Source organism: Halichoerus grypus, chromosome 14 (genome assembly GCF_964656455.1).
Source record: "Halichoerus grypus chromosome 14, mHalGry1.hap1.1, whole genome shotgun sequence".
In the NCBI taxonomy this organism is placed as follows: Eukaryota; Metazoa; Chordata; class Mammalia; order Carnivora; family Phocidae; genus Halichoerus; species Halichoerus grypus.
This window is the reverse complement of record NC_135725.1, coordinates 18,309,920-18,382,008: the sequence shown is the minus strand read 5'-3', so window position 1 is coordinate 18,382,008 and position 72,089 is coordinate 18,309,920. Positions and strand designations below refer to the sequence as shown.

Here is a 72,089-nt window from a genome sequence, read left to right as displayed (position 1 = left end):
GAATTATTTCATCGTTCTGGCATTGAAGCAATAAGACATCACAGATAGACTCTCGTGTCACCATCTTACTACAAATACATGTACGGTTCATATTTGCTTGTGTTCTTTAAAAAGTACCGACTCATTTTATTTATTTTTATTTATTTATTTTTTTGTTTTTAAAGATTTTATTTATTTGACAGGGAGAGACACAGTGAGAGAGGGAACACAAGCAGGGGGAGTGGGAGAGGGAGAAGCAGGCCTCCCTCGGAGCAGGGAACCCGAGGTGGGGCTCGATCCCAGGACCCCGGGACCACGACATGAGCCAAAGGCAGACGCCCAACAACTGAGCCACCCAGGCACCCCATAAAAGTACCGACTCATTTTATACACAGTGACATACACCATACTAACAGAATTATAATCATATGGTATAATCGTAAATGATTCCTCTTTTCAAGGAAATGATTGAAATGCCTGAATGGACAAAGCTGGGTGATTTCCCACTCTCCCCACCTTCCTTCTCAGGGCTTTATCCCTGGTAGAGAGCATATCAGCACTCCTCCATCAAAAATAATTATGTACACGCAAACATACACACATACAACACAACATTCTATTTGCATCTTTCTCTCTGTTCTTATGAATGTTTTTATCCTCTCAGTTTGAAGTAATTGATATTTGCTTATAACAACCTATCTCTGCTCTCCGCCATCTTTCATGGTTCCCAAATCAGGAACTACTTTACTTCCCATTATTTTCCTAGACACACTCTTAATTATAGTTCAACCAATTTCCTATATGTTCAAAACAAACAGACAAAAACCAAAACAAACAAACAAAAAACAATTGTTCCATCATCTTCATTTTTGCCCTGCATGTTAATCAGCTACAAGTTACATGATGTTGGGCAAGCCAGCCTCTCTGGGCACCAGCTTCTCTTCTGTAAAACAATTGTTACAAGACCTCACCTGATTGTGAATTGCAATGTTTTCCCCCATAGAACCCCTCACCCCTCACCCCTGGGAGCCCAGCCCAGAGCACTGTATAAAAATGGGGTTACTTCACTGTCAGATTTTCATGGCCTCCATTTGAATGTTTTATCTTAAACCAATTTGCATTCCATTTCCCAAAACTTTTTTTAAACTTTATTTATTTATTTATTTTAAGATTTTATTTATTTGACAGAGAGAGACACAGCGAGAGAGGGAACACAAGCAGGGGGAGTGGGAGAGGGAGAAGCAGGCCTCCCGCTGAGCAGGGAGCCCGATGCGGGGCTCGATCCCAGGACCCTGGGATCATGACCTGAACCGAAAGCAGATGCTTAACGACTGAGCCACCCAGGCGCCCCACCATTTCCCAAACTCTTATGTTAATCATTTTGCCTTCTGACTATTGGGTTTGTTTTACTTAGGATTTTGCCTCATCTCTCAGACCAGAAATGTTTGCTCCTCTGGGCACAACTCTGATTTCCCTCCAAGTGATCCCTCACTCCCCTTCTTTTGCTATGGTCCCTATCTTTGAATTAGAACCCAGTCTTGGCCACTTCTCTGATCTTGGACCTTGCATATTTGGCAAAATCTCTTGTGGCCAATGTCCTTACCGGGTTCACCTTGTGAGCAGTGGGAACTTGGCATTATGATTCTGTATTTCTCTTGCGTACAAGCTTTTCTGCTTTTTATACAAATGCTGTCCATCATTGAAGGCTTAGCGCAAGTCCTAACAATTCTATGAAAATTCCCTCTCTTTACTCTATCCGCCCTCATTGATCTTTCTCATTTTGGACTCTTACAATACCCACCTGCATCACATCTGGCTCTAGATTATAGAATGAATTTTTAAAAATTTACTGTAGAGGTCGTTTTGTCAAATTATACCATGCAAGATTCCACTATCCCATATTCCTCACCAAGCCTTGGGGTAATTCTGGTCCTTGGTACTGTTTGTAGGAATAAACTAAACATCTCAGATAGCATTTTCTTCTCTAGACATATTGGCTCTGAGATATTACCAATGAATGTGTATCAATTCATTTTAAGAAAATGTGAAATGAATTCCCAGGAGAGGTAAACATCCTGCTGTTCAGAACACTAGCTCGTCAGCTTTAGGTAAAAAACGTGGCATAGAAGCATTCAGAATAAGGGGTAAGTAGCATGTTTAATGAATGGATGGTGGAGATCTTTGGTCTGAGGTCTCCCAGTGGAGGACAGTAGAGGGGAAAATGCCTGATAGCTTATTCTTCAGAAGGAGTAATTTCTACATGGATAGATCTCTTTTGTCCTGTTAAACACTTGATGGATGTTGATGATGATGCATAAATGGGTTAAAGATGGCTTCTGTATATTGACCCCTATGTTGCTTACTTCTTTTTTTTTTTTTTTTAAGATTTTGTTTATTTATTTGAGAGAGAGACAGAGAGCATGAGCAGGGGGAGGGTCAGAGGCAGAGGGAGAGTGGAAGCAGACTCCTGGCTGAGCTCCACATGGGACTCGATCCCAGGACCCTGAGATCATGACCTGAGCCAAAGTCAGATGCTTAATCGACTGAGCCATCCAGGCACCCCTATATTGTTTACTTCTTTGTGACAGGCTAGAACTATGAGCTCAAAGCCCACTGATGCCAATCTTAGTTTTTTTTACACATCTAATTGCTTTAGATATAGCCCAATTAAGCCAATTATAAGCCATTTAGAGCCTGTTGCTTTGCATGCTCCACAAAACTGCACCCAGCATCTGCCAGCCATCGTATAAGACTGTAAAAGACCCCAGACCTTGGGGAGCCTGGGTGGCTCAGTCGTTAAGCGTCTGCCTTCGGCTCAGGTCATGATCCCAGGGTCCTGGGATTGAGCCCCGCATCGGGCTCTCTGCTCAGCGGTGAGTCTGCTTTTCCCTCTCCCTCTGCCCTTTCTCCTGCTCCTGCTCTCTCTCTCTCTCAAATGAATAAATAAAATCTTAAAAAAAAAAAAAAAAAAAGACCCCAGACCACTGCTGCTCTTTGGAGCTCTCTGACCCAGAGACCGCCCCCACCTTGCGGCTGGGTGACATTGCCTCGACATGGGAGTCCCCTCTCTAATTCCCCTGTCCCCTGAGAATTCTCTAGCCCTCTTCTCCTTCTGGGTGGTAGAGCTACGTTTCTGGAAGGTCCGTTCTATGAGAGACTTCTCTCATGCAAGCCCGTTCAGTGCTGCCCAATAAAGCTTGATGTGTAATAATACCATCTCATGGCCCTGGCTCTTCCTTGATCAGCCCTGAAATCCTCAAATTCATCACAGTACACATGGTAAAAGTTAAAGCAGTACAAACATTGTCTCCTTCCCACCTCAGACCTCTAGTAACCCTCTCTAAAGGTAAGTATTATCAATATTACTTGGATATACATCCAGAGATATGCCATTTGCATATATGTGTGTATATGTTGTATTCCTCTCCTGGGGATGCTGTAACAAACTACATAGACTGGGTGGCTTACACAACAGAAATTTCTTTTTTCATTGTTTTGGAGGCTAGAAGTCCAAGATCAAGGTGTCAGCAGATTTGGTTTCTCCTGTGGCCTCTCTCCTTGGCTCGCAGATGAGCACCTGCTGACTGTGTCCTTACATGGTCTTTCCTCTGTGCCTGCCCGTCCCTCATGTCTCTCTGTGTGACCTAATCTCCTCTTCCTATAAGACATCAGAAGGTTGGATTAGGGCCCACCCTAATGGCCTGATTTTAACTTAATTACCCTTTTAAAAGTCCTATCTCCAAATACAGCCAAAATTCAACCCATAACACACACACACACACACACACACACACACACACACACACACTTACCTTTAGAAAAATACAGATTTTGCTTTTTGCATTTACAATATGTTGCTGGTCTTTTCATATCAGCAAACAGGGCTACATCTACCTTATTCTTTTAACGGCTGCATAGTAGTTCATCACCTGGATAGTGTATTTTATTTATCCAGAACCCAACTGTTGAGCAATTTGGCAGCTTCCACCTTATATTTCTTTTACCAAAAATGCTACCACAACATCTTCAAAACTATGCTTTCTTTTACAAATGGAGAGATAGCTGTAAGAGAAACTTTTAAGATGGAGACTGCTCAGTCAAGAGATATGTCAATTTTCATTCGGGTACATATTGTTAATTTCTTCACAAAGAGAGAGTACCAGTTTGTACTCTCATCAACAGGAAAGGTGAACGTCCCCCAAACCCTTGCCATAATTCAATATTATCAAGTGTTTTCACTTTTGTTAATTGAGCCATTGAAAATGGTATCTTGATATAATTTAATTTGGCTTTCATTGAGAGTGGGGGTTGAACATATTTTCATGTTTGAGGCTGTTTGTATTTCTTGTAAACTACCTGTTTAAATCCTTTATTCACTTTTCCCCATTGAATTGCTGGCCTTTTCCTTAGCAATTTATTTGTTGGAGCTCTACATAAAAGAAAGAAATGAGTCTCTTGTCATATGTGGTTTTAGAGGAAACAAGGTTGCAACATGGCCCTGGAACCCTTGGGTCTACTTGAGCACCTTCCTGGGCAAATGGTTTCTAGAACCAAAGGATCTTGGCCATGGTAATGTGGGCACAGACAGGAAGCATATTTCTACCCCCATACCTTATAATCTGCTGCTATGAATAGGATAACACTGAAAAGCTGAGAAAATTCAGATAATGAACACATTTTGTTGACCTCATGTCAAGCATTTTCCAGAACTTTAATTTTTCTACTAATCACGCGATTTAATCAACCTAGTGCATAATTACAAATTAAATTAATTTAGCTCATAACACACTTGTTTCTTAAAAATTAAAATCTCAATTTTAATCAGTATACCTTCCTGGGAAGTGGGATGTAATTCAAGTTGCTGGGGTCAAAATTGATGGAATATATCTCTAAATCTTATTGACCTGAATAGGACCACACTCCCTCTCAATGGGAATTGGCCTTTAGTTATGGAACATTCTTCCTGCCTGGCATCTTCTCTTCTTTCACATCCTAGTTGAAATGCTCTTTCCTCAGAGAAAGCTTTCCTGATGCTCACTCATCCCCTCACCTGATGTAGACCATTCCCACGAGACCCTCAAAGTACTTTATTCTTTCCCTTAAGAGCATTGACCACAACTGGAAGTTATACATGTATTTGTTTAGCACATTGTCTGATGTATATTAGACATTCAATTAAAAGTTGAATATATAAAATACAAATTCCTTTGGGTTCTAACATTGTACGATTTTACGAAATGTCAAATTCCAAAGAAGCCATAAATATTTCTTTATCTTATAACTCATGAGCTTCCTGTGAATACTTTGCAACAAAAACATGTATGTCTGGATAAACATGACTTTCCCTAGTTTGGGATTTCCATGGATTTCCATCCATGTTCTTGGGGAGACAAGTTATCTGATGCATCTCGGACTCCTGTCCTGTTGATTGCACAGCAACTCTTCTCCATTTGGTACTCTCTACAACGTAGAAGTGAAGAAAGTGTGAAAGAAGGCAATTAATACACCCAGAGCTCTGCTCCAGTGTGTAGGTACAGATTAAATGTCTTTTTTTTTTATTATTTTTGTCATTACAACAGACTTTATGATTGCAATAAAGATGTGAGTGGTTTCTTCCAAGATAAACATCTGAAACAGAGAGGCGGGTTACATTCTAATAACCTGTGGCTGCTGTCAGAAATAATTTAATGCTCAGAGCTTTGTTGGCTGACCCACGTCCTTTGAAGAAGTGAAGTATGCTACTCACACCATCATGGCTGCCCAGAATCCACTCATTTATGTGAGGTGCTCTGTAGTGCTGCTCAATGAAGGCAAGAAGCCTGAACTTGGTAATTGAGAATGAATGTCAAGTAGTGTCAAGACGCCTCAATTCATAAGGCTGATAACTCCTTCTGTGATTGCATTTCCATTTTTACAGCTGCTTCAGTGGCCAAGTTTGTCAGCCGTGTTTGGGAAAGTATATATATTATAGGACTCTTGGCACTGCCTGAGAAGAAGCTAGTATTTTTTATTCATTTCTAAGGGTTGTGGAATTTCCCGACTATTACAGAGGTCGATTTTATAAAATTTAGAGAGATGAGAAGAGAGAATTTTTTTTTCAAAGACAAGAAATAAGGAAAAGAAAAGGGCTAATCTTTGTGCTACTCTTCTAGCAATCACGAATTTTAAAAACTTTTGACATGGGCAATATATTTCTTTTAGAGGAAGAAACTTCTGGAAATGAAATGAAACTACACAAATGATTAAACAATGGTGAGGAATGAAATCAATTTCTAGAATGTTTTGGAACTATAGTTGTTTAGATAGAATACAATTCCTATTATCTTTGGTATAGAGTCTAGCCCCTCTTTCTGTAAAGAGCTAGAGAGTAAATATTTTAGGCTTTGCCTAAAATGTCTGTGTCTGTGGCAGCTGCCCTGGCATGGACTTCAAAAAGCAGCTGCGGAAAATGTGCAAATGAGTGAGCATGGCTGTGTCCCGATAAAACTTTATTTATAGAAGCTAAAATTAGAATTTCCTATCACTCTATGTGCCATGAATATTCTTTTTCTTTTTATTCTTTTCAACTATTTAAAGATGAAAAAAATCATTCTTAGCTTACATATTGTACAATTGGTGGCACGCTGGACCTGGCCCACAGGCTGTAGCTTGCTGATCCCAGCTAAAACACCGAAGAGATGCTCTGTATCCGTGCTGGAGTCCCTTCCGAAACACTGTTACGTCTCATGGATGAGCTACCTCTATGGACAGGAATTGAATTATACTTAGCAGGGTCTTCAGCCAGTGCTTCATGCTTTTGTTGGGCACATAGTGATGTCCGCTGTTATCACCAATTTGCTCCACACACACACATACATACAAAACTGTCTGGGCAAAGTAAATAGATAAAAGCAAGCATGAACTGTCTCAAGGACATCCCCCTCCCTGCCCTACACATCCCTCCAGAAAAATCCCTTTGATTCCCTTGGACTGATCTGGAAGTCAGAGCGAAGCAGAAACCACTGATATTAAGGAATAAACTGAATAAAGATGTTTCCAGTTACCCTGAAGCCAGGGCACCTTCTTAAAGAGTGCAAGTGATAAGAGCAATTTGTAAACCTGCAAAAGTGAAAAGTCAGTTTAACATCATATAATTTATTTATACTAAGATGGTGAATTTCTACCGCCCTCTCCCTAATTACATCAGAGCTTTTCTTACATTGGAAGGTTTTTAAGAGATATTTGGGGTATAAATGCCACATTTGGGAGAGTCTTTTTTTTTCTTCTTATTGTTATATAAATTGTCATGGTTGGCAAACAGTATCAGAATCAGCCAGGAAAATCTATTGGTGAATTATTTATCTTTTCCCTGAGAGTTGAAACCCAAGATTTAATCTCACATTGGTGAGATTAAAAACAAGAACAAAACATTAAAGTTATTTTCACAGAGTCATTCTGGGTGCCCACTTTATAAAGCTGGAGCTACTTTGATGGTGTCCCATTTTAAACTTTTCATTATGCACCGACTGCATACCAAGGATGGTAATGATGAGAATCATTCACTGAATTGCAAGACTGACTGCCTAAGAAAAGGAATAATATATAAAGCAAATGCAAAATTGGATCTGATTTTCAGGAGCAAATGCTACTTTTGCATACTGAATTCTAATAGTTGAAGAAAGCAGCTTCAGATTTGGGATGTTTAATAATTCAGAAAATAATTTTGAATGGCAAGGTGTAGCTTTTACAGTTTTGTTGTGCTGGTATTCTCAGAACTTAGAAAGCAAATGACAAAAGTCATATTTGCTTTCATAGTATTTAATGTGCTTTGGGAGGCCCAGATAAAACTCCACGGAGGGTTTGCATAAAAGTTTCAGGCATTTATTTACATATTTCTCAATCACAGAGTCAGCTTATTATTTAGATTTTCCTCAGTAACAAATATCTTGATGATTGAGGAGGTCTTTGGTTTTTACTGGGATGACAGGCATTGTCCAGGTGTCTGAGACTACTTAGCATTTCTATGCCACTTTAGAGATGCTTTCAGACTTTGGGTGGCTAACGAGCTGTGTTTTGTACAACACTAAGGATCTTAATCTGATCAAATGGTGGTGCTGAAAAGCTCCCTCGGTTTTTAATATGATGATCTAATGCTAGGAAATTGCAGTCCCTTGTTATTATACATAGATCAAGACATTCCATTCTGGACATGGACTGTCACCTCTGCAGACCTTATTCTCTTGCTGCAGATCAGAGAATCTTGGGGCCACAGGAGCAAGTTTAAATGTCTTTATTTTGTCCACAAGTATTCCTTCTGCTCACTCCCATCCTGAACACATTTTAGTCCAAAGCGTGGCCTTTATAAAAAAGGGAGGATCATGTAGTTCCAATTGCAAATCACATTATCAATGGATAACTAAATAATTCCTATGAATGACATGAACTAGATTCATTTTTAAATGCTGTTTTGTTGAGAAGCTTTCCATTCACCTTAGGCTTTTTATATTCTTTATCTGTAGATGATGGGGCCAGTACATATTGATCATAGTGGGTCGTCATTGTCTTGATTAGAAAGTACTCATGAGTCCTCTGAAATCTCACATAACTTAGGTGAAAGAGTCAGCATTTGGTAAGTCCCTAAAGTGCCTCCATTAGCTTCTTCCCCAGTTTAATGCTTGCTCTGCCCATTCCTTCTAGCCATTTCTAGCAGTTCTTGTCATGAGGTATTTTTATTTTCAGGTAGGTTTCCTGCTTCTGGTCATTGCAAAAACTCTTTCACTTATCCATCATCCGGGTGATAAATATGATATCATACTATATGTTATGACATCATCTTTAGGTGAGTTAGATTCAAGAGAGTCCTATTAAAGCGGATCATGATCATAAATAATATCAATCTTCCTGAAAACAGCTTACCTGAGAGCAGCTAAATATGTCCTAATTGAAACAAATCCAATGCAGAGGTTTTTACCTGGTGAGTTTATAAACTGGCTCACCCCTTCTTCCAAAGCTTATTCTCTCTTTTAATCTTATAGTAGATTTTTTGGTGATTTAAAAAGACTTTCTTGGTGTGTCATGTACAAAAGAGGATTTTTTTTTTTTGTAAAATAGAGCTAACCTTAGCATCTCTAAGAAATTAAATAGTTTTGTTTCTTAAGTTCCACAGATGAGTGAAATCATATGGTTTTTGTCTCTCTCTGACTGACTTATTTCACTTAGCATAATACACTCTAGTAGAAAGAAAAAAATTGAATGTTTTTTTGCCATTTCGTTATATAATTTAGATGGTTTGGGATTTTTTAAGCCCTCATATTCTTAGTATTTAAATGCAAGCTTTCTCTTTTAGCATCCCCAATATTACATTATAACATTAATACAGTTAATGTGAAATAAACAAACAACATGGGTTCAATTATGTAGGTAGATCGTGGGCATCAAAGACAGGTTTTCTTTCTTTTCCAGTTCTTCGAGGTGGGTTTGTTTTTTTTTTTTTTTTTTTTCTATTACAAAGAGAAAGAGAACTTAAGTAAAAATTGGAGGTTGCTGCAGCTGTTAAAAGCTCTCTGAAGCCCATTGAGCAAGAACAGAGCTGTTGAATAATGCAGACAAGATAATGAACAGCAGACAAATGATCCCAGGAGGCTCCCCGCTGGGTAAAGGGAGTGTATACTTAGAGGCTAGATTTATTATCCTAACATCTTTTCTGGTGACCTCCAATTTATTGGAAATACCTGTGACATTTATAAACTCTGGGTTCTTCCCCTTCAACCAATGCCAAACTTGCAATCCCTACCGTAGCTCCTTGAAGTCACATAGCAAAGTTTAAAAATCCCAAACTTCCTCTTTGAAAGAAGAAAACTGAGACTTAACTAATCTTGTAAATTACAGAGAAAAGAATCAGCAATGTGACGTGGCTCCCTAGACTAAAGGAAAGCCTTCTAGATAGAAGGTTTTCTTATTTACTAGAAATTGCCAATAAAGGTTACCCCCTAACTGATCTGATAATGCAGTACTTCAGAGGTACAATTTATGCCCAGCCAAATTTGGGCCATTTTCTAACAAAGACAAAATTGTGAGATATATGGTATTGTGGAATTATAAATCAGCTTTGTTTTAAAATGAGCATTCCTAAAGACAGCTCTTAATGCATAATTTATTCTTTGAATGTAATTCTTTCATACAATCTCACAGTCAAGTTCAGGGTGAACTTTAATTTGGGATTGAAGGAATCATTCCATAAAGGAGAAGAATAGTTTCCAAAGCCATCAGTCATATAGTTTTGGGAATCTTTGAAATATCTTAATGAGTTCCTAAGATACCTGATCCATTTTTTTTTTTAAATTCTACATTGTTGGTTTCTTCACTGCTTCTTAGGAAAAACAAAACCAACACAACCCTATAACTTTAAACCTTAATTGTCCTGACCTCCCAGGACAGTTTACCTTATCGAGGATTTAGAGCTTAACATATACTAATAATGTCTGTATGTTAATTTAAGATAGCAAAATTCTGAAGATCTTTGTTGTTTGAAAGGTACTACTATAAATATTTATTTATATTTGTATCCATGATTTCAGTCATATTAAGAAAAAATGGGAATTTTTAAGTTAATATTAAGTGACAATGTTTAAATCATCAAAAATCTTTTGGGAGGGCATTTGTATATGCGAATAAATGAAATGGAAAGGTTTTGGTTTGCAAAATGATTGAACTGAATGAGATGAAATGTAAACTTGGAATAGTTGGGTGTTTTCCCTATCCTCCTGAGAAATACTGAAAGAAGAAAATCATGGTGGGGTCTTGCAGAAGACTGTCGGAGGCGGTAGGTTCTTTTTTCAAAAGATTTTGTTATTTATTTGAGAGAGAAAGAGAGAGAGAGAGCATGAGCACGGTGGGGGTGGGGAGAGGCAGAAGGAGAGGAAGAGGGAGAAGCAGACTCCCTGCTGAGCAGGGAGCCCAACACAGGGTTCAATTCCCAGGACCCTGGGATCATGACCTGAGCTGAAGTCAGATGCTTAACCGACTGAGCCACCCAGGCACCCCAGAGGGGGTGGGATTCTGAATAACAATTAGATGAATTAAACTTATTAGAGCTGAGATAAGATGTTTTCCATTATAGTGTGCTAGGTGCTGAAACAGCACATCAATGGCTTAAGTAAGTATATGGCTTTCAATGCCTAGCAAATAGTACCACAAAATAATGAAGCCCATGTCTATATGAATCCTTTTGTAGTTTTTTTTCTTTTTTCTTTTTTGACTTCTGTAATGATGGAATTCTGAATTCTTGACCAGTTGATGTCTAATTATTTGAATCATGTTAATGAGTTGATTGGATTGACTACTTGCTACTGTCACTGAGGATACCACAATAATTTCTGAATAGTCAAACTAACAGTGCGCATAAATCCAATCATAGACATTGAGCAGCAAATTGTATGAAGAGATATAATTAAGCCTCTAGAAATATATCATGTATACTGTATATATTCCTGCTAATTAAATAAAATGGTAAAATAGAAAAAAATTAAATGTGTTGAAGCTTATAAAATTGTATAAACTCATTCATTCATTTATTCAATAATTGTTTAGCACCTACTATGAACAGGCACTGTTTTAGACAACAGGGATTCTATGGTGAAGAAGATCTACAGGATCCTTGTTCTCATGGAACTTATATTTTAGAGTGAGAAAGGACAATAAATATGTACATATAAAATGGACATTCATTCATTCAATCGACACACATTTGTCGTATAACAACTCGGTGCTGAGTACTGGAGATAGAAGAACAAAATAACATCACTGCTCTTGAGGAGTTCATAATCTCTTGGGGAAACAGATAGTCAGACAAAAGCATTACAATATTTTGCTGAAGGTGCATCTAAGATAAGACTTCCAGTTAAATATGTAAATTAAATATGTGTATTTATCTTATCTTCCTCCTTTTTGGTGCCTCAAGAAAATGATAGCAAAGAATACATAAACTCATAAGAGCAAAGAGAACAGGAGGGAAATGATAGAAGAGATAACAAGTTTTTTGAAATTGAAGAGAGGATAGATAACCAGTGCTAAATGATTTAACCCACCAGAGAAAAGCTGGAATCTAAACTCATAGGGATGGAAACCCCCCAAAAGCAGGCAAAGCCCAGCAGGGAACCCTGAAAAGGTCAGACAATAGGAACCTCTAATTGGATTGTTTGCCTTCTTATTAAGTTGCAAGAGTTCTTTGTATATTCTGGAAACAAACACTTTATCAAATATGTGTTGTGAATATTTTTCCTAGTGGGTGGCATGTCTTTTCATTTCCTTTAACTGTGTCTTTGGAAGAGCAGAGGTTTTTAGTTTTGATGAAGTCTATTTACATATTTATTTACATATTTACATATTTATTTATTTGCTTTGTGTTGCCTATCTAAGAAATCTTTTTTTTTTTTTTTTTAAAGATTTTATTTATTTATTTGAGACAGAGAGAATGAGATAGAGAGAGCACATGAGAGGGGGGAGGGTCAGAGGGAGAAGCAGACTCCCTGCCGAGCAGGGAGCCCGATGCGGGACTCGATCCTGGGACTCCAGGATCATGACCTGAGCCGAAGGCAGTCGCTTAACCAACTGAGCCACCCAGGCGCCCCCTAAGAAATCTTTATGTATCCCAATGTTGCACAGATTTTGTTCTGTTTTCTGCTAAGCATTTTATAGTTTTACTTCATATCCCTTAGAACTGGAATGTTCATTAGCCTTATGTGGTTCTTGAGCACTTGAAATCTGGCTAGTCCAAATTGAGACATAAATCCTGAAAATGTAAAATACATGACAAACAGAAGATTGAATATCTCCCTGATGTTTTTATACTGATTATATATTGAAATGACAATATTTTTTGTAAATTAGGTTAAATAATATTGATAAAATTAATTCACTTTCTTTTAAAATCTAAAAAAAATGTGACCAGAACACTTAGAATTACATATGAGGCTCACATTTATGGTATAAGTTATTTTCTATTGGGCAGGGATGATTTAGACACCTTTCCTTTCACTTACCACATCTTTTACTCTGACCCCAAGCAGCCAACAACTATTCCTCCACCATACTGGTAGAAGGCAGTATGTTTCACAACAAAGAGCTTGAATCAGAAAAGCTCCAGACTTAGGAGCATCAAGGCCAACTGTTGAAAATAGAGGGATCAAGAAAAATTTGACATATAAAACAATAAGCTCCTTAATCCCTTTCCCATGCTAGATTTGTGAAAACTGGCATACAGATATATTCTGCCATACAGAATGCTGGAGAATTTTTATCTGAGGAGCCAAACTTGACCAAGGGGAAAAAACTTACATATACTGATATTTGGGAGTGCTCACATCTACCCAAATCCTGATCACTGGTCAATGAAGACCAAAGCTCCACACATTCACAAAGAAATTACAATTATCATTTTAAAGCCTCAGTCTGGACAGTAAGAGATCATCAGACATTTGAGGAAAGCCTCAAAGTGAAAGCCAGAGACCAAAATAAAAAGAAAGAAATAAAAAGAAAGAAATAAAAAGAAATCAGAGGACATAAAAAAATTCACTAGCAGAAAGAGTATTCAAAGAACTCCATAATTATTTTCCTCAGAGGAATAAGATATGCCTTCCATGAAAGAAGAACAGGAGGCTATAAAAGGAAACATTCTGTCAACAAGAATATTAAAAATTAAAAGCATAGGAGAGATTAAAAATTCAAAGAAGAGTATGAAGGTAAATCCAAGGAAATATTCTAGATGGCAAAACAAAGAGAAAAAAGAAAAAAAAAGCATCAGTCTATGTGGTCCAATATTTATATAAATTGTAAGCACTTCTTGAAATAACAGAAAAAAGAGATGGGATGAAATCATCAAAGAAATACATTTTTAAATTCCTAGATCTGAAGAACATTAAGTCCAGACTGAAAAATCTATTGAGAGTTTAGCACAGCAAATGAAAAAAGACCCACTTATCCCACATCAAAGCACATAATTGTGAAATTTCAGTACATTAGAAAAAGAAAATTCTGAAAGCTATTGAATGTAACCAAACAAAAACAACTCATAAAGGATCAATTATTAGAATGTCATTGAATTTCACACTGCAACATTGGAAACTAGAAAACAGTGGAGGAATGTCTTCAAAATCCTGAAGAAAAATGGCTTCCAGTTTAGGTTTCAATACCCAGAAAAACTATCCATCAAGTGAGGTGGGAGAGGTTTACAGATATTGAATGTTTCCCAAATTTATTCTCATGCACCCTTTCTCAGAAAGCTCTTAGAGGATATATCCCACTAAAAGAAGAAAGCAAACCAAGAAAGAAAGAGTATAGGATCAAAAAAATGGAGGATATAAGACCTAGAATGGTAAAAGCGATCTCAGGACAACAATTGTGCAGCAGTCCAGAGTAGAGCAGGAGGAAAGTGAGCTGCAAGAGGGATATATCCCAGAAAAAAAAAAAAAAAAAAAAAAGATAAACTATATGTCTGATATACTTGGGCATATCAAAAGATTTTTTCTTCTTTTAGAAAGTTTGGGAATGAACTGGTAATTGACTCACAGAAATGAACAAAATTTGGACAGAAAATGATGCAATCATTAAGTCTAGGGGGAAAAAGCATGCAAGACAGGAAAGGAATCACAGTATTTGATGTACTCCACTGTGAATAATATTTACATAGTTATCATCATGTAAATATAGAATATCTAATAAAAACAGGGTTATATATAATTTATTTAGATAAAGGAATAAAAGTATATGTTGGGTGGGGCCATGGTATGTAAGAGAACCAAAATTTATAAACTGTCAGTAAATAATACCTAAAAACTGAAATATTAGAAGAGCTAAAGAAATTGAAATGATTATCATTGGAAAAGTCTACCCACTGTTATCTATGGTTCATACAAGTCAACTCTTGGGGCCCAGGGTAGCAGAACAGAGAAAGATGAGGAGAAGGATGAAGAGTGAATCTAGAAGAGCAAAGAGAAGACACCAAGTACAGGAAATTCCAGAGAAGAATGGGAAAGATGATTTTAAAAATCGAGTCATAATGATGGGGCTCCTCGCTCAGTGGGGAGTCTGCTTGAGATTTTCTCTCTCCCTCTCCCTATGCCCCTCCCCCCACTCACGCTCTCTAAAAATAAATAAAATAAAAAATAAAAATTAGAAAAATGAGTCATAATGGAAAGGAATACTAAAATAATCAGAATTCTTAATCCTAGAGGACAAAATGATTGATAAGAATTCCAGAATATAAAGTTTCTAGACTAGAAAATACCTATTTTATATGGTTTAAAAAAAAACTTAGAGAAAAAAAATTTTTAAAACTTAGAATATAATGAAATGGGTTTTAATTCTGTAGATGAGATAATATAATCTAACAAAATCTAAGTCTGCAAGACTCATTAAACACTTGAATGATTCCTTGGGAAGGTGTTGGGCCTTTTATCATGATACTGATAAATTTCTCGAGACTTATTTAAATCTTTCCCCTTTTAAAGGCAAGAAGGGTATACCAAACAACCCTTGCAGTTCTAAAATTTTTTCGTTGTGTAGCCAAGTTGAGAGCCATAGTGTTTTTTGAGGCATTTGTAATATCATTAGTTCTATTAGTTATCTGTTGTTATTTAACAAATTACCACAAACTTAGTGGCTTAAGACAACACATACTCATTATGTCACAGTTTTCGTAGATCAGGAGTTTGGGCATGGTTTAGCTGGTCCTCTGTTCAGGGTCTCACAAGACTGCATTCAAGGTGTCAGATGGGCTATATTCTCATTTGGAGTTCAGCTGGGGAAGATTTTGCTTCCAAGCTCATTCTGATGTTACCAGAATTTATTCCCACATGGATGCATGACTGAGGGCCCCAGCATTTTGCTAGCTGTTGGCTGGAGGTCGCTTTCAGATCCTAGAAGCTGACTCAAGTTCCTTGCCATGTGGGCTTCCTCAATATGACTGCTTACCTCAAGGTTCATGAAAACAGGGTGATTTGCCTATGACCTTATATTTTATTCATTTTTACATTCATATTGAACAGATTTCTCTGAACAGATTTTTCATCTGCTATGGAAAGAGTACTTTAATTCTCAAGCTTTGCTAATCTGCTAAACAAGCCAGGAAGGAGAATCACTCGAGTCTGCTAGGATGGAGTCTTAGGTAACATAGCATAATCATCGGAGGTCTAGCCCATCACCATTGTCATACTCTGTTTGTTAGGAGCGGGTCACAGGTCCTGCCTGCACTCAAGGGGAGGGGATTATATGACGGCCTGGATGCCAGGAGGTGGGAAATCAGTGGGGGCCCCGGGAGGGGTGTCTTCCACAGAGGTGTATGAAAAATAGAGGAAAAGTTAACAATTGCTGAACCTTGGTGTGCAAATGTCGTGTTTAACATAATAGTTTCTCTACTCATACATATTTCAAATATTTTATTTTATTTTATTTTTTATTTTTATTTTTATTTATTTTTATTTTTTTTTAAAAAGATTTTATTTATTTATTTGACAGAGAGAGACACAGTGAGAGAGGGAACACAAGCAGGGGGAGTGTGAAAGGGAGAAGCAGGCTTCCCGCCGAGCAGGGAGCCCGATGTGGGGCTTGATCCCAGGACCTGGGATCATGACCTGAGCTGAAGGCAGAGGCTTAACGACTGAGCCACTCAGGCACCCCTTATTTTATTTTTTAAAGATTTTATTTATTTATTTGAGACAGAGAGAATGAGAGAGAGCACATGAGAGGGGGGAGGGTCAGAGGGAGAAGCAGACTCCCTGCTGAGCAGGAAGCCCGATGCGGGACTCGATCCCGGGACTCCAGGATCATGACCTGAGCCGAAGGCAGTCGCTTAACCAACTGAGCCACCCAGGCGCCCTCAAATATTTTAAAGTCAAAAGGTAGTTTATTGACAACTCAGAAATCCACTTTACTCTGTCCTCATTGTCCATCTGACTTACAGTGTGGTGGAAACCGATTCGATGGTTGTGCGTGGTGTCCATCTTATTTTGCATGCCTAGCACAGTGCCTGACTCGTAGAAGCTTATCACCGAGCGACTGATGACCAAAAGAATTCCCTAAAAGGTTTCAAAAATCACTTATAAATCCACAAATTCTTCTCCAGTCAGATCTGCCACATCGCTAACGATTGTTACTGTTGTAACTGTCGCCCCGTACTAACAATAAAAACGAAAATGTATTGAATGCTTACTCTGTCCCACGCAGTGGTCAACGTGCTGTACTGTACATGTTTTTAACATTTTCATTCTGGCAACAATGCTAAGAAGGTAATTATATGTTTTAAGAGCCGGGAGGCCCTCCTCAAATCCTATGGTGGTACGTTTTATACTCAAAAGAGCTGAAATTTAAACATAGCATTTATCCTCGTACAACTTCCTTCGCATGAACAATTCACTCTTTCTTCTTATTTCCTCTTGCAAGGTGCTGCCAGCCCAGGGGAGCTCTAACGTTAACATTAAACCATCTTTTTTCCTTTGACCTCAGGTGTTCAACAGGTCTTTGCCGGTTGCACAAAAAGTAGCCTTTCATATTTAAAACAGGCACGATTATTTTATGCAGATCTTAAAATGTATTTATAAATAATCATGCATTCAAACATATTAAGTCATTTAGAACTGTAATTAGTCATTGTCAAGTCCTGGCAAACAGCAGGGTTCTAATTGGAAAGCAGTGTTTGCCCTCCTTGTGCCTCAATGAAACTTTCAGAGAAGGACAGCATGTGCTTCTTAATCTGTTTTTCTAACAGCTAGTAGCAAATCAATGAAGATGAGGCTGGTGGGTATGATAAATTAATATGCACACTGACAACTTATAACCGCGCAATTGCTTAGGGAATTACTATGCGACTATATCCAAGTAATTATATGTTTTAAATGATTTATCTCAATTTGTTAACAATACATCCCTAAAATGGAAATAAAAAGAGAGAAAATGCAAATAGCATGTTATACCAACTTTATGTTGAACTTATTAAGAGGTTGCCCTTTTAATGAAGAATTTAATGAATTAAGAGGTTTGTTATGAATAAGCATTCTTACTACTTGTTAAGTATTTGTCACCACAGACCTGTCATAGTTATTCTAATTATGATTAATACCTTATCTTGAATTCCATCTCCATTCACATTTCAGTAACAAATGTAACTTCTATTATATGATCAAGGTTCATGAAAACAGGGTGATTTGCCTATGACCTTATATTTTATTCATTTTTACATTCATATTGAACAGATTTCTCTGAAAGTTAACCTTATGAATCTTTTAATTTTTAAAGTGCATTTTATCCTTGACATGCTTTCCAACCCTTTACTCTGTTCCAAATCATGGTTGTGTACTCAAGACAAATGAAAAATCCTAACATTTTGATTATCCTCATGTATATCTAGAAGCTGCTACTCTGAGGTATTGTTTAAAAATATTTTTCATCTGCTATGGAAAGAGTACTTTAATTCTCAAGCTTTGCTAATCTGCTCAATATGGAAGACACAGGTTTCTGAAGTTCAGAAAATCATGCATTAGAATGCAAGGTCTGAATTTTATTGTAGTCTATATGCTTAAAATGGGGCAAAAATGGAGGGTTTGGGTTTTTTTTTTTTTAGTGGTTTACTATAATGCACAATCCATATTAAAGTATATATTACATTTCTCTTCTTTTTTAGTTCTTTTTTTTCCTTTAATCCACTCCCCTCTTTCGTTAACTTGTCTTCCTTTTCTTCTGTTTTATCCTGTTTCTGTCCCCATTTATTCCCTGTCTGTTAATTTCTTCTCCATCTTTATTTCATTCCCTTTTCTGCAGCTTTCCTCTGTCCCCGTTCTCTCGACAGATGTGTGCTCACCATCTCCCTCCTCCTCTTTGTACTATTTCTCTCCACCCTTTGCTTTCTGGCCCCGTTCACCTCCCTCTAGGGAGTTTGTGCTCCCCACCTGAATAAAAGGCAGGCTACAAGCCATCTTTGCATTTGATTGTTGTGGTTTTAAGAGTCCTCGATTCTTTACACCAGGTGTTAAAAATTCTGGAAGGGAATAAAAATAATATCTTCTTTTTCTACCCTTTTATTAAACCAAGAGAGGGTCTCTACAAGAGTATAATGTGCTACGTTAACTAATAAGCTCTCCGGAATCACCGTGAAAATTAGGCCAATTAGTTTTTGGCAAATAAGAAATAAGAATAACAGTAACAATGGCCCATAAGAAAACCAGATCATTTATCAAACATGAAGTCCGCTCTCCTAAGGGTTGGATATCACTGAGGGGCAGCTTCTTTCGCAGAAGGAAGCTCTCTGGTCCCCAGAGTCACTGGATCCTTCTCAATCTCTGGTGTTGATGAGGAACACTCCACACACATCATCAAAGCATTTATAGTAAGCCAGGTAGCACGAGCCAAGTGTATGCAAATCAGAGAAATGAACCCTCTCCTGAGGTCTTCCAAATCACTCAATTCTTGAAGCAATTAGCAGGTAGTCTATTTCCCCTTAAACTAGATGCATTTACATTTTCTTCATCATTTGAAGCATGTCTTCACACATTTCAGGTTCTCCATTATAAGCAGAGATAAGTACTATGCACTTATTGTTGAATCCGGTGGAATAAAGTCAAACACTCATGTATGCAATATTCTAATGTTGTAAAGATCTGATGAGTTTTCCCTTCAAAAAAATGCCACAAAACAGACTACATTTTAATTACATTTTCTCAGAGGTATCTGGGGGAAGGAGGGTCATGTGTTTAAGAGTGTTTAATGTACTTAAAAATTATATCTTCTAGCAGTCTCCAGTACAGATTTAATAGGTCTGATCTTTTGAAATGAATCCTATATCATATTTATGATGATGTCTTCTTTGAGAAATGAGGCTAAATCTAATGAGAGATGATTCCTTTGCTGAGAGTGACAATTACATCACTTGAACCAACACGTCAACAGCGATCTCTTCTTGCTGACAATAAACTAGTTGCTTTGGAAATAAATTACATGTTTTTTTTTTTTTTAATTTAATGTTTTAATTTCAAGTTTTTGGTTGTCATTTGTGAAAGGCCAGATCTAACTTAGGTGTGCCCATAATCATGAAAAACAGAGGAAACGGAAAATCGAAAGTCAGAGATAAACCAGCATTCCTCATTCACCATCACTTTCAACTTCTCTAAACACCAAATCTTTCCTCTAAATCCGAATAAATGAACAGAATTAGTAAATATGGAGCCTCTGGCACATGGCAGGCTCTGCTACAACTGACCTGCTTTTCTCAAATCCTGCTCTTTCTTCTACAAATCCATTGTAGTAAGAGCTAGTGAACCTGAAGTAGCTAAAGGTACCAAAGGCAAGGAAACAAAGTCCTATGTGTTTCATGATCTTCTATAGTATAAAAATCTGATTTAATGTTACGTAGTCCAGATTTTTGAGTGTTTAACACCAGAAAGACTTAAAAAGCTAACTCTTTGTTCAAGGAAAAGGGTAATGGGAAGCATAATTCACAGTTCCAGCTGGGCCAAACTGACACAGTACAAAGCCACCAGAGTTGGTAAAATATGTACTAGTCAATGAATAATGTTGGGACAACTGGCCAGGAAAATGTAAATTTAAAAACTCAAAATCCTCATGTAATTTCTAATATCATTATAAATTCTAGATGGACATGTTGAATCACAAAAACAAAATTTGTTCCTCCTACCTCCTTAAATGTAAATTTAAAAACTCAAAATCCTCATGTAATTTCTAATATCATTATAAATTCTAGATAGACATGTTGAATCACAAAAACAAAATTTGTTCCTCCTACCAATTTAAAATCAAACAAAATTTGATTTTAAAAATGGGGTTTCAAATCATGGGTTTTTAAAAATTTCTATGAAGATGTTAATACAACTGCAGAAAACATTAAGTAAAAGATTGCTTATATCTTGTCTAAATAACAAACGAAATGGAAGGAGCCTTCCCCCCGAGTCACGTGCCTACAAGATGGCTACCCTTGGTGCTGGCAGCAGAAAGATGTTAAAATGTTGGTCTGCCCGAAGACACGAACAGACACTTCCCCAAAGAAGACGTACAAATGGCCAACAGACACATGAAAAAATGCTCCACATCACTTCGCATCAGGGAAATACAAATCAAAACCACAATGAGATACCACCTCACACCAGTCAGAATGGCTAATTAACAAGTCAGGAACTGACAGATGTTGGCGGGGATGTGGAGAAAGGGGAACCCTCCTACACTGTTGGTGGGAATGCAAGCTGGTGCAGCCACTCTGGAAAACAGTATGGAGGTTCCTTAAGAAGTTAAAAAGAGAGCTACCCTGTGACCCACAAATTGCACTACTAGGTATTTACCCCAAAGATAAAATGTAGTGATCCGAAGGGATGCATGTACCCCCGTGTTTATAGCAACAATGTCCACAATAGCCAAACTATGGAAAGAGCCCAGATGTCCATCGACAGATGAATGGATAAAGAAGATGTGGTATATATATACAATGGAATATTATGCAGCCATCTGAAAGGATGAATACCTACCATTTTCATTGATGCGGATGGAACTGGAGGGTATTATGCTGAGTGAAATAAGTCAATCAGAGAAAGACAATGATCATATGGTTTCACTCATATGTGGAATATAACAAATAGCTCAGAGGATCATAGGGAAGGGAGGGAAAACTGGGAAGAAATCAGAGAGAGTGATAATCCATGAGAGACTCTTAACTATAGGTAACAAACTGAGGATTGTTGGAGGGCGGTGGGTGGGGGCTGGGGTAACTGGGTGATGGGCATCAAGGAGGGCACGTGATGTGATGAGCACTGGGTGTATGCAAATGATGAATTTTTGTACTCCACAGCTGAAACTAATGACGTGCTGTATGTTGGCTAATTGAATTTAAATTAAAAAAAAAATGTTGGCCTGCCCTAAAATCAGATTTTCAAAGTGTGAGACAAACAGTATGTCCCATGTAGTGGGTCCCATGTAGTGACTCCAGGTGCTACCACATACAGCACAACTCATCCAGTCAGGCCCTCCCCAAAACTGGCTTAATGATTTCGGAAGAGGTCATGAGACACCTCAGAAAAGATAAACTGATTGATCACCTGATTGTTTTACATTATGTGTAGGTTTCAACAAAAACTCTTACAGTAGGGGAAAAAAAACCCCACAATTCTTATTTTGGAATCAAACTGCTTCAGAACTAAAAAAGAAAAAAGTGCCATGAGAAAAATAGCAGCCAAGTTAAACAGGACCTTTTCTTTCTTTTTTTTTTCTTTTTTCTTTTTTTTTGCTAAAACTGTGACTTGTTTAGGATTTACCTTTGATTTTACAAGTTCAAATTATCTCTGTGCTTTAAAACCATTTGCCTTGAGAAAGAGGGGCTTAATTAGTGATGACATTTAATGTGCTTCAGAGTGTTAGAAAATCACGGACAGTTTAGATAGGGATAACTTATAATGATGAAGTACAAAGCTCCTGACAAAGAGCTGGTCCCCAGAACCAGTCTGTAGGTGCAGAGGAGATGGGCATCATTAGGTCACTCTTATCTAATCCTGTTGTTGCTAGTAAGTAAAATCCTAAGTATTCTTTTTTTTTTCATATACATATCTATTTATTAATACCTGGTTAAATAAAATTAGTAGCTGTAAAGCAAGATTTGTGAAAGATATTGAAATACAAGACATGCAAAATGCAATGTTACAGCAAAAACCTTGTATCTTGTATTAAGTGACATAGTTTTGGGATTGGTACTATAATATTTAACAGTGACACATACATCACAAGATACAGTAGAGCCTAAAAATCATGTCTGAAGCTTATTAAGTTATATTTTTCTTTTTTTTAATTTAAATTCAATTAGCCTATGTATTCTATGCTCAACTGCCTTTGCTGGGAAGATATTAGCTTGACTGACATCCCAATGGACTGATACCAGGCATCGCTGTCATGTGGGCTTGATAAGAGCAGAATGGCAAGTCAAAGTATATCTTACCTTTTTTTCTTTTCTCTTTTTTTTTATTAAAGAGCCATTAGATGCTTATTTTGTAAAAAAAAAAAAATAGCATTGATATATTACTAGAATGTTAAAACTCTATACCTTAGTCTTTTACTAATAAAATATTTACATCAAATATTTACTTAAAAGTAGGATTCTAGATTGTTACCACAAATTGATAATACCATGCTCTATACTTTATAACTTACTCCATTTTGAAAGGTAATAATGTTCATTTAATACTAATATCCTATTGAGATGATTTGTGAATAACGAATTAAAAAGTGGGGAAAAAAATTAAAAAAAAAAAAGAGCCAAGGTAATGGCTTCTTTTGAGAACATTGAAAATAAATTATCTCTTATTAAAATGCAAATTTAGAAAGGCCTTTGTTTAATTTTGTAGATCTCCATTCAAAAGGTGAAATTAGGATATCTGTAATCTCTTTAATTTTTTAATTAGAAGCCTCTTTCCCATAAGTATTGGTATTTTATCCATAAATTCTTCATTGCCCATTAAAATTTTTAAAATTCTTAATTGAAGTATAGTTGACATAAAATGTTAGTTTCAGATATACAACCTAGGGATTCAACAATTCTATACATTACAAAATGCTTACTGTGGTAAAGGTATTACAATATCATTAACCATATTCCTGATGCTATACTTTTCATCCCCATGACTTATTTAAAGTATATCTTATTTTTGACTGTATTCAGTTTTACCACTGCATAAAAGAAAAAGAAAAAGGGTGTCCTTCAGGCTGCAGGCAGTTGGAGAAGTGTTATTGGAAAAGGAAACAGTAAAAATATCCTACAGTACCATGGGACAGAAAGAAACATTTCATTTTTTAATGAATTATATCTATTTTATTATTTCTACTATTTTTATGTTCTCCTTCTAAAAAGTCTTGCATTTGTGTATCTTAAGAATGTACAATAATTTAACTTGAAAGAATTTTAAATCTAACAGAATTTTTCAGAAGAATTCAAATAAATCGCTGTATCAAAAGATAGAAACGTCATAACATACTGTTATATTTTCTCACACATACTACTTATTTAATTCGTCCTACTATTAATCACTTGTGATTTCACTAACAAGGCTTATCACTGTTTTATTTTTAAATAACAGCATTTATTTAGCATAAAAGTAAATAATACCAAATATACAATTTCAAATAATTATCTATTTTTCATATTCTTATGTTGAAGTATTAAGTCATGGGGATGAAAAAAAGCATAGGGAATTTATGTATACTTATTTATTATATATTATGCTATTATGTTTTTGGGGTTTTTAAAAATCTGTACATCTGTGCCCTGGGTTAGCTCTCTAAGAAGTTACTCACCCTCCCAGCCAGAATTCTTACCTGTCAGTTCAGAGCTCCCAGAGTGCATGGCCCAATACAGAGATACGGGTAGAAGCTGCTTTCCCTTTTACGACCTAGCCTTGGAAATCAAACATTGTCACTTCTGCTGTCATCTGTTCTTTAGAAGCCAATCACTATGTCTGGAAGAATCAGACTATCTTATGGTAAGAGGAGTGTCATATTGTAAATATATTTTAAAACTACCACCAAATATGAAGAATACAGTCATTCATCTATGTTTGGTAGGCAAATAAAGTGATCTACTCTTTTTGGAGAGCAACTTGGAAATACCTATCAAAATGAAAAGCAATTCTAGGGACACCTGTGTGGCTCAGGCGGTTAAGCATCTGCCTTCGGCTCAGGTCATGATCCCAGGGTCCTGGGATCGAGCCCCGCATTGGGCTCCCTGCTCAGTGGGGAGCCTGCTTCTCCCTCTCCCACTCCCCCTGCTTGTGCTCTCTCTCTCTCTGGCAAGTAAATAAATAAAATCTTAAAAAAAAAAATAAAAAGAAAAGTAATTATATTTCTAGGAGCTTAGGGTATGAACATACACACACACAAAAAAGCCATATATTTTCATTTGAGGTTTCCCTACCCTATCCTGAGTTTTGATTTTGAAAATATTCAAAACTACAGAAACTATTGTGGAAGACTAGACGTGGGAACAAATTATTCGACACTCTTCTCATTGAGACCAAGGGTTTCTTTCCCCTTCCTTTGAATCTGAGCTACTGAGACTTCTTTGAGCAGAAGAAAATGGCAGACATTACCCTGTAGCAGTTCTGAGCCTAGCTTTTAAGAGGAGTGGTTATTTCTGGTATGGTTTCTTGAAGCTTTGAGCCATCACCTAAGTTCAACTACCCTGGTGGAGAGACAATGCAGAGAGAACTTGGGATTACATGGAGAGGTAGAGGGTTCCAGCTAAATCCAGCCTTTCATCCATCCCCACCAGCCATGGTTTGGATTCTCTGGAACAGCCCATCCATCAGCTGAAAGCCACAGAGGGACTCCGGGTAATGCCACAGAGAGTAGAACAATCATGCATCCAAGCCCTTCCCAAATTCTTGATCCACAAGATGGTGAAATATAATAGAATGGTGATATTTTTTTAGCCACTAAGGTTTGGATTTGTGTGATATGCAGAATAAATAGTCAGGACAGCTCTATACCCTTCACTTGTATTCTTCAACTGTCAACCTTTTGTCACATTTGTGCTCTCTCTGTCTCTGTCTCTCTCTCTCTCACACACACACACACACTCTCTCTCTCTTTTTGCCTGAATCATCTGAAAGTAACTTGTAAATATCACAACACTTCAGCTCTAAATATTTCAGCATGAATTCTCCTTCATAATCGTGATACCATTACAGTTCTCAAGATATTTAAGATAAACACAATAACATTATCTAATATATAGTTCACATTCAGATTTCACCAGTTACTCTGATAATGTCTTTATACAGCTTTTTAAAAAATCTAGAATCCAATCTAAGATTACCCATAGCATTTAGTTGTCACTTTTTTTAAGTCTTGTTTTAATCTAGGACAATAAGCTCCTGCCTTTTTTATCTTTCATATTATTGATACTTTTGAGGGGTCCAGAGCAGTTGTCTTGTAGAATATTCTGCCATTTGGATTTGAAAATTTATTTTTTCATGAGTATCTTAGGGTTAGACATTTGTGGTAGGACTACAATATGGGGTGATATGCACTTTCCATTATATCGTATGAGGAGGCACAGAGTGACAGCTTGTCCCATCATTGATCATGCCAAGTTTGATGACTTGATTAAGGTGATGTGCCCAAGATTTCTCCATTGTAAAGATATATATTTCCTTTTATAATTAATAAGGATTCTGTAGCATCATACTTTGAGACTGTGTGAATATCATATTCCTTGACAACCTTTCATCAAATTGGTTTTTTTTAAGATTTTATTTATTTATTTGAGAGAGAGAGAGAGAGTGCAGGAGTGGAGGGAGGGGCAGAGGGAGAGAGAGAGAGGAGAAGCAGACTCCCCGCTGACTCAAGACCTGGAGATCATGACCTGAGCCAAAGTCAGATGGTTAACCAGCTGAGCCACCCAAGTGCCCCTCATCAAAATGTTTTTTAACAGTCATTCATGATCCTTGCTTGGCTCAGTTATTATGTAGGTGGTTGCATAATGGTGGTTTGCCAATTCTGTATTTTTTCCTACGTTTGCTGGATGGCATTCTTCTCTAAAGTTCTTTACCTCTTACCTCTCCTTTTTTCTTATCACAATAGACTAAAGGATTCTTCTTTTCTTTTTGCTTTATTGAGGTATAACTGACAAAATTGTAAGATATTTAAAGTGTATAACTGATGATGATTTGAAATATGTATACATTGTGAAAAGATTCTCCCCTATTAAGTTAATTAACATAATCATCCCCTCACACTTCTACTCTTCGTTTTGTTAGAAGATTTAAATTCACTCCAGCAAATTTCAATTACACAAATACAATGTTATCCACTCTGGTCACCATGTTGTACATCAGATCCTTAAAACTTAATTAATCTTATACCTGAAAGTTTGTACCCTTTATACTAACCTGTCTCTCTTTCCCCCATCCTCCAGCCCATGGTAGTCACACTTTTCTACTCTGTTTCTGTAAGTTTCACTTTCATTAGTTTTTAGTTTTTAGATTCCACATATAAGAGATACCATGCAGTATTTGTCTTTCTCTGACTCATTTCATTTGAAAAATATTGTATCACTTTCTTTGGGCCTCCATGCTTTCTGATGAGAAATATGCTGTAATTCTAACTGTTTTTCCCTTGTAAGTATGGTGTTGTTTCTCTCTGGCTGCTTTCAAAAAAAAATTTTTTTTTTTAAATCTTTAGTTTTCAGTAATTTAATTATGATGGGTCTTGGTGTAGATTTCTTTGAGTTAATCTCTTTGACATTCACTTAAATTCTTGAAGCTGTGGGTTTATGTCTCTTGCAAAATTTGCCAAGTTTTCATCTATTATTTCTGTGGGTACTTTTTCAGCTCTCCCTCTTTCCCCTCTTCTTCCAGAATCTGATGACACAATGCTAGATATTTTGTTTTAGTACCACAGGTCTTTGAGGCTTTGTTCTTCTTCTCCAGTCTGTTTCTCTCTGTTCTTCAGAGTAGTTCCTATTGTTCTATCTTCCTGTCCCCTGATTTTTTTTTCCCCTCTGTCCCCCATCCACTGAGCTTTTTATTCCAGTTGTTGGGTTTTCATTTCTAAAGTAATACATTTGGTTCTTCATATTTTCTTTTTTTTAATAACATTTAAAATTTTTTGAGAGATCTATTTATTTACTTGAGAGAGACAGATAGAGCTGGGGGAGGGGTAGTGGGAGAGGGAGAGAAGCCTCAAGCAGACTCCCTGCTGAGCGTGGAGCTCAACACAGGGCTCGATCCCACAACCCTGAGATCATGATCTGAACCGAAATCAAGAGTTGGACGCTCAACTGACTGAGCCCCCCAGGTGCCCCTGGTTCTTCATATTTTCTATTTCCTTGCTGAAGTTTTCTATGTTTCATTTGTTCAGTGCTAATTGAAACATTTTCATCATGGCTGCTTTAAAAGATTTGCCAGATAATTCTATCTCTATTGGCATCTATTGATTATCTTTTCATACGATTTGAGATTTTCCTGCTTCTTGGTATGACCAGTGGTTTTTAGGTGTCATAAGACTCGGGATCTTATTTACACCTTCTGTTCCAGCTGGCTTTCTCTGGTACTACTGCATCAGAGTGGAAGGGTGAGCTGTCTCATCACTGCCAGGTGCAGGCAGACGTCCAGTTCCACTCAGCCTCTGTTGATACCTGAGTTGGAAGGATTCCTTGTGACTTCCAGGAGGGGATGGGAGTTCTGGCCCTTCCTGTGGTACTCAATGCCACCCCTTGGGAGGTGGCCCATTACTGCTGGGCAATGGGAAAAGTCCTGACTCTTTATTAGCATCCTCTGACATTACCCCATCTGGGAGAGAAGAAGCTCTGCATTACTACCATGTTGGGGTGGAAGTCCAGGCTCCCCACTTGGTCTCCACTGACAAGCAGAGGTCTGGGGAAGACCTAGTTACCAGCAGTGGGGATGGAAGTCCCAGGTCACTATGTGGCCTTTTCTGATCCCATTACGGCAGGTTGCTGAGATGCCTGTTGCGACCTCACAAAGATAGAAGTCTAAGCTTCCCACTCAATTTTCGCTGGTGAGGGTAGGGATGGGTTAGTTCTCTGTGCTGCTTGATTGAGGTAGGTGGTTATCAGCTAAGAGTTAGCATCTTTCAAGACTAACCCTTTCATGGTCCTTTGGATAGAAAGAGCAAACTTGATTAGCAGTTTTCTCATCTGTGCCCATTGGTGTTTCTGGTTTACTGTCTCCTTCAGCTCTAAGTCTGGGATGTATGAGGTAAGAAGAAAACCTAGACAATTCACCACTGTGCCATTCTACGGTCCCAAGCTCTCTAGCCTGTCTGCCTTCTTCTCTTTACCTTTCATAGTCTTCCTATATTTGTTTAATTTATAATATCCAGGGTTTTTAGTTGTATTTAGTGGTAGAAATAGGGAAAAGTATGTTTACTCTATATTCCTGGAGCAGAAGTTCCCTAGTGTTGAATTTTATCAGAAGCTTTTTCTATCTATAGATAGTAATGTTTCTTTTTGACTTTTTGATGTATGGATTTGACCTATGGACGTATTGTTGTACCTTAACAGATCTTCTAAAATAAATACACAGTACCAGTTTTTTTTTAAATATATGTAATAGATTATAGGACTATGTGTATGCAAATTAGATAAACTTTTAAAAAAGAAGTCTGTGTATTTAAAAGAATAATTACCATTTATGTAAAAATGGTTTAAATGAAACATTATTTTCTAGTTATTAAAAAAACATTGGCATATATTTTAAAGAGGATTGCTTCTTATCGGATTTTCAGAGACAACAATGCTCATTTTCTTTTTTTCCTCTTTTCCCTATCAGTTTAAAACTGAATTTTAAATTGAATTTAGAAGAATGGTGCCCAGAATATTTTAATACTTGGTTCATTTTTGCTTACATAAGGTCCTCATTAAAATGGCAACCCGATTCTTGCAGTTGCTTGAGGCAGAAATCTTGGAGTTCTTGATTCCTTCCTTTCTTTCTGCCTAATTATCTCTTTAGCTATAGATCCGTGTGTCTTGTTCTCCCTTCCTTAGGTCCTCTCTGCCCCCTACCACCCCTGCTCCCAGCCTCCCATATAAAATGGAACTCCCACATCTTTCCCTTTCTTCCTAACTTTGCTTTGTCTTTTCCTGCCATACCATTTATCCATACCTGGCATGTTCTGTATTTATTTGTTCATACAAACTGTAAGCTATATCAGGGCAGGGAGTTTGTTTTGTTCACTGCTTCATCCTAGGTCCCAGAACAGCATCTAGCATGTTGTAGGGACTCAATAAATATTTGTTGGATGAATGAATCGATAAAATGATGGAGACTATGCTGTATAAATGACTTCGGTGAAGATCGGCTAGTCTTTGTACTTTTCACTCTAATGTGGCACCCAGATTTCTTATATTGCTTCCTCTTGATGTTACAAAGCCAAAACTTATGCTTCAACATAGCAAATTAAATTCCCTAATAAGAGAGGCAGACTTTCAGGTCTGTAACAAGGCACCAAAATAAAGGTTTGTCTCCACCTTAATATGGTATGCATTACGGACCATAATTATGGTACATCTTATGGACAGTATGCTAATGAAGGGCATGGCAAAGGATGCATGCAGAGTTTAATTGCAAGTTACCACTGCACTTGAGTCCACCCTTTCTGCACTGAGCCATTCATCATGAGTGACAGCCAGGAGAAGGAGGAGAAGCAGCGGATTCTTCCACAGACCCCTCTCCCGCCTGCTTGCCTCACCCTGTCATTCCATTTACAGTCCTCTTTATTGGCTGCAATCATTCCCAGAGGATGTATTTATCACCATGGAAAAAACCCGAATGACGTCAGCAGTAGCGCTTACAACTCTGTGCTCTGATCCAATAAATAATGTGTGCTCAGTGTATGGACGTGTTGAAGCAGCCCCTAATGTTATCAAGAACCAAGCAGGGTTAGCAAGTACCGGTCTTACCTGTGAGCTGGGTAGACAAGCAGAAGCTCAGGCCTCACCCAGACCTGCGTTTTAACAAGATCACCAGCAATTTGTATAAATAGTAAAGTTTGAAAAACATTGGTCTATAGAAGATCTGACAAATGTCTAAATCCACCACCTCTTTTTTTAATTATTTTTTTTGATGTAGTGTTCCATGATTCATTGTTTGCGTATAACACCCAGTGCTCCATTCAATACGTGCCCTCTTTGATACCCATCACCAGGCTAACCCATCCCCCCACCCCCTCCCCTCTAGAACCCTCAGTTTGTTTCTCAGAGTCCATAGTCTCTCATGGTTCGTCTCCTGCTCTGATTTTCCCCCCTTCATTTTTCCCTTCCTACTAACTTCTTCTTCTTTTTTTTTTCTTTAACATATAATGTATTATTTGCTTCAGAGGTACAGGTCTGTGATTCATCAGTCTTACACAATTCACAGTGCTCACCATAGCACATACCCTCCCCAATGTTCATCACCCGGCCACCCCATCCCTCCCACCCCCCACCACTCCAGCAACCCTCAGTTTGTTTCTTAAGAATTCCTCATATCAGTGAGGTCATATGATACATGTCTTTCTCTGATTGACTTATTTCGCTTAGCATAATACCCTCTAGTTCCATCCACATCATTGCAAATGGCAAGATATCGTGTTTTTTTTTTTTTTTGGCTGCATAATATTCCATTGTATATATATACCACATCTTCTTTATCCATAAAACCACCAACTCTTTAAGACATGATTTAAACCCCTCATATCAGAAATACAATTCAACTCAAGTGAGAAAACAAGGCATTTCATTTCTCACCCAGGGGACGTAAGAGAAACTGAAGTTGAATTAACACACTGAACTGACCTATGCGGGTATGCAGTTTCCAAAGTTCTTATATGAAACTCTCATTTCATTCGCTGGAAGGTGTGTATTATCATTACTGTTTTTGGTGGAGCAAACTGATATTGAGGAAGTGAACTGACCTTCCTAAGGTGACAGAACTAGTAAATTGTATAAAAATTGCCAGGACCAATTTTTAGATAACTACCCTCCCCAACCCCAATCCAGCTCTCTTTTCCCTCATCATAAAATGGTCTTCCTTCCTTCCTACCTCCCTCCCTGTCTCCCTTCCTTTCTTGGTAAAGGATAATACATAAGCAGTCAAAGCACCTTCCCCCCCTTCTCATAACTGAATCCCACATTTATTTAACGTGGCACAGCTCCGAACAAATCAATTTTTGATGATTCTTTGCATATCATTTATTTGAATCTATCTGAAAGGCCCCCGCCTCTTGTGAATGTTGATCATTTGGTTAATGTTATATAGCTAAAGACTAAGTGTGTATTTGGGATCAGCTAAATGAGTGCTCAGCATTATAGCAATCTGTAAAGAGATCCCTAATTAAATGGCACTATTTAGCTTTAAATTATGTTCATGAACATTTTTGCTACTACAAAGAAAAAAATTTAACATAATTCTGGGGGGAGGAATAAATTGCAAGGATTTGAGAAGAGTGAGAGACATATCCAGTAGTTTCCTAAAAAGATCTTTTACAGATACGTGAGAAAGAAAGTACCCTATTTGACTTAATATGTGTTTGTGGTGGGGGTTGGGGGGGAGGTAGGGGTGAGGGGGGAGTTATGGGGGGAGGCACAGAGGGTTATGCATATGCACACGCATAACTTGATCGTAATACCCACTTAAACATCTTTTTTTGCAGCATTTTAGGACAGATCCTATACATTTTAGCCTATATCGTTGCAGAAGACTGATAATAACAACAATAAGTGGATTATATGTTTGTAAGCAAAATTATCAGTTATTAAGTCAGAGTATACTTAAATGAGCCTTAGAATATCGTGAATACTTGCATTTTTAAATTTTTTCAGCTCTCTTCTGCAGATTCTTTGCTAAAAATAATGGAAGAGCTGAAGGTTTTAAAAGCATTTACTCCTCCACAAACCTCACATTAAATGGCTGTTGGGGGGATACACAAAATATTAAATGTAACAGATTTATAGTGTTTGTTTATTTTAAGTGTCCAAATCAGTTGTGTTTGGGAATCTGAAATCCAATTTGGAGAAGACACAACTTGGGTAGCGTCTGTGCTCCCAACATGCCAGAGGGCTGTAAGTTACAAAAATATGGCTCAAGAAATACCAGTTGACATTTTATACCTGCACTAGTTGGTCTCAAGGGTCCAAGCAATATGTATTGTCTATACATTGGGTACATCATGTGAATTCTCTACAGGATCTGTTTTTCCATCAGCCATACTTCATCAGCGATCATTTAATTGAAAATTGGAGCACTATAGGAGGTTCACAGCTTATTGCCATTATTTAAAATTTGTTTTATGACCAGCCAGGAAGGGGTTGTGGAAACCAGCAATTTTTCTCTTGGGGGAATGGATACAATCAGAACCATCAACCCCAAGCATACATAAAACAGGATCTAAATCACATTTATCTCCCACCAGAGAACCAGAAACACAGTGACTATGTCTCCAGAATTAAAAATTAATGGCCATAAAAGGGACTATAAAAGAGCTGAAAAGGATGTAAGTTTTGTAACAATACACAAGGAGCACCTAGAGGACAATTTATTTGCATTTTGGAGCTGGAAAGTTACAAAGATGGTCAATTCTGTTTAACAATTTTTAAAATGAAAAATGCTTGTTTGCAAAAACCAACTTGAACTCAGTTAAACTGTGCTTTGAAATGAAAGATTTCTAGTCTGAATTTCTTGTTCAGCTGACAATGAAATGCAACCAGATAACTGCAAAATCTATTTTGTAATGCCTGAATACAATTTTATTGGAATAATATTACTTTTTGTTCCAATTTTGTGGTTATTTGTAAAATCAAATATTGACTCTTTCTAAGGGAAAATACCTCTCTGATCTTAAAATGAAAGTGATGCAATCACAATCTTTTCTAATTCATTTCATAATATTTTAGCACAAGGTCACTTATTAATCCATCTGGAGCTATTTTTACTCTGCTACATTATTAAAGAAAAAAGGCTACATTTTTAAAGAAAAAAGACTTGTCCATTATATTTAATAGGACAATTGGTACTCTGTGCTGGTAAAATTAATGGTATTTCACAGAATAAAATTCCTTGTATAGCTGTATATGAGAAGAATTATACTTTACATTTATATATACTGTATTTACATCACACGTTTGCTAAGAATTCCCACACTTTGAGAAATTGACAAATGCTTGTTGAATGACTAACCATCATACATTGCTCCCAGACAAATGAGCGCCATAAGATGAACTGCATAGTACTCATCCACACTGGCCAATGGTGAACATGAGAAAAGAGAGGTCAGATGTTTGCCAACATCCTAAATTTAAACCACACAGTATCTTTTGGCTCCTAGAGGAACATGCAGTAGAGAGAACTAAGGGACAAACTAGAACCGGGTTGCAGCTCACCTTTGCCTGGAAGAACGAGATGCCACTTCTTACCTCAGTCCGCACAGATCTGATTACTTCCAGAGAGTGGCTGTCAAGTCTTTTACAAATTGCCTTTAGGGGCGCCCGGCTGGCTCAGTTGGTGGAGCACGTGACTCTTGATCTCAGGGTTGTGAGTTGGAGCCCATGTTGGGTGCGGAGATTACTTAAAAAAACAAAAAACAAAAAAACAACTAAAACCCTGTTGTGTAGTCTGGGAGACACAAAGTGCTACGTTGGTCTGAGAAGGAGAAATGACTGTCCAGCTGAGTTATGGCTTGGATTGGCCCTCAGAAACCTGTCAGGATTCCCAGAAGTGAAGATAAAAAAGATGAAGGAACCTCCTATTATTGAGAGGACAAGGGGGAACAGCCTAATGTATGCTTAGGACATAAGGAGAAATGTATGTTTAGGAAATGAGTGTTTATTTAAAAAAATAGTTTAAAATTCAACCAAGTATGCATTCTGGTGGCAGTGCTCCTCCAAGTCTGGTTTGTGGATTGGCACAATAAATTGACCTTACAGCTAGACTTTCCTTGAACTGTTACCAGCCCCAAAAGGTAAGTACAAAAAGTGACAGTGTCAGTCTAGAAATGCTGATAGCAGAGTGACACAATTGTGACATTTTTATTGTATTTAACAAAATATGTAACAAAAATATCAGTCCATAGTGGATAAGGATGGAGGGAGCCTGGTTTTTCACTATAGATGCTTTGAGAAGCATAGCTCTACAGTCTTTAATCCTAGAAAAGAAAAAAAATCTATCATCTGAGAACTAAGTTATAAAATGGTTTATTGATGAGTACTCAGAGAGGAAGAGTTCCCCCAAAGAGCTCATGCTCACCCAGACCTTATAGAAGGTACAGTATTAACATACTAAAGGAAAGAATGTATCAGTCTGGAAAGGGTTAACAGTACATCCGCTAAAGAAAAGGAGCCTATCTAACTTCAGTCCTAGAGGGAATCTCAGCCCTTGGTACCTCAGTCAGTCATTTGGCCAAGGATGGATCTTTGGAGGAGATCTGTAAAAATGCACAACATCTAACTCCCCCCAGCTCTGAGTCCAGAAGCACCAAACGAGCTTCAGGCTCTAATTTGATTTCCTGTGTAGATCACCCACATGGAGCCCACTCTGGTCAGGCAACATGAGTTACCTTGTCTATATCACAGTTATTATTTCGCATGGTTTGGTTTTGTACATCAGGCTTTGGAGCTCAAACAAAGTGAATTCCCCCTGACAAAACACTGAGTTTCTGAGTCTGAGTCTTGGTAGATTCACCTAAGGAAAGTGCTAGCTGTGAGGTCTCATGCAGTATGGCTGACCCATCTTCCCCTGAGGTGGTCTCAGTGCTGAGCCTATCCATCTGAAATTTCTACAGGAGGATAGGATCTCAAACAGGGAGGGTCTTAGATCCTAAGTCAGCTTGTTAAATAAATGCATTCAGATCTGTGGAAAACCAAAGAATAAAATATGTGCTAGAATGATCCATGGCTAGCCCTATGGACTGTAATAACTCAGGTTTCTGAACCTCTTATCTCTTGCTCTGAGGATTCAATCAGATTCTCTATGTGAGAATACAAACTTCTAGCATGTATTAAGATAAAACATCTTTAATCACAGCTAGTAATATATTAAGAGCTTATTATGTGCACAGCTCTGGTGCCAATCATCTTATTTAATGCTCCCAACAATGTTTTGAAATGAGAACTATTATTTCCATTATACAGAGGAAGGCACTGAAGAACGGAGAGATTAAATAATTTGCCCAAGTTCACAAAGTTAGTAAGTATTGGGGGCGCCTGGATGGCTCAGTCGGTTAAGCAGCTGCCTTTGGCTCAGGTCATGATCCCAGAGTCCTGGGATCGAGCCCCATATTGGGCTTTCGGCTCAGCAGGGAGTCTGCCTCGGCCTCTCCCCCAGCTTATGCTCTCTCTCAATCTCTTTCTCTCAAATAAATAAATAAAAGCTTTAAAAAGAAAGTAAGCATTGAAGACAAGATTCAAACCTAGGCTCTCTGACATAGTCTTGCTCTTGGCCACTGTTCTGTTCTGCTCTGCTTTTTGGTTTTCAATGCTAGGTTTTTCTATTGAATCAGAAAAACTGAGGATCATAAAAGTCTTTGTCTCAAGGAACCAAACCCAGAAAATAGTGAAAATGGAAACTCTGGGGGTGCCTGGGTGGCTCAGTCATTGAGCGTCTGCCTTCAGCTCAGGTCATGGTCCCAGGGTCCTGGGATCGGGCCCCACATCGGGCTCCCTGCTCTACAGGAAGCCTGCTTCTCCCTCTCCCACTCCCCCTGCTTGTGTTCCCTCTCTCACTGTGTCTCTTTCTGTCAAAATAAATAAAATCTTAAAAAAAAAAGGGAAAAAAAAAGAAAATGGAAACTCTGTCTTTTGTCTCAGAGTAAATCGGTTCTGCTCGCTGGACTTGGAAGATTCACTTTGTGAAAAAGCCCCAAGTCTAGGGGCTTCATCTGAACAGCTATATCCACTCCAACGAGATTTTTAAAATGTTATACTCCCAGTTTCCTAAACTTTTAATTTTTCTTCAAATTATTAAAGAAATACATTCTTAGGCTAAAGTACATTTTGAAACAGTATGAAAGGGTGTTAAATGAAAAATAGGAATATCCATTTCTCTCATGTTCCCCACAATCCTATCCCATTTCTTAGTGTTAACCACTGTTACCAATTGCTTATAGGTACCTCTATAAATGTGTCTGGACATTTACAACTAATATTTTTTATTAATACTACCACACTATATATGATATCCTACCTCTGTTTTTTTTTTTTTAAATAATACATCTCCCACATAATTTCTACAAATATATATATAGATTTATCGAATGCTGCATTGCTTGATAGGCACTGGCGAAACAGGGGCAGGAAAAGGAAAGGAAAGGAAAGGAAAGGAAAGGAAAGGAAAGGAAAGGAAAGGAAAGGAAAGGAAAGGAAAAGGGGCACCTGGGTGGCTCAGTCGGTGGGATGTCCGACTCTTGATCAGGCCATGATCTCAGGGTCATGATCTCAGGGTCCTGAGATTGAGTCCCACATTGGGCTCTGCTCTCACCAGGGAGTTTGCTTGAGGATTCTCTCTCTCCCTCTTCCTCTGCCCCTCCCCTCCCCTCTCTAAAATAAATAAATTCAACCAACACACACACTCTCTCTAAAATAAATAAATAAATCTTAAGGGAAAAAGGGAAAGGAAAGGAAAGAAGGAAGGAACCAACTTTGATAAATTTATACAAAGTGTGTTGCAAGATACTTTCAGAATTAAAAGAAAAACTAGAAAGAAGCTATTTTGATTTAGTATACAAGGAGTTTTGAGTTTCGTGGTTTAAATTTATTTTAAATTGGAATTATGTGTTGGGGGAGCACTGTAATATTTTCAATGTTTAGGGCTTTCAAGTCCTTAAACTATCTCTGAATCTAACTCATTCTTTTTAATGGCCCCATCCATTTCACAAGGTACCATATTTATATGCCCAGTCCCTGTTATGGGACATGTACAAAATTTATCATTTATGATTACGAACAACATTGCAATGAACATCTATCTATGTATCTGTTCACCCTTGTTTACCTGTATGCATACAACTGTATGGATGACTATAAATTTCTGCAAGTCCAATCCCCCTATTTTATTCTGAGATTTCCTTGACAATTTAAACATTTTCTGGAAGAAAGAAGAGAAAACAGAATTTCGAATGAGAAGATCACAATATTAATTAAGGTTTTGGATAGAGGAGACAGTCCCTTTCATTGCTTTAAAATTTAACTTCAGGAAATCTTGGGAGAACACAACAAATTTTCTTGTACTTGGTAGAAAAAGTTAGAGAGTCTTTCACACAGGTGTAGTTGGAGTTTAGAATCTTCCAGAAAAACATCACCATTCATTCACCAAATGATTCACTATTTTCATCAGTAAATACTATCATTACAGACTTTTCAAGTGGCATTTTTTACATTTTCACTGTACACAGTAGCCCATAGATACTAAGAAACAAGGAGAAAAGGCAGGACTCCTCATTAGCATTTTTGTTTGTTTGTTTGTTTTTTATTACAACAGTCCGGTTGAGATTCATTGGCTTTTTCACTAGGATGTGGTAGGGGCCATTAATTTGGAGCCCTGAGTAGTAAGACAACCTCAAAAATGAGATTCCCTTTTCCTTATTAAGAGATTCTTGTAAAAGTTCGTTGAACAGGACCCATTCTAAGACTACTGTTTGTGCTGCCTTCCACTGAATTCTACCTTAGAACAAATACTCATGATAATGCAAGATCCTATTATGTTTTACAAGCCAGCACCAATCTTTTCCTTGGAGAACATGCCGCTGTATTAGGCAATTTGGACATACACAGCAGAGGGCAGAATTGGGCTTGGAGTAATTAATTTCTAATTAGTCATCTAAGGGTGTGTGAGCATGAATGCACGTGTGCAAATATACTTGTCTTCAAACATTCACCCCGAGCCTCCTTTGTAGATGACACTAGCCCAGCTGTGTGGAGGAGAAAAGCTAAACTGTTAGAATTGCAGAACTCTTAGAATTTCCATAGGTCACCATTTTTCTTACCGTCAAAAGACTTTTTTTCCAGACAGTGAATCCATTTCATATTCATTCCCATTTTGAAACTGGATCACCATGTTGGAACTCCATGTTTCCTGGAGTATTTGCTGTTTTCACAGGGCAAAGAAGCCCTAGATCCCTGACTGCCTTGTGAGGAGTGTCTCCCCAAGATTATTCAGTCCTTAGCACATGTAGCTTACCTGATTAGTCGCCATTAAAGCTAATGGAAGACAAATACTCATCCTGTGAGGAGAATGCCTGTAACTTTAATAATGCCCCAGGGAACATGGATGACCTCACACCTCCAACCCAGACATTGTTTAACCCTACCCCACAACTTGTGAATTTCAATTATTTGTTCAGAAGGGCCATTCATAATTGCCTGGTGTAAGCCTGCCTTTAGGATGCAAAGCAGAAGACAATGAAAATGCTACCCTGCGAATTAGGGCAGCAGCACTTAAACATATAAATTAACTAGGCTGCTTTTCACATCTCTCCCTTTCTATTCTGAGAGGTTTCAGTCTGGTGACATCAAAGACAGGATTATGGGAGAAGATAAAAACTTGATCTAATGTCCATGTTTGAAGTCATGAAAGTCCTCCTCTCTCCATGGCAAAATAACCCTCTTCATAACACACACGCACAAAAACCAGGGTCCAGGTGCAAAGGGGTTGGGGGCAGGGTGAGGACGGGGAAGGCTGCACGAAGAGCTTCCCGAGGTTGTAGTAATAACTGGGTGTTAAAGCCCTGCATTGCCAAATGTGCTAATAGATTGTTTGTAGGCTTGGGCGGGCTTTGTTCTGCAAATTAATATGTTAAGTCTCTTTTAAGCCCTTGTGATGTTGGGATGGTTCTTTAATGAGATTTTAACTAGGTTCCCCTTACTACCAGCAAAGACCAGAACAAAAATTTTTCTTAGGTGGAAAGAGAGTGATCTTAAACTTCATCATCATTAACAGATCTTTCCTTTAATGTCATTTGTCAATCAAATTTCTTGCCCCATAACAAACTGTGGTCTTTGTGTCCACTGCATTGTTGGGATATGAAGCATATGTATTCACATTAACTGATAGGCTTAAAAAAATGTTCTGACAAATAGTTTCTTTGGGAGTGAAAGCTTGCAGGAGGAAAGTATACTATAATTTGAAGACTTTCTCTTACTTGGGAATTCACGGAAATCATTTGAGATGAATAGAAACCTTGGCCCTTTAAAAATATATGCAGCCGTAATGCCTGGCATTGCAGCCTGAAAGATTTATTTTCAAAACTCTGCAAGCTACAGCCCCATGACTTTTAAAGTCTTTACTCCTTTAAGCACTAAATCAGCATTCAAGTGGCTGGTTAATCTCCCAAGGGCCAAAATGAAGCGCTCCCGCCTAGTTTATGACACAGACTGACTGTTAGAAAACTCTTTCTTAGCACCAAACCTAGTAAGCTTTTGGAAAAATTGCTGTATAGGCTTCTCTCCTCACTTTCTTCTTTGTTCATAATTTGTAGACTCAGGTACACTTGAACCAAAAAATAGAAAAAAATAAAGGATTTTTTTTGTGGGGAGGGAAGTGGCAGGTATTATGAGTTCGTCTTACAAACTTAGTAGTTTAGGTTCAATAACCATGCAAACTCTTAGTTCCTCTCTGTATTCCCAGCCTCCTTGGGTGGGAGTCTCAGAATATTTATTACTGCTCTCCATGTACTCCGACTGGCACACCTCCAAAGGGAAAAGGCAGTCCATTCTGGACAATGGCTCGGCCTAACATTGGAAGAAGTCTTTAATCTCCTTGTATTCTTCCAAGTGTAACAGAAAAATTAAACCTCCTAGTCGACCCAAAGGATGGGTCTTTGCTATGTGATAGTTGGTGTGGGTCTCACTGTTTTCTAGAAAAGACAGCCTTAAAGAAGGAAACCAAAGGAGCCCAACAGCTTAGAAGTCTGAGCAGCCGATGACTTTCACCAACCTCAGTTTTGCCTCCTTACACACTCCTTGGTTTTATGATTTTATATTTACCTTCTACGTTATTTGGTGAAATGTGATAAAGGTCAATCATTTATTCTCTTGAAGAAAATGTGTCAGACTCCTAATTTCTACTTCCAAAGGCATTTGAGAAAATCATCACATACAAAGCTTGAAAACTCATGCAGACAAGTTACAAAAATGGTCTACAATTAGTTTTTTGAGTATAGGTCACATACTAGAAACTGGTAGAATAGACTCTTCTCTAAGAAATGGTAAAGAAACTTGTCTTTTGCTCAGTGCTAATATTCAGATTTCTCTCTTACATCTTCAAAATCTTTTTGTTTTGGACTGATGTTTCAAGGTACAGCCAGACCTATGTAATTTCTATCTATTTTCCTCAACACCCTCCATGGCTGGTATAACATGAATCACCATGCCTTGAGTGTTGACTATCTCATGGCCCCAGGTAAGTGCTCAGCCTCTGTAGACAGTTCTGTTGGGAATCCATGGTTGTGATGTGTGTCTGTATGCCCTATTGTCTAATCACAACCATGGGTCAGGCATTCTTTCCCAGATGACCTATATACCAGCATACACAGTCCCACAGTATTTCTCCTAGGCCTGGTGCTTGATCTTTGCTAATTAGTAAGAACGAGAGAAGATGCATGATGAGTTTTCTATATTTCTTGAATCATTGGAATAGGTCTGAAATGTAAGAACTTGAACCAGAGTGATTTAGAGGAGAGCTTCTGGACTTCCTAATTATCATAGAGTTAGATCTTCCATTAGGACACCTTCTTCCAGTCTGCTTTCTGGCATTATTGCTACTGTGTAAATTCCTGCAGCATTAAAGTCATTTCCTGATGGGGTTCTGGAGACCTTGGTGGGTGATTTCCAGGACACTGAAGGAGGGAGCAACTCTAATTCTCAAGAGGTACTTGAAGATCCTTGTAGCATGGTAGTTCAGGGTGGCCCTGCTGAATATTTTATGGTGGTGATGGGGTTGCTTGAAATGTTCTTCAGTCAGCTCAGTTCTTGGAACAGGTCTCAGTGAAAGTGACTGATTGTTTAACATGTTCTCCATACCCTGAATTGCTGACTATGCAACTTTCATGCTCTCATTTTTCCCAGTTCTCAACCTATCAGAAGCTGAAAGACCATGTAAAGTACATTCCATGCCAGATGTCTGGAAAGGAGTAGGACTGGTAGTCAGAGCACCTGGAACTTAAAGCAGAGAAAAAGCAGTTATCACTAATAACACTTGCCTAGCTCACTGATTCTGTGTGTTTTCTGTGACGTCATCAATCATTGAGGGAGAGGCATTGAAATATCCAGTTATAATTGCAGAATTATCTGTTTCTCCTTTTGATTATATCATTTTTGCTTTATGTATTTTGGGGTTCTATGCATTTGTTTTGAATAGCAAACGTTGTTTTCTTAAGGTTATATTACCAATGTTATGGGAAAAAGCAGACTCAAGTGTAGGAACCTTGGCAAAGACACTAATATCAATTAGAAATTGATGATAATTATTATCAAAAAAGAACATTTGTTGACTGCCACTGTTTCCATCAATAAAAGGGGATAACTTTTATATAACATCTAAAGATACAAACTATGAATCCATTTACTTCATTATACTCTTAATGAAAAGGGATAAAATTGGATCTACACCTCACACTCTGTATTATCTTTATGTGTAAGAAAGGAGGGAAAATATGAATGCATATATGTAGTTCCTTAAGTTTGCAAAATGAAATTCCAGAAAGATAAATCAGAAACGAATAAAAATAGTTACCTATGGGAATAGAGGGGAGAGGAATGGGAAGTGAGATTTCTCTTAATTATATCTTTCATAGACTCTTTTTTTGAGAGAGAGAGAGCACACAAGCGAATGCACGTGCAAGTTGAGGGGAGGGGCAGAAGGAGAGGGAGAGAATCTTAAGCAGACTGGGTGTGGAGCCCCATGGTGGGGCTCGAGGTGGGGCTCAATCTCACGACACTGAGATCATGACCCTGAGATCATGACTTAAGCCAAAATCAAGAGTCAGCCACTTATCTGACTGAGCAACCCAAGCAACCCTTCATATACTTTTTTTTTTTTTTGCTGCTTTATTGAAGGCAATTAGCATGTGAAAGCTGTACATATTTAATATATACAACTTGATGGATTTGGGGTAAGTATATCTATGGAACCACCACCATCAAGGCTATAAATATATCCAAAACCTCCCAAAGTTTCTTCCCACCCCCTTCATGATGATGATGATGTGTGTGATAAGATTACTTAACATAAGATCTACCATCTTAGCAAATTTTGAATATGCAATACAGTATTGTAGCTATGGGTACTAGACTATCTAGTAGAGATCCTACTTACTTATCTTGCATAACTGAAACTTTGTACCCTTTGACCACCATCTCCCCATTTTCTACTTTCCCTAAACCCCTGATAATCATTCTACTCTGTGCTTCTATGAATTGGACTATTTTAGATTCTACCTATAAATGAGATTATTCACTATTTGTCTTTCTAAGTCTGGTTTATTTTATTCAGAGTCCTCCAGATCCATCCATGTTGTTGCAAATGGCAGGATTTCTTTCTTTTTTTAAGTGCAGAATAATATTCCACGTTATGTATATACTGCATTTTCTTTAACCATTTATCTGTTGATGGACATTTAGGTTGTTTCCATATCTTGGCTATTGTGAATAATGTTTCAATGAGCCTGGGAGTGCAGATTTCCCTTCAAGACCTTGCTTTTGATTCTTTTGTCCATATATCTAGAAGTGCGATTGCTGGATCATATGATAGCTCTATTTTAAAATTTTTAGGACCCTCCATACTATTGTCCATAATGGGTGTATCAATTTACATTCCCTCCAACAGTGTATCATTGTTCCCTTTTTTGACATCCTTACCACCACTTATTCTCTTTTATTTTTATAATAATAGCCACCCTTACGGGTATGAGATGTTATCTCATGGTCTTAATTTGCATTTCCTTGATGATTAATGGTGTTGAGCACCTTTTCACATCCCTGTTGGTCATGCATGTGTTTACTTTGAAGAAATATCTATTCAAGTCCTTTGTCCATTTTAAAATTTATTTTTATGAAGTTTTTTTTTTTTTTTTCTCATGTACACAGAGAGTTAAGGCTTCCATTTATTCTTGCATTTTTATTCATGGACAACATTTTCATTTTATTGAAATATACATTGTTCTAGGTATTCATAGTGTCTAACAAATTTCCTAATTTATGAAACTCTGACAAATTGCAAAATAATTGATTATAAACAACCTTCTGATTCATGAATTTGAGGCTACTGATGGAAAAAGAAAATATTTGAAAACTTTTTTTCAGCATTGGTTACCCCTAAATACCATTTGTTTCTTTTTTTTTTCATAGTACTGTATATTTATTGAAAAGAAAACTGCATATCAGTGAGCCCGTGCAGTTCAAACCCATGTTGTTCAAGAGTCAACTGTAATAATCTGCTTTTTAAAAAAATTTTTATTGTTATGTTAATCACCATACATTACATCATTAGTTTTTGATGTAGTGTTCCATGATTCATTGTTTGCATATAACACCCAGTGCTCCATGCAGAATGGGCCCTCTTTAATACCCATCACCAGGCTAACCCATCCTCCCACCCCCCTCCCCTCTAGAACCCTCAGTTTGTTTTTCAGAGTCCATAGTCTCTCATGATTCATCTCCTTCTCCGATCTCCCCCCCTTCATTCTTCCCCTTCTGCTATCTTCTTCTTCTTTTTTTTTTTTTTTTAACATATATTGTATTATTTGTTTCAGAGGTACAGATCTGTGATTCAACAGTCTTGCACAATTCACAGCACTCACCAGGGCACATACCCTCCCCAATGTCTATCACTCAGCCACCCCATCCCTCCCACCCCCCACCACTCCAACAACCCTCAGTTTGTTTCCTGAGATTAAGAATTCCTCATATCAGTGAGGTCATATGATACATGTCTTTCTCTGATAGACTTATTTTGCTCAGCATAACACCCTCCGTTTCCATCCACGTCCTTGCAAATGGCAAGATCTCATTCCTTTTGATGGCTGCATAATATTCCATTGTATATAGATATAGATATAGATATAGATATAGATATAGATATAGATAGATATATAGATATATATACACCACATCTTCTTTATCCATTCATCTGTCGATGGACATCTTGGCTCTTTCCACAGTTTGGCTATAGAAATGTGGACATTGCTGCTATAAACATCGGGGTGCATGTACTCCTTCGGATCACAACATTTGTATCTTTGGGGTAAATAACCAGTAGTGTAATTGCTGTGTCGTAGGGTAGCTCTATTTCCAACTTTTTGAGGAAACTCCATACTGTTTTCCAGAGTGGCTGCACCAGCTTGCATTCCCACCAACAGTGTAGGAGTGTTCCCCTTTCTCCGCATTCCTGCCAACAACTGTTGTTTCCTGACTTGTTAATTTTAGCCATTCTGACTGGTGTGAGGTGGTATCTCATTGAGGTTTTGATTTGGATTTCCCTGATGCCGAGCGATGTGGAGCACTTTTTCATGTGTCTGTTGGCCATTTGGATGTCTTCTTTGGAAAAATGTCTGTTCATGTCTTCTGCCCAGTTCTTGATTGGATTATTTGTTCTTTGGGTGTTGAGTTTGATAAGTTCTTTATAGATTTTGGATACTAGCCCTTTATCTGATATGTCATTTGCAAATATCTTCTCCCATTCTGTCGGTTGTCTTTTGGTTTTGTGGACTGTTTCTTTTGCTGTGCAAAAGCTTTTCATCTTGATGAAGTCCCAATAGTTCATTTTTGCCCTTGCTTCCCTTGCCTTTGGCGATGTTTCTAGGAAGAAGTTGCTGCGGCTGAGGTCAAAGAGTTTGCCGCCTGTGTTCTCCTTTAGGATGTTGATGGACTCCTGTCTCACATTGAGGTCTTTCAACCATTTTGAGTCTATTTTTGTGTGTGGTGTAAGGAAATGGTCCAGTTTCATTCTTCTGCATGTGGCTGTCCAATTTCCCCAACACCATTTGTGGACCATAGAGTTGAGGGTCCATTTCTGGGCTCTCTATTCTGTTCCATTGATCTATGTGTCTGTTTTTGTGCCAGTACCAGACTGTCTTGATGATGACAGCTTTGTAATAGAGCTGGAGGTCGGGAATTGTGATGCCGCCAGCTTTGCTTTTCTTTTTCAACATTCCTCTGGCTATTCGGGATCTTTTCTGGTTCCATACAAATTTTAGGATTATTTGTTCCATTTCTTTGAAAAAAGTGGATGGTATTTTGATGGGGATTGCATTGAATGTGTAGATTGCTCTAGGTAGCATTGACATCTTCACAATATTTGTTCTTCCAATCCATGAGCATGGAATGTTTTTCCATTTGTTTGTGTCTTCCTCAATTTCTTTCATGAGTATTTTATAGTTTTCTGAGTACAGATCCTTTGCCTCTTTGGTTAGATTTATTCCTAGGTATCTTATGGTTTTGGGTGCAATTGTAAATGGATTGACTCCTTAATTTCTCTTTCTTCTGTCTTCTTGTTGGTGTATAGGAATGCCACTGATTTCTGTGCATTGATTTTATATCCTGCCACTTGACAAAATTCCTGTATGAGTTCTAGCAGTTTTGGGGTAGAGTCTTTTGGGTTTTCCACATAAAGTATCATATCATCTGCAAAGAGTAAGAGTTTGACTTCTTCTTTGCTGATTTGGATGCCTTTTATTTCTTTTTGTTGTCTGATTGCTGTGGCTAGGACTTCTAATACTATGTTGAATAGCAGTGGTGATAGTGGACATCCCTGCCACGTTCCTGACCTTAGGGGGAAAGCTCTCAGTTTTTCCCCATTGAGAATGATATTCACTGTGGGCTTTTCATAGATGGCTTTTATGATATTGAGGTATGTACCCTCTATCCCTATACTCTGAAGAGTTTTGATCAAGAAAGGATGCTGTACTTTGTCAAATGCTTTTTCTGCATCTATTGAGAGGACCATATGATTCTTGTTCTTTCTTTTGTTAATGTATTGTATCATGTTGATTGATTTGCAGATGTTGAGCCAACATTGCAGCCCAGGGATAAATCCCACTTGGTCGTGGTGAATAATCCTTTTAATGTACTGTTGGATCCTATTGGCTAGTATTTTGGTGAGAATTTTGCATCCATGTTCATCAAGGATATTGGTCTGTAATTCTCCTTTTTGATGGGGTCTTTGTCTGGTTTTGGGATCAAGGTAATGGTGACCTCATAAAACGAGTTTGGAAGTTTTCCTTCCATTTCTATTTTTTGGAACAGTTTCAGAATAGGTATTAATTCTTTAAATGTTTGGTAGAATTCCCCTGGGAAGCCATCTGGCCCTGGACTTTTGTTTGTTGGGAGATTTTTGATGACTGCTTCAATTTCCTTAGTGGTTATAGGTCAGGGGTTTATCAATCTTGTTAATTCTTTCAAAGAACCAGCTCCTAGTTTTGTTGATCTGTTCTACTGTTCTTTTGGTTTCTATTTCATTGATTTCTGCTCTGATCTTTATTATTTCTCTTCTCCTGCTGGGTTTAGGCTTTAATTGCTGTTCTTTCTCAGCTCCTTTAGGTGTAGGGTTAGGTTGTGTATTTGAGACCTTTCTTGTTTCTTGAGAAAGGCTTGTATTGCTATATACTTTCCTCTTTGGACTGCCTTTGCTGCATCCCAAAGATTTTGAACAGTTGTGTTTTCATTTGCATTGGTTTCCAGGAATTTTTTTAATTCTTCTTTAATTTCCTGGTTGACCCATTCATTCTTTAGTAGGATGCTCTTTAGCCTCCATGTATTTGAGTTCTTTCTGACTTTCCTCTTGTGACTGAGTTCTAGTTTCAAAGCATTGTGGTCTGAAAATATGCAGGGAATGATCCCAGTCTTTTGGTACCGGTTGAGACCTGATTTGTGACCTAGGATGTGATCTATTCTGGAGAATGTTCCATGGGCACTAGAGAAGAATGTGTATTCTGTTGCTTCGGGATGGAATGTTCTGAATATATCTGTGAAGTCCATTTGGTCCAGTGTGTCATTTAAAGTCTTTATTTCCTTGTTGATCTTTTGCTGAGATGATCTGTCCATTTCAGTGAGGGGGGTGTTAAAGTCCCCACTATTATTGTATTGTTGTCAATGTGTTTCTTTGCTTTTGTTATTAATTGGCTTATATAATTGGCTGCTCCCATGTTAGGGGCATAGATATTTACAATTGTTAGATCTTCTTGGTGGATAGACCCTTTAAGTAGGATATAGTGTTCTTCCTCATCTCTTATTATAGTCTTTGGTTTAAAATCTAATTTGTCTGATATAAGGATTGCCACCCCAGCTTTCTTTTGTGTCCATTAGCATGGTAAATGGTTTTCCACCCCCTCACTTTCAATCTGGGGGTGTCTTTGGGTCTAAAATGAGTCTCTTGCAGACAGCATATCGATGGGTCTTGTTTTTTAATCCAATCTGGTCGCCTGTGTCTTTTGATTGGGGCATTTAGCCCATTTACATTCAGGGTAACTATTGAAAGATATGAATTTAGTGCCATTGTATTGGCCTGTAAGGTGACTGTTACTGTATATTGTCTGTGTTCCTTTCTGGTCTATGTTGCTTTTAGGCTCTCTCTTTGCTTAGAGGACCCCTTTCAATATTTCTTGTAGGGCTGGTTTTGTGTTTGTAAAGTCCATTAGTTTTTGTTTGTCCTGGAAGCTTTTTATCTCTCCTTCTATTTTCAATGACAGCCTAGCTGGATTATTGGCTGCATATTTTTCTCATTTAGTGCTCTGAATAGATCATGCCAGTCCTTTCTAGCCTGCCAGGTCTCTGTGGATAGGTCTGTTGCCAATCTAATGTTTCTACCATTGTAGGTTACAGATCTCTTGTCCCTAGCTGCTTTCAGGATTTTCTCTTTGTCTCTGATACCCGTAAGTTTTACTATTAGATGTCTGGGTGTTGACCTATTTTTATTGATTTTGAGGGGGGTTCTCTGTGCCTTCTGGATTTTGATGCCTGTATCCTTCCCCAGATTAGGGAAGTTCTCTGCTATAATTTGCTCCAATATACCTTCTGCCCCTCTCTCTCTTTCTTCTTCTTCTGGGATCCCAATTATTCTGTTTTGTCTTATGGTATCACTTATCTCTCAAATTCTGCCCTCGTGATCCAGTAGTTGTTTATCTCTCTTTTTCTCAGCTTCTTTGTTTTCCATCATTTGGTCTTCTATATCACTAATTCTCTCTTCTGCCTCATTTATCCTAGCAGTTAGAGCCTCCATTTTTGATTGCACCTCATTAATAGCCTTTTTTATTTTGACTTGGTTAGATTTTAGTTATTTTATGTCTCCAGAAAGGATTTCTCTAATGTCATCCATGCTTTTTTCAAGTCCAGCTAATATCTTTAAAATCATCATTCTGAACTCTAGTTCTGACATCTTACTAATGTCTGCATTGATTAGGTCCCTGGCAGTTGGTACTGCCTCTTGTTCTTTTTTTTGAGGTGATTTTTCCGTCTTTTCATTTTATCCAAAGGAGAATAGATGAATGAGAGAACAAAATGCTAACAGGGTAACAATGACCCCAGAAAAATATACATTAAAGAAATCGTAAGAGACCTTCCAGAAAGTGGTCACTTTTCTGTTCAGAGAGTTGCTGCTATTATTTTCTTCAATCTCCTGTTGAGTTCATAGGTGTTCAAAATGGTTTGATCCCTATCTAGCTGAATTCCTGGGACCAGACGAAATTTAGGTCTCCTACTCCTCCACCATCTTGCTCCTCAGGCCTTAATTCTTTAAATGTTTTGTAGCATTCACTAGTAAATCCATCCTGAGTCTGTATTTTTAATTTAAATTAATTTAAATTTAATTTTTATTTTTAATTTTTTTATTTTTAATTTAAAACATTTTAATTTTGGTAAAATACACATAACGTAAAATTTACCATCTTAACTATTTTTAAATGTATAGTTCAGTAGTGTTAACTATTTTCACATTGTTATGCATTCAGTATTCAAAATTCTTTTCATCTTGAAGAACTAAAACTATATCCATTAAACAACTTTTTTTTTTAAAGATTTTATTTATTTATTTGACAGAGAGAGACACAGTGAGAGAGGGAACACAAGCAGGGGAAGTGGGAGAGGGAGAAGCAGGCTTCCCTCCGAGCAGGGAGCCTGATGCGGGGCTTGATCCTAGGACCCTGGGATCATGACCTGAGCCAAAGGCAGATGCTTAATGACTGAGCCACCCAGGCGCCCCTCCATTAAACAACTTCTCATTCTCCCCTCCCCCAAATTCCAGCAACCATTATTATACTTTCTCTTTGATGAATTTTTTACTTTAGGTACACCTCATATAAGTGGACTCATACAGTATTTATTTTTTTGTGACTGGCTTATTTCACTTATCATAATGTCTTCGAGGTTCATCCATGTAGCATATGTCAGAATTTCCTTCCTCTTTAAGGCTGAATAATATTCTATTGTGAGAATGTACCACATTTTTTTCTGCATTCATCCATCAGTGGGCACTTGGTTCCTTCCACCTTTTGGCTACTGTGTATAATGTTACTATGAATATGGGCGTACAAATATCTGTTTGAGTTCTTGCTTTCAATTTTTTTGGGTATATATCTTTTCATATACCTTAAACTTTGAACACTATAAGCGTTTTTTATATAGAAAGCTAAAATCAATTAAAAAGAAAAACCTTAAAATTGAAATCAAACCCCCAAATTAAAAGCACATGAACCTATTAAGTTGGTGTCATAACCACATGGAGAAAAATAATTATTTCAAACTCTATACAAGAATGAAAGCCAGTTAATGGAAGGATCATCAATGGATTATAAAGCCATTAAATGAAAAGATGTAGTGGAACAGTGTATTTGAATGATGCCTAAGTATAATCCCACAGATTTCTTGTTAATTTCAAAGAGAAAGAAATATCTTTTTTTTTTTTTTTTTTGGAGAGAGAGAGTGTGTGTGAGCGTGAGCTGGGGGTGGGGCAGAGGGAGAGAGAGAGAATCCTAAGCAGACTCCATGCCCAGCACAGAGGCCAACACTCAATCTCACAACCCTGAGATCATGACCTGAGCCAAAATCAAGAGTTGTATACTTATCCTACTGAGCTACCCAGGTGCCCCAAGAAATATCTTTACAAAGCCAAGATCTCATGTTAGATTAGAAAGAATGACACAGCTGACATCGTGTACCCCAAGACCGAAAGCATCACCTATAAAGTACTTCTGCCAAAATCTTTTCAAACCCTTAAACTTCCCAGTTTATAGGAATTATAAGGGCAAGAGGAACAAGTTAATGACTCGAAGAGGAAGCAAACACATACAGAATGTGGAACATCATACAAAAACTTCTTAGTTTCCTTAAAATGTTGGTGTCACACACAAAAAAGGACAGATAGGGAAAGATTCTTTTAGAATAAAAAATACCAAAGTGATACAACAAGCAAATGCAATGCATATACATTGTCTTAATACTAATTTTAAAAAAATCAACCATAAGAAACAAGTTTGAAACAAATGGGGGAATATGAATTTGGACTGGGTATTATATGATATTAGAGCAATAATGTTAATTTTCTTAGCTATGTTAAGGGTAGGTGATTATATAAGAGGATGTTCTTAACTACAGTATTAAGTAGTGAAGGGTCATTGTAAATAAATATGTTTAAATATGCCAAAATATATTAACAACGAGGTAGCAGGTATATGGGTGTTGAATCTAGGTGGTGATGGGTCAATGGCAGTCCACTGTACTATTTTTTAAAATACTTTCATCTTCTCTGTATATTTAAAATTTTTTATAATATACGGTTAAAAAAAGTAAAAGATCGAGTTTTGAGAATAAGCACAAAAGACTATATACAGATCGCCTGCAGAGGCTCCACATTGAAACTCCACATCAGGGGACTGTCTCAGTTGAGCTGTGGAGAGGGAACTTGAGATCTAGAGATGGATCTTCTTCCCCCAAAAAAGAGACAGGATTCAGTGACTAAGTTTTAATTCTAGGCCCCCAAGCAAAAGTTTCAGAAAGGGACCTTTTCGTCTTTGCTAATCGTAAATTAATCAGCTCTCCAGTGGTGAGAAGGCCCCCTTCTCTATGCACCCACCCCCCACTCACCAGTGTTTATGCCTAGAGCAAGAATGAGACATAGAGAAGCTCTTAGAGAAGATGATATGGTTACTTAGTTGGTAGTGATGAATAGAACACTGGCATAATTTTAATCTGCGAAATTTTCAATGATGATTACTACTTTTTCCTTTATTGAGTGAAGTGGTTGGTAGAATAGTGGTTAAGATAGTGGGCTGTTAGACTGCCTGGGTTCAACACTGGACTGTACCACTTAGCCCCTGTGTGAAATAGGAACAATCTAAACCATTTTCTATACTTGTAAATAAGGAGAACACCCATCTCAGCATCATATGAGAATAAAAAATGATAAATAATGCATGCAGTATTGTTAACACAGTACCTAGCAAAGAGTAAGACCAAAAATGTTACTGATGATGATGATGATGATTACTCACAGAAGGGAAGTGAACATTTAGGAACAAGTTGAAAGGTAGACCCCTACTGGGGCTGAAGATCCATAGGCAAAAAGTAAATTTTTGGCTACTCAGTAACTTAAATCAGGTTTACTGTGAATTTAACTATTTCCATGAGTTTCCTGAGAATTCTTTCAGCACGCATCTGGCACCAGCTATCCATCTCCAGATCCCCAGGAAAGCTGGGATCAGGAGCTGGAGAGAGCTAAGAACCCCATCTGTCCTTTCTCACTGTAGAACAGTGCCACTGTTTCACTGGTTTGATGTCTACAAAGCAAGGTGGTAACCTCTCTCAGTGGTAGTGCTCCTTCCCAGCAGATGCTGAAATGTAAAACCATTATTCAATCAGCTGATGGTCCTTGGAAAACAAAAGCTTTCCTTAAATATGTTTTTTTCATTTCTTGCCTGAGACACTGTGTCAAATATTTTGGGGTTCCAGCCAGTTGAGATGTCCTTTCACTGATGATATACCAAGCACTCAAAGACACCACTTGAGCTTCTAAATTTACTTAACATATTTTTTAAAATTATAAGTGGCCATTGACACCCATATATTTCAGAGACTGGTGAGGTTTTGTTTGAGGTGGAAATCACTTAGTAAAAATTTTTAATGTAAGGGTTATCTTAAAATCTGAGACCTCTCTACTTGGCCACTAGCCTTTGAACTTCTGAAGATGTCTTTGGTAGATGATGAAATCTATGGAAATCATTGATGATGAAATAAGACTTCTCCTTGTGAATCATATAAGAATTTAACACTTATATAAAAACCAACTTTTTAACGAAAGTTTAGGATCACCAAGAATGGTAATTCTGTGATCTTTAGACTGTGAAAGCCTGATTATAAATCCAAATTGAGTAGGACTGCCTCTTTATAACTGTTTTGCTAGAGAAAGATGGGTTATATATGATAGAAATAATAAGAAAGCTGCTTTTTAAAAATTATGAAGAGTGCTTACATCAATACAATATAATTACTATAAAATAAGCTGCTAATTTTGTACAAAATGTCCTTTCTTTTCAACAGTTATAGATTTAGAGTCTGGCTTCTCTCAAGTGTCCTACATTAAGAAAGTACTTTTTGTATAATCAATGGTATCAAATGGTATCATTTGAAGGCTAGTTGTATGTTATACTTAAAATTTTCTTTTGTCTGCCTTTCACACCCCAATCAGAACAATGCTGATAATTCTACTTCAAGAAGAGAAAGAAAACTTATAAATGAGTTTATTATATCATGGCTCTGGCCACAAATCCAGTAAAACCTGTTTCAATGTAAATACAGACAATTCCTATATTTTCAAACTTAATTTTGAAGATGAATGTTTATAAGAAACTTTGACAATACTAGATTTGAAAGCCTTGAAAGACCAGATTTGAAGGACTAGATTTGAAAGACTATATTTTCAAACTTAATTTTGAAGATGAATGTTTATAAGAAACTTTGACAATACTAGATTTGAAAGTCTTATATTCCAAACCAGGATGGGTTAGGCCAATATTCTTTCATCTAAGCAATTGAAGAGTAAAACCCTTAAGATGGACATAAGCTTTTTTTTTTTTGGTGTTTTTTCTGTAAAAGACAAATACTACAATAAAGTACTTATACATCAAATCTTGCCTTCTATATCTTTACTATACTACAAATGCAGTACTTTTAAAAATTCTGCCAACTTAAGCCTGAACCTCTGTTTCCTAATAGTTTTGGGTGACTGTAGTTCAATCACATAACTATGTGTTTTGTTCTTGAACTGCTACTGCTGATTTCTTTGAATTATAGCTAGAAGTCTAAGCTTCTGCAACAATAGAGTCTCTGATGATTTAAACGCAGAAGTTAGGAAATTCAGCTGAATCTGCTTCTTTTTGGTATCAACAAAAAGTTTGTACTCAATGTCTGCCATTTTGGTCATTTGTATTTGAACTGATGGCGTAAAGTCCATTCTAAGTCAAATAAGGATATTATGTAATGCTAACCTCTTCAGAGTTTTCAACTCCATAATATTTCTATGAAGTATAGTAAGGTCTTGATTCAAAATCCAGTCCTGAATGTTCGCAAAATCACACTTAAAGGTGGTGTTCCATACACATGTATACATTCTGTCCTATCCCCCTCCCAAAAACCATTTTGGTGCTCTGTAAGACATGAAGAGCCCTTCACATACCTCTTACTGGAAAGAATTACAAGTGCTTTCAGTCCATCTTCACTTATGGCAACTTTCTTTTCTCTTATGACATGTCTTACATAGGAACAATGAGTTCCGGAGTCAGAGGACTAACTTGGAACATTATATACCAGGACTGTAATGCAAGGATAATCTTCAACTGATAGGTACAGATGAGGTAAAATATGGATTCTTCATAAATTTCTCAATTACTCTACTTCAAGTATTCTGAGCATCTTGAGTCATGGCATTAGTTAGCCTCTAATTTTAAGCCCTTCTTAGACATTGTCCTGTGCTGGTAAAGTACAGGATTGGTCCTGGAATGATATCTATTACTCCAAGAGCAAGTTGTTGATTTTTTTTTTAAATCTCTGTATAATTGCTTAACATGGGCTAGGATTGTGGCTGTCTTTCCTAACCCTGGAGGGTTTTTGAGACGCAGATGGGCAATCAAACTTCATTCACAAGTTTTTGAATGGTTCTCAGGGTGTCCTGATGAGAAATGTGGCTGGTGTTTTTCAAGCCACGTCAGTTTTCTACTTTTGTCTGCCATGGAGTAACCAGTTCTGAGGCTCCAAGGGGAATTGTTATATCCCCAGCATGTTTGTACAGCTACTAATGAAAATCTGACTCTGGAAAGTTCACATTAGTGTTGTTACACATTTAGAAACATTATTATTATATAGTACTGGTAGTTCACAGTCATTGTAAAAAAAAAAAAAAAAAAAGTTATGTTGATAACCAAACAGAAAATACCTCTCCTGAAAGCCTACTGCCTGGAGATTGCCATCCTTCCAAAATTTTCCAAATAACAGTTGACTAATATTCTCATACTGTTCCATTACCTTCTTTTTCTACCAATATATCATGAACATCTATTAAAAAATGAATATGCATGATAGTTTTCATGGCTACATAACATTCCCTTGGGTCACAATTAATTACTAATAACTAAGACTTATTGGGAGCTAATAGTCAAGTGTCTGATCAACCAATATGTAGCTGTGTACCTTGAGGAAAGTGATTACTGTGCCTTCAGAGAAGTCCTGTCCCTCACTTTCCTGGGGTCACCCTCCCAATATTTATCATGACTTTCTGCCCATCCATCAGAACACAATGGAAAAGGTATTTCCAAGTTTGGCTCCAGAAACTTCTGTCAAAATAAGACATAAGCTAAAGTAACTGTAAAATTTAACTATTTTATTTCGTTTATTCTATTTTTCCATCTTGATTTATTTTTTAAAAGATTTTATTTATTTATTTGACAGAGAAAAAGAGAACATGAGCACAAGTGGGAGAGCAGCAGACAGAGGGAGAAGGAGAAGCAGACTCCTCACTGAGCAGGGAGCCTGACATGGGACACGATCCCAGGACCCTGGGATTCTGACCGGAGCTGAAAGCAGACGCTTAACCAACTGAGCCACCCAGGCGCCCCTCCATCTTGATTTATTTAAAATGATTTATTTATTCTATTTTTCCCTCTTGAGTTATGCCCTGTTCCATTGTCCAGTCTAGCTCTCTAGGAATATTATGTGAGTACAGCACCAGAGCAAAGCACAAATAATGCAACACCAACAATACAAATGTCCCCAAGTTTGAACATTATTAAGGGAAAATCTGTTTCTTTGAATTTACCAGCTTCTAGAGGAATTCCTTGGCTCATGACCCCCTTTCTCCTTCTTCAATCCAGCAATGTTGTATCCCTCTGACCAGTCTTCTACAGTCACATCTTCTGAGCACAGCTGGGAATGCTTCTCTACTTTGAAGGACCCAGCTGATTAGATAATCCAAAATAATCTCCCTATCTCAAAGTCCTTAACTTGATCACATCTGCAAGTTTGCTTCTGCCATGTAAGGTAACAGTAACAGGTACCAGGAATTAGGATATAAACATCTGGAGGAACAATTATTCTGCCTATTATAATGGCCATGAAGAACATGTAGCTGCAGTCAAAATATGCTTATTGTTTAATGTCCAGGGGAAAAAATATTACGTATACTTTATTATTATTATTGCTATATAATGATAACTACTTTTATGAGATAAAAAACAGTAAAAATAAGACTAGAGGTAATCATACCAAATGGAACTCAAAAGACACAAACTGGTGGTGAAAGTGAGTGATCTCACTGGTTTGGACAACTGATATGCACCTTGAAAAATTCCTTCCACATGAAATATTAATGTGTTTTTTTCTTCTAAAAGTTACTGTGCCTCAAGGCTTCAGGTGTTTCTTCTGCTCAGGTCAACTACAGGAATTTTCTAAACTTTAGTGGGTTTAAAATTGAGATAAGTTTTTAGAAAGCAAGCTGTAATTTTTTTTAAGCAATTGGGAATTTGTGTTATTTACATTACTTTAAAACTTCTCTGCCTTGTGAACTACAGTCCATGGGGAAAACAACAAAAACTTGCATCACTTAAAAACTTCACTATGAACAAGGACACTTTCAGTTCCAAATGATACTCATTGCCTTTTAACATCTAGATTAGCTAATTTCTTTGAACTGTAAAATTTGAACAATAAATTTAAAAAAAAAGAAAAAGAAGAGAAAGTAAATATAAACTAATGAGGAATTGTAGGGACCCAGCTGAAGGTATCAGTTGCCCAGGTGCTTTTATTTGTCTGGTTTAATTTGTTCTGTGTGTCACACAAAAATGTGGCTCTCATTTCCAAATGACAAGTGTAATGGAGTGCTTTGTGAAAAACAACTGCGTTATAAATAGCACTTTATGAGAGAATCTCGCTGACAACTCATAGTTATCAGACAAAATACTTTATACAAGTAGAAAAATTAACAAATATTTTAAGAACATACATTGGGGGGAGGAGGTAGCTTTGAACTTGATGAAGTCTCTGACACTATCCCCATTTTAGCACAACTCTAGGAGCTGAGTGGATTAGAACTTGGGAGAATGCATGTAGGGGGGACTTCAAATATGGTCCTATTCTGGGAGATCCTGCTAAGACTCAGGTCATCTACCTCTCTGGAGGGGGAGTAGAACTTTTGAACTATCTTAGGAAATTTTTTTCATGGACAGCTCTTGGCATAGAGTAGGGCCTCAAGGAACATTAGCTGAATAGAAATCTAAATTTGAAATGATCATCTTCCCAGTAGCAATGCAGCACCTCAAGATATTATAATGGTTTAATCTGTAGTGGTCACAAGTACAGCCTTCATCACCAAGTACGAACCAATATCTAATGACTTCCTACTGCCTCTCACTCAACAGAGTTCTGTGTTGTTTTCTCTGCTTCTGCCAATTTCTTATTGTATTCCTTCCTTGCCATTACAGTGGTCAGTGGCACTTGGGGGAATTCTGTCCTTTATGGATAATTCTCATCATCAGAAAGATTGCTGACCCTTTGTTTGGTCATCAGATAATGGAGCTGGGGAGTGAAGCCCAGCCTAGGGTGACTATAGAAGTTGAGGAAACCTCAAGCTGCTATCTCATTCAGTGATTAGGCATGATGTCACACACAAGTAAGAGTTAAATTTCATAACTTAGGTTCTACTAGAAAAACTTCATAATTTATCAATCAACAATAAATATTATTGAGTGTTTGCTATAAACAAGATCATGTACTAAGCCCTCGGAAGGCTACAAAAATAAATAAGACAAGGGGAGGGGCACCTGGATGGCTCAGTCGGTAGAGCATGCCACTCTTGATCTGGGGTCATGAGTTCGAGCCCCACATGAGGCATGGAGACTACTTTAATAAATAAATAAATAAATAAGTAAATAAGACAAGGGGGAAGTTCTGGTCAGATTTACAATGTAATAACATTGTTTTAGCTGCATTTCAAGAGAAAGATTCTGGCTGGGAGAAAGAAGGGATTAATAGTTAGGGCATTGGTTTGGTTATTTTAATGGAAGCCAAATAATCATGGCTTCCATAAGATAGATTTATTTTTCTCTCTCATAAAAGTTTGAGGTGGCAAAAAGTCCAAGAGGATAGGGTTCCTTTTATCTTTTGGCTCCTTCATCCCCTAAGGTTTTCACTTGTAAGGCTGAACCTGACTCACCACTATCTTGTCACAATCCAGACTGCAGAAAGGTGAAAGAAGAGGAGGACGAATATTTCTATTTTAAGAATGTGGTTCAGAAGGTGCACATGTCACTTCTGTTCTCAGGTTATTGATCAGAACATCCTTGGCCAGGTGACATCGTAGCTTGGTCATATGAAGGTGCCAGGAAGGTTGGGAAATGTGGTCTCTAGCTGGGAGGCATGGTGCTCACTTCTATCACCAAAAGGAAGAAGAGAGTGTGGGTATTGGATATAATTAGCCATCTCTGCTTTAGGAGACAAGACTGGAGGCAAAGAAATTAATTAAGACACTATTAATGCAATTATAGTAGTCTGAACTAGGTTAGTATTCATGATAATAGGAAGGATTAAAAGAGTATTTGGAAGGAAGAATTGATGGGACTTGGTAATTTATTGAATATGAGGAATAAAAGAGAGTAAGGAGTAATTAATTCATTTCTTCAGTATGTAATGAGTCCCTACTCTGTGCCAAACATCACCTTAGGTGCTGGATACACTGCGGTGAACAAACAGACACTATTTGTGCCTTAAGGAACTTAGACACTAAAATGTGATGTTCAAATTTGTTTTAAAAATTACATTTTTATATATAATTTACATTTAATATATCTATTAAGATACAGAACACAGAAGAAAGAGCAGTTTGAGGGAAAGTGATGCGTATGTGATAATCCTAATAAACTTGAGGTGCCTGTGGGATAACCAATTAGTGATATTCAAGATATGGTTGAATATGTGAGTCTGAATCTCAAGAGGAAAATTGGAGTTGAGATACTTATGCACTGAGGAACATCAGCACAGGTGGTAATTTGCATCCATGTGAGTAGTAAGACTGCCCAAAGAGAGTGTTGAGAAAGAAGAGAGCCTCAGACAGAACAGCTTAGAGCATAGAGGAAGTGAATCTGAACTGGGCCATAAAGGATGGACAGGTTGGAAACAGATTAGATGGAAATAAGATGACAAATTTTATCTGAAAGCAAATAGTATTGTTTTGGTCTGGATGGGTAAATTGGGTGTAGCTTGTGGAAGGCCATAAGAGTAGTAGTAATAATAATAATAATAATAATAACAATAACAACAGTCATTTTTTTTTTTTTTGCACTATGTGCCAGAAACACTAGGCATTTTATACATCACAGAGATTTCTTCTTGTCATCTCCACTTGAATTCCTCAAAGGAACTAAAATTCAACACATCTAAAAGTCAACTCTTGATCTTCCTCCTGTATCCCACACCTGGTCTCCTTCTAGGGTTAATTTCAAGGAATGATGTACATTCATCCAGTTGGGCAAGCCAAAAACCTAGGACCTATTCTCCACACCTCCCTCTCCCTAATACATGAGATCCCATCTGCCATCAAGTCCTGTTGAGTTTTGCTTTTAAATACCTTCCTCCATCTTACCTTTTTTCCACACCTCCTTAATCCAAACTATCATCATCTCTCTGTTGATCTACTTCCATGGTCCCTTAATGAGTCTCCTTGACATTACTCTTTGCTTCCTGGATTCTCCTCAAGGCAACCTGAGTGATCCTTTGGAGATACAACCAGACCTTGTCATTTCCTTCATGTCAAGCCAAAGAAGTCTCCATCAAGGTCTTCCCTTTGCTTTTAGTTATTCTAAGAGACCAAAATTCTGGACATACCTACAAGGTCCATGTTCAGTTCCCCTCTGCACTCTCTGTTCCAGTGACTTTCTTTCAATCCTCTTATTTGAAGTTGTCCCTCCCAACACTGAGATGGTGTTGATTCCTAGCCCCTTTCATCTGTAAATCCTTCCTCTGCCTTCATGTCTCTGATCAGTTGTCTCTTCTCAGAACTCCTTCCCTGGCTCTTAGGACTAGGGCAAAATAGCCTACTTTCCTAACAACCCTTAAGGCAAGGCATTTTTATTTTCATCCTATAGATAAGAAAACTGATGCTAGAGAAAATCAGTAACGTTCCCAATGTAGAGCTGAGGATATAGCATCTCATTCTAAACCCTGTGCTTTTGCAATTACATCATATTTGCTTTAGCAAGAATATTTAGAATGATATTCAATGGTAATACTACATTAATAAATGTATCCATTTTTAACCTTCTTTTGTAAAGAAGTTTAGATCCAGGGGAAGGTAGAGAGAACAAGACTCCTTTACTAAAAAGGATCTATTTCTTTTTTTTAAATGTACCTAAGTGGCCCCTCACACCCACTCTAGCAGCTCCTGTTCTGCCTGCATAATTATCTGGAGATGGGACTGTAGCAGAGACATTTACCTCTCACCAAATATCCATTTGCTCTGACACATTTCCCAGCTCTAACAGATAGGCAGGGTCATGTAATTAGCTCCAACCAAAGGCTGTTAACTTGAAGTGATGTGTGTCACTTCTGGGCTAAAGCATGTAAAGGAAACCCTCCAGTTCTTTTTTCTCCTGTGTAGCAAGCTGGGGGTCTCATGTTCTAGATGACAGCTACAAAATGAAAACTGCCTAGATCCCTGAATCACCACTTGGAAGGGAGCTGGTCTGCAAAGATGCTGGGCCCCAGCAGATTTTGTGAGCCGAACAAAAAAGATTCTGTGTGTTAACCACTCCAGTGTTAGAGTTGCTTGTTAGTGCAGCATACTTTGGCCTATTTGGACTAACACAAGTTCTGTAACTAAAGAGCTCTCTGGCTATGCATAATTCTACTTGTTTTCTGAATCACTAGAAACTATTCTGTTAGTCGTATTCTTGACCTCAGAGTTAGAAGTTGCTGCCCTGAGGTCTTATTGCTGTTTAACATTGATTAAATTTCTAGATTTCTTCCACTGCCATGTTGTTCTACTGCATGATCTTTGGTAGTCACCTAATCTGTTTGCCCTTAAGGTTTATTAATTGGGGAAAAAAACAGAACAACACAAAACAAACTTTGCCCTACTTTGAATAGATAATGAGAGGAATCACTAATAAAAGAATGGAAAGGTGCTTTGAATGGAAAGGATATAAAACTGCTAGGTGCTTTATTGATGGGTGCCACAAGAAGGAAGAATATCATTTCCTTCTCTTTGAAAATTCTCAATACTTTAATGATAAAATTAGTAATTACTATATCCTGACACTTGCTGCAGGGTCTATTGGAGGGATGGGTTTGAGATGACGTTGCATTGGTTACTTCACTGAAAACTTTAGACAATGTTCTTAGGAAAAACTATAACATTTTGACCTCTAAATCTTAGACTAGAGCATAAAGAAATAAATTTCTTCAAAATTACTCATAAAATAGATACAGATAAAAGGTGGTAAAGTCAAACCTTTTGGTAAGTATTAAAGGCTCTTGGGGTTCAGGCAGGTAATTTTGAGCTACGGGTTGGTCTTCAGAATTTATTTCTGGGTAAATAACCTTGCTGGACCCACAGCAGCTCTCTTAGTAAATATCAGCTTGATGTAGGTCTGCCAGGTATCTTGCATTTCGTCCTCACCATATAATTTTCATTCTCGTCTACCCCACTTCCTTCTCCAGGAGGCTACTCTGTGGATTACACAAACTGACTCCTTGGCCTACTGGTTTCCTGTTGGGTTTGGCCAGTGAGAATCCTTCCCAGGAGACTAGAGAGAAAAAAGTGAGATCAGGTATTTAGTTTCTCTTCCTCTCTCCACAGGCTGGTCTCAGGCTGGCTGTGTCCCTCCATCTAAGGTCATTACTCTCCCAAAGGTGGCTGCTCAACAAAACTCTCCCCTTCACGGTTCTGGTAACAAGTCCCTTCCCTTCAGGCCAAGGAGTGTGGTAATAGTTCTGTTGCTGCTAACCCCAGGTTCGTGTATTATTTCTTGTGGTACCCTTAAGCTCCCTATAAATATCTAGTCTGTTTATAAATAAACCCTCCTAATTACTTTCATTCAAATGTGTGATCTGTTTCCTATTGGACATTCATTTGACATTTCTATGCATCCTCCAAAACACAACACTCAACTTACTGCTCCTGTTTGTTTTCAAATGATTGACAATGGATTCTCTCCTATCTTCTCCCAGCCACAGGCAGAGACCCAGGATAAGAGCCAAAGACAAGGTAAACCAAGAGATGACATTGAGGTTGGGGTACCAAGAGATACGATTGGTCTTTGGAAGGCAGGGAGCATTCAGGTTGGGGTGGGATTCAAAGATTAAGGTTAATATATTCTTTGCTAATAAAAAAAATATTTACATTTTGGAGAGATCTAGTTTGAGGTAGTACATAAAAATTCACATCCTCACTTTTTGTCCATAGCATTTTAGAGAGGTGGTATAGAATTGTCATTAGAATAATGGAGTTTGGGCTCAATCTTTCTAGTTTAATTTTGATTTTTGCCACTTACAAGCTATTTGACATCGGACAAGTTATTTAACCTCTCTGTCTCAGATTCCTTATTTGTTAAGTGAAGGTAATACTACTACTTGTTAAGATTTTGTGAAGATTAAAGAAGTTGGTATATGGAAGTGCTTAGAATATTGCCCAACCCACAGTAAGTGCTCCGTAAATATTAACTATTAATATTTGGAACCAAAATAAATCCTACAGTTTATTTAGATTAATTCATGAGACAAAGAAATACAGGCATAGAGATCAAATTGCTCAGCCAAGGTCACGTAGCGAAGATCAATCTCAGGTTTGTTCATGGATTTATTTGTACAACAGATATTTATCTTACCAGTACGGAACAAAAGTTCCATTAATTTGGCCAAGTCTGTATAGAATGGTTAGAGCCAGAGTGAGAACCAAGCAAACAAACAGCAATAACAACAAACACAACCAGAAAACAAAGCCCTGGCTCCCACCTGTTCAGCTGTTTCTCTCCTCATCATGCTACGCTTGGGACTGCCTCTCTGCTATAATGCCCACTTGGATTTTAATCAGTTCCTTGTCTAGCATCCTTTGGAGAATCACCTACATCATATGTGGGGCTTATGATACTACATTTGGTGCTTAGATCTTGGTTTTTGGCTGATACGCAAAAATGAAAAAGAGCAAGAAACCTCCCCAGACGCTCCACAGCTGTGCATGTAAAAAGCACACAAATCTCTCCAACTACAATATAGCAAAAAAAAAAAAAAAAAATCCTCAAAGTAACTGATGCTCTAAGATTTCCCCCTGGATCTGCATTTTCTGAAAGCCTCAGATGGTATGTTTTGTGTGTGCGTGCTAATTTCACCCTCCTTGGTCAAACCGTCTACTTCAGGTAGTGCAGAAGTCCTGCCGGTTGGGGAATTACCTCTGCCACCCGGGAAGGCAACATCTCCTTAAATCCTCATTTAACTATGAAGACAGCTGTAAGCCCTTTAAATTTATAAGTGAAATTAAATTGCAGAATTCTGTAGGGTGGGTTTGATGCTACCCAAAGATTCCCCAAGTGCAAAGCTAATCCTTGAGTTTAAAAGTAGCAAATCTAAATGTTTCCATTCAGGATAGAGGTTTCCTTGACTGCCAGGGAGAAGGGTTGGATGAGACTTAATCAAATAATAAAACAAAACAAAATTCACTGAGATCTAAGGTTGGGTCAACATAGGACAGGCAAAAGTGCACAATTGAAGTAATTTTCCAGGGAATTTGTGTTTGAAACAATGACTTGGAATACCAAAAAGGATTAAATTTTTTCTTAACATTTTAAATTTGCAGTTAATAATCTTTAATTAAAAGATGTTCAGCTTTAGGGAGGGAAGTTAGTATATTTTTCATGGTTCTGGCTGGAGGTCAAAAGTCTGTCGGTTCACTGTGCTAGAATTGTCTGCTGGTGTTTTGGGGCCAGCCACTCATTCTTCTTGTGCCTCGGTTTCTCCATGACTAGAAATAATGTATAATCTTTGTGGAATCTGCCTTTAACAGAAGCACACCAATTTCTTTACATAGTGAGAGTTTGGGATTATTAACATTCAATTTGAGTTATAAAAATGTAGTTTGTATTTTAAGAACACAACTATTGAAACAAATGGAATATACCATCCCATACTATTATTGGAAAAGATATTTAAGATTGCTTTTTTGCGGGGGAGCATGACAGCTGGCTGGCTCACTTGGTAGAGTGTGCAACTCTTGATCTCAGGGTTGTGATTTCAAATACCACGCTGGGTGCAGAGATTACTTTAAAAAAATAAATAGATAAATACAAATAAAATTATTTGTGGGGGGGAAATGTTATTTAGAATTCAAAACACTTCTCCACATGCTCAATAATGACGACAGTGGAAAATTGAGCTTTAAGTTAACTTTTAGATGCGCAGATCTGTACTACTTGAGCACAGGTCATAAATCCTCTGGAAAATAAAACGACATGCACAATTTTATAAAATAATGCTTGCCTTATTACAGACAACACCTGCTCTGTCATATGGTTTATAAAGGAGTCACCAGATAGTGGCACCTGAACCCCTGAAATTTACAATTAATATTAACACATACACATAGATTTTCTTTAAATGAGGAAATGTGAAGATCCTCAGGTGTTACAGTGTAAACCTCTGCCTTTTTATTGAAGTGAGGATCAATTATCCTCACCAGTTTTTCCTTCCCTTGCTGCTTCTCTGCATATCAATACTTGGGGTGGATCCGTGGTTCTCAATCCCACAGGGATTAAGATCAAATTTCCCCCTCCCCCACTTTGCCCCCATTTCACCCCACCCCTTAAAGGAATGAGATCCTAAAGGCTGGAAAGATCAAACTCTCCCTGCCTTGTAATCCTCACTTCAAAGGTCAAATGAAGATTTCTCTTGTGATAGATTTGCATTTGCCTAGCAAAGTTAAATATCTATTGTTCACCCTAAATTAGGTTGTTAAGAGCTCTTTCAAATACATTTTATGGTTATATTGACAAACTAGTCAGATTGTATACACTTGGTCTAGATATTTGAGGACGCATCTCAAGTATTAGCTATTCCTGGAAAATTGGATTTCTTTTTTAGGAGATTGTTCTGAATCAGATTTCAGATTTGACTTTTTATAATATGTTAGTATAAAAAACTGAAAGAAAATTGTTCCAGGAGAAACCACTTGGATAAAAAACTAATACATCTCCATTGAGTATCTTTTGTTTTGTTTACTCCTGAAGATTTTCAACACAGGCTGGCTTTCATTGGCTTTGGATGTGCTTTTAATTAAACATTTGGAGACTGAGGGCAAGCAAGAGCTCTCTTGAGATATAAAATCATCCTGTCCTCAGTTAACCTGAGGGAGGTACACTGGGACTTTTTAATTTATTACTTTCTTTTTTTTTAAGGTTTTATTTTTAGGTAATCTCTGCACGTGGGGCTTGAACTCATGAGTCCAAGATTAAGAGTCACATGCTCTATAGACTGAGCCAGCCAGGTGCCCCAACTTGCTCTTTTATGCTATTTATCCCATCTCATGATCTTGAATGCCAGCTACTCTAGCTGGAGTTCTCCATAGAACTCACTGTTATAAACAAATCAAGACATGAAATCAAAAGCCGTTTTATCATTAGGAAATCTGGGTGAGGTCCATACAAGCCCTCAATCATGAGTGATGCATCTGTGTGGTAGACAGAATAATGGCTCCCCAAAATGTCCGCATCCTAATCCCCAGAATCTGTGAATGTTAATTTACATGGTAAAAAGGAGATTTTGCAAATTTGACTAAATAAAAGATCTTGAGATGGGGAGATTATCCTGGAGGATCTTGAGATGGGGATAATATCCTTGCGATATTATCATTGTAAGTGTCCTTGTTAAGAGGGAGGCAGAGAGAAATCTGACTACAGAAGAGGAGAAAGTGGCATGATAAACAGGCTTTGAAGATGAAGGAAGGGGCCACAAGCCAAATACAGGTGGCTACTGGCAGCGGGGGGAAAAGGTAAAGGAACAGATTGTCCAGTCAGAGCCTCCAGAAGGAGCCAGTTCTGTCGAACACTATGATGTTAACCCTGTGAAACTGATTTTGGACTTCTGACCTCCAGAACTGCATTGTTTTAAGCCACTAAGTGTGTGGTGATCTGTTACAGGAGCAGTAAGGAATGAATATATTCTGACATTCATCATTTGGATTTAGATTGATACACATAACTTTGAACTCTTATTTTAGATTCTTATCCATACTGATTATATCTACAATGACACATCATTACACAAAATGAAGTGGATATTTGGCTGTAGAGTTCTGAATCTTGGCTTCAGTACAAATTATGATATGATACACATCTAGCTGTCTAATTTAGAAATTCAGGAATCTCAATTACGTTTATTGAAAGAATGATAGCAGTAGAGTGTAATGACTTTGGGATTCCTTTTAGAAACTGTATTGGTATCACATGTAAAAAAAATGAGAGATAAAAATTTCTCATTCCTAGATTTTAATCTCATTTAACTCAAGGAGCAAACTAGCGTGGATGTCAAGTGCTTCAGTTTGATCTTTTACGGCAACGAGCACTCAATGTACTAAAAATAGCCATATGTGGAGGGGTGAGTTATCAGTTCTGGGACTGTTTTTCCCAGTGAGATGCTCTGAAAAATTTCAACCTGTAAATTTCATTGAGCAGCTTAGAAAATTACCGACAATGCAGCAGACCCTTCTATGTCTGAGTTTCTGCCTAACTCTGCCTGGGATCTTGTCTGTAATATGTGTTAATCTGTTTATTGACACATGTAATCAAGATCTCAGGAATCTGATCTCTAAGAACTTGAACTCAATGTTTGTATATGTGCTGTAGGCTCCATGGAGCAACCTTCTAGTAGATCAAGGCAGACACTTCTCTCATTTCCTATCCCATCTCCATGCCCATGAAGGTTTTATTTGCTTCTTTGAAGCCCTTGGCAAGTCCAGTAGAGCTGCGTCAACCCTTTCCTAAACACAGGTTAGTGATGATTCTCAGTATCCTCCTCCTCATGGCCATCAGCACTGCTATCCTCATTACCAAAGTTGGCATCTCTAGTATCTTTAGCGAACTTAGCAGTTCACAAAGAGCTTCCATTTGCATGACCTCCTCAGAATGAGATTGATCAACCTCTGGAGCTGGAAACAAAGCATTTGAGCACTTAATCTCGCAAAGGTTTTATAGAGGAATCAGGGCAACATTATCCTCCTTGCACACCTCCCACCACACTGTGTGTTACATAAAGAGTGCTTGATTAAATGTTTGCAGAACTACCATTTGTGAGTGAGGATACTACATTTCAGAGAAATTCGGTAGTTTTCCCAGTGTCTGATAGGCAGAAAGGGAATTGCAGACACTAGAACGCAGGTCCCCTCATCTATTACCTGAGGGACAATATATATATATATATATATATATATATATATATATATATATATATATATATATAATAGATAATATATATATAAATATAGAATAGCTAATATATATATATATATATATCGTGTCACACGTAAACCCTGGAAATGTTCTCCATGTTGTCTCATTTGAATAAGAGTTAGGGAAAGGATCAAAAGAAAATGATTCATCAGAAAGTACATATTCATTGACCTTATCTCACCATATGTGAAGAGTAAAGAAGAAAGAAATGAAAATTGATGACGTGCCAGCTTTAAAAAAAATCAACATCATAATATTATCACTGATTGTTGACCATTTGTTGTGGAAAAAGAGGAGGGTACTATAGGTCATTTGTACTTTCTTTGTCCATTATTTTTCTCAGTGGGAAGCAGGAGTAAGATTTCCTCTTCTTTGTGAAACTAAAGACAGTTTCGGCTAGACCTTAGTTTTCCTCACCAGTGTCATATACAGCTAACCCATCTTGGGTTGATACATATGTAAATTCACACAATTGTTTCTATTTGTAGAGAGAAAAGTTATTGTCAATAAAATGTGGCAAGTGCTCTTTTAAAGTCCTCAATCATTCACAGCAAATGTGTTTAAATGGCTGAGGACTAAGGAAGGTGTCTTGCTCCCTGTTGGAGACCCAATTCTGCATCCACTGAACGCTTGGGTCATTGGGAAGTCAATAATCAGTTGGAAAAACACAGGTGGAATTTAGGGCATTACATACATAGAAGGTTTCCTTGTTTCTACCAAAGATCTTAATTCAGATAGATTTAGGTTGATGAAGTTGCACAGTTCCAGGTGAAAGGAAGCTAATGTTCACTGGACTGTCGTCTCAACAACGCAATGAAGTAGAAATTATGTCTTTGGTTTTTAAGATGAGAAAACTTAGAGAAGCTAAGGAACTTAATGAAGCAGTATCACTTGAAGTTAAGAGTTGGGGCTTGAGTTTCATTGCCTTGAGTTCTAGTCCCAGTACAACCATTAGCTAGCTACTTGACTTGGGAAGAAAGTTGACTCTCTGATCCTCAGATTCTTTATCAGTCAGATAGGGATGGGATTTGGTCTAGACTAACAGCCTTCAGTTATTTTGAGGATTAATGGTAGACTACAAATATTCAATCAATTACTATCATCAAAGCAACGGAGGTAGTAAATTTCAGATATGGGGTTCAAAGCTCAAGTGCTTCTCAATGTACCATGTTGCCCTTTGGATGGTGTTCACAAAGGCCAGAATTTCTCACAGTAAGAGGTCTAGGGTTAGAATTTTAAAATGATCTTCCTGGTCAATTTAAATCTGCTATGGAGCAAGTTGCCCACCTACAGTTGGGGCACCTGTTATGTTTTAAATTGAGCACTCTAAATGGTTACAAGATTATGAGATGGAGACCATCGGTCCCACATAATTTCAGGTTGCAGGACATGGAATGGATATCAAGAGATACAAATGGAGTTGGACAAGAGAGAATTTACCTGTCTCTTTAGAAATCAGCTTTGAAGGAGACCAGCCAAGGGTAATTCTGTTATACACACACACATTAATTGAGTACATACTGTGTGGAAAACAGCATGCAGTGAGAAATATGAAGATTTCCATAGAGATGAAGTCCCTGCTATTCTACAGTTCATTTTGGCAGAAGAGCCGGTGACACACCCAGCCCAAATCAAGGCACACTGTGTCATGGATTTAACATGCTCTAAGAATGAGGAAAAGGGAGATTAATAACAGAGACCAGAGGAGGGTAGAGGAAAATTGGTAAGACTCCTTGGAAAAAAAGAAAGGAAGTATTATGTTCCTGCAATCTATTAGGCACTGTAAGAGTTGGTTTTTAAGTTGGGTTTTGAAGGAAAGACACAATTTAACAGTTTGATATAGAAAGAATTGAGAGCCCAAGAGAAAAATAGAAAAAAAATATGCTGGGGGTGCTGAGAGCAGTTATGATTTATATGGCACATTGTTGCTCATCATCTTGGGTGAGTCCACATTTTCACATGAAATTTTAATTACAGTCAGTTTCAAGGTTTGCCTTCTTGCCATGATATAATCTAAAATTTCATTCTAAATAATGTTCAAATCATTTTACAATTTTCCTTTTAGTATGCTTTTAATATTTTCGAAACAAGGAAGAGTTATTTTTAAGTAAATACCATATAATACCAAAATTAATTTTAAAGCCAGGAAATTGTTTCTACAAATATGGTTTTAAAATCATCACATAGCTTTGAAAAGTTGTAAGAAATATTGCCTGGATCTAGTTTAAAAAAAAAAAATACTGTCCGAAACAATTTCCCCCTTTCAGCTGGCCTCCTTTACTAAATCATACTAATTTTTAGGAGAGTTTTTTTTTCAATCTGTCTCCAGTTACTAAGAAACATTTCTCAACAGATTTTTGAAAATAGGAATTTCAATTTTGATTGTCAACAAACTGAATTTTATTTATTGGTTAAATTAAACCTAATTAGGTAGGTATTCTTTGTCCAGTTTTACAGATGTGAAAACCAAAACACAAAGAGGTTCAGAGACTTTTTGAAGCAGTTTAAGACTGTGGATAAGAGCTGGGTGTGAGTTTGGCAGCCCCGAGATCAAATCTTGGCTCCATCACAAAGTAGCTAAATGACCTTGGCAAAGTAGCTGAATCTCAGTCTCCCTTGAAGCCATTTCAACTTACTAGAATTTAGTTATTTAAGGTTTTGTTTTTGTTTTTATTTTTTAAACAGTCCGGCAGATGGTCTACACATCTGAATATTCATTAAATCAGGATGGCGGACTGTATTGACTAAATTCTTCTTCGTCAACAAATCTTTAAGAACTTACCATGAGTCAGGTATTAGTCAGTAGAGATACAAAGATGAGAAAGATAGCTTTAGAGACTTTCAAAAAGTCTCCACAAATATTAATATCAAAGCAGCAAAATAGTAGGTAGTGGGCCAACTTGTTCTTTGACATCAAAATTAATCTGGCATGGACCCTATAATGCTCAAATTTCTCTTAAGCTCCTCAATAGATGTTTGGTTTGTAAAGCACTCGAATACTCTGTCAAAACTACTATTTATAAATATATCTTTGCTGCTCTGATAGAAAACTATACAAAAGTCCCTGATGTGTGTTTATTCCAACTTGCTATTTTTTTATGGGACATTCTTACAGGGCTTAAGGTAAGCCAGTATCTTTCCAGTGAAGAGCTCTGCTTTGGCTGCTCAATATCCTCAAATTACATCTATAAGCAGAATGGTCAAATTCAGAAATTTCAAAAAACACTCTATTTACCTTCGACCTATTCGATTAATTTTGACTTTATTTGATTGTTTGCTTTACCACTTTGCTCTCTAACCTCCTACCTTCCCGGGAGAATTGGATCATTTTGTTCCTTGACTCTCGAAGAGTGAAGGTCAAACTGTGGTCTGGAGAAGCCTCATCCTGGAGCATTAGCTGCTGGACAGGGTCTGTCGCACCGCGATCGCAGAACTTATCTGCAAACCCGTGCCACTTCTCAAAGCCACGTTGCAATGAAGTCCTGCAGAGAACACAAGGTTATGCTGCTATAAATTCATGCTTTAACAATTTTTTTTTCAAAGGGTATATTTTATTACTTGTAAAAGCGAAGACATTTTTAATGATTTTCTTGGTTGATATGTATTAGCATATCTATGCCTATGCATAGTATTTCATATTATAAATAAATATTATAAATATTATAAATTTGAACCTGAACTTTTCCCTCCATGCTTCCCTGCACTTACTTTGTACACATCCTTGTCAGAGGAGACGGTCTTCTGCTTCAGACTGTCGGGTCCTTAGGGGCAGATGCATCAAAATCCATTCAGGAGAACAGTCCAGTTATTTTTACAAACAGAATTTAATATAATGAATAGTTATAACAGAACGTGTAGGAAGAGACCTCTACACTATCACAGCTGTAGCAATGGCAGAAAGCAGCTACCACGCCTAGGCTGGAGAGTACAAAGGGAAGAAGTTGGAATTATTAACCCTCAGAAACTCAGAGGTGAGCCCCGTGGAGCTAAACCCCAGAACGCAGGGCGCACCTGCTAACTGGTGCTGGCATCTCCGAGGTGGGGCGTGATGAGGCTGGTTTTTCAAGCGCTGGGCAAACTTCCAACTGGATTCAGCTGCTGCTACAAGAAAGCACTGCACGGTGGGGAAGTTTTGCCTGCACGATGCCTTCAGGAATCCCAAGCAGAAAGGAAGCCCCAGAAGGAACAAGCAGAAAGGAGCAAATCCCTTCTTCTTTTTCCACTGTTGCGAACTACCCCTAGAGCCCCCTAGTACCAGGACTCAACATACAGCCAGCAGGCAAAGCAGAAACATAGTTTGCAAAGTCCCAGCTCCAGCCTCACAGAGCAGAGTAGGGAAGGGTAGGCTTGGAGATGAGAGACAATAGCCTAATAGTTGGTGCAGCAGGGCACGTGTCTTATAGTCAGCACCTGGCATAGGTCCTGTCCTACAGTATTGAACAAATGCTCAATTTATTCAAGTGGGATGGAGATGTGTGGGTAGTTAGATTTAGAACTGTGATTGTAATGGCTAACATCTTAGTTCCTCTTACAAAAAGAGCTGCCTTCATGTAGGAAAAGAACTTGATAGACAACTTTCACTGTAGAAGGAGAGGTCCCAATGGTTACAGTCTCCAAAGAGAGAAAGAGAATTAAACTGTCCCTCATAAGAA

At 37.7% G+C, this 72,089-nt stretch overlaps 1 pseudogene; it reads right to left on the bottom strand.

Annotated features, from left to right (window-relative positions):
• Window positions 1–53,729: 53,729 nt before the first annotated feature.
• On the bottom strand, window positions 53,730–71,468 carry LOC118542783 (replication factor C subunit 5-like; annotated as a pseudogene).
• Between the last annotated feature and the right edge of the window lie 621 nt (window positions 71,469–72,089).